General features: G+C 40.4%; 3 protein-coding genes and 3 long non-coding RNA genes across 9 annotated transcripts; 3 read left to right on the forward strand and 3 right to left on the reverse strand.

Annotated features, from left to right (window-relative positions):
* Positions 1 to 3896: 3896 nt before the first annotated feature.
* Positions 3897 to 6439, forward strand: LOC307014753. The gene is made up of 2 exons (XR_013801311.1): positions 3897 to 4550; positions 4965 to 6439. It is a non-coding gene; the product is annotated as an uncharacterized lncRNA (long non-coding RNA).
* A 162-nt stretch (positions 6440 to 6601) lies between these two features.
* Positions 6602 to 12152, reverse strand: LOC307014740. 2 transcript variants are annotated; one of them, XR_013801308.1, is made up of 4 exons: positions 11836 to 12152; positions 7675 to 8222; positions 7360 to 7538; positions 6602 to 7170 (listed from the first exon to the last, which is right to left on the reverse strand). It is a non-coding gene; the product is annotated as an uncharacterized lncRNA (long non-coding RNA). The 2 variants fall into 2 exon arrangements; XR_013801309.1 differs by lacking the exon at positions 7360 to 7538 and having other exon boundaries at positions 11836 to 12147.
* A 157-nt stretch (positions 12153 to 12309) lies between these two features.
* Positions 12310 to 15098, forward strand: LOC307014748. The gene is made up of 4 exons (XR_013801310.1): positions 12310 to 12615; positions 12936 to 12997; positions 13672 to 13758; positions 13894 to 15098. It is a non-coding gene; the product is annotated as an uncharacterized lncRNA (long non-coding RNA).
* Positions 15099 to 25988: 10890 nt separating this feature from the next.
* On the forward strand, positions 25989 to 30903 carry anapc11 (APC11 anaphase promoting complex subunit 11 homolog (yeast)). Of its 2 annotated transcripts, none has more exons than XM_079683003.1 (3): positions 25989 to 26007; positions 26450 to 26566; positions 27448 to 30903. In XM_079683003.1, the coding sequence occupies exons 2-3, from the start codon at positions 26458 to 26460 to the stop codon at positions 27591 to 27593; spliced, it is 255 nt and encodes an 84-aa protein (XP_079539129.1). In that variant the 5' UTR covers positions 25989 to 26007; positions 26450 to 26457; the 3' UTR covers positions 27594 to 30903. The 2 variants fall into 2 exon arrangements, with proteins under 2 accessions (XP_079539129.1, XP_079539130.1); XM_079683004.1 differs by lacking the exon at positions 25989 to 26007 and adding an exon at positions 26122 to 26324.
* Positions 30904 to 31123: 220 nt separating this feature from the next.
* On the reverse strand, positions 31124 to 34939 carry ppp1r27b (protein phosphatase 1, regulatory subunit 27b). Of its 2 annotated transcripts, XM_079648772.1 has the most exons (4): positions 34493 to 34939; positions 33550 to 33657; positions 33308 to 33458; positions 31124 to 31740 (listed from the first exon to the last, which is right to left on the reverse strand). In XM_079648772.1, the coding sequence occupies exons 1-4, from the start codon at positions 34722 to 34724 to the stop codon at positions 31617 to 31619; spliced, it is 615 nt and encodes a 204-aa protein (XP_079504898.1). In that variant the 5' UTR covers positions 34725 to 34939; the 3' UTR covers positions 31124 to 31616. The 2 variants fall into 2 exon arrangements, with proteins under 2 accessions (XP_079504898.1, XP_079504899.1); XM_079648773.1 differs by lacking the exon at positions 33550 to 33657 and having other exon boundaries at positions 34493 to 34938.
* A 3350-nt stretch (positions 34940 to 38289) lies between these two features.
* On the reverse strand, positions 38290 to 56129 carry p4hb (prolyl 4-hydroxylase, beta polypeptide). Its single transcript, XM_079656094.1, has 11 exons — positions 55795 to 56129; positions 53747 to 53953; positions 52322 to 52455; positions 50481 to 50618; positions 45433 to 45537; positions 45186 to 45311; positions 44872 to 45072; positions 44665 to 44785; positions 43217 to 43398; positions 42035 to 42148; positions 38290 to 39923 (listed from the first exon to the last, which is right to left on the reverse strand). Exons 1-11 carry the CDS (start codon positions 55931 to 55933, stop codon positions 39849 to 39851), a joined length of 1542 nt encoding a protein of 513 aa, XP_079512220.1. The 5' UTR covers positions 55934 to 56129; the 3' UTR covers positions 38290 to 39848.
* Positions 56130 to 72089: the final 15960 nt, after the last annotated feature.

The raw sequence follows: 72089 nt of genomic DNA on the forward strand, positions 1-72089 counted from the left end.
ATTTAATATTATCAATATAGAATGAAATGTAACCATAAAGAACATCTCTGATTGAGAATCAGAACTCTTATGTTGTTATGCTAATGCTGCTCATTTGAAATTATTCCTAATAGATTAACAGCAAATAAATACTGTGAATAAATAGGCCTACTGTGAATAAATACGATTGATTGATTGATTGATAAATAAAATAAATAGTGACAACAATATGAAATAATAATCAAAGTGTTTTTATTGATTTTTGTATACAAACACACATCCAGTACAACACAAAATAACAAGACTCAAAATACACATCACATACTCACCTAAATACAGGTCTAAACTAAAGGAACAATAACAAGACAGGCATTCTTAGGTTAAAATGCATAAATAAACAACAATGTCCGACAGAAGAAAAAAAAAAATAAAAAAAAAATAATAAAAAATAAAAAATAAAACCATAAAGAACATCTCTGATTCAGAATCAGAACTCTTATGTTGTTATGCTAATGCTGCTCATTTGAAATTATTCCTAATAGATTAACAGCAAATAAATACTGTGAATAAATAGGCCTACTGTGAATAAATACGATTGATTGATTGATTGATTGATAAATAAAATAAATAGTGACAACAATATGAAAGTAATAATCTGACATCATCCCATTCCCCCCTCTAGATTACTGCAGCTGAGGTGACACAGGTATACCACACAGTAAAACATAACCTCAGCTACAACAGTGCTGACTGTGGACACAAGCTCAATCAAAAGACTCTATCTGATTCCAAAATGGTGAAGAAGATGACTTTGGGGAGAACAAAGCAAGAGGCACTGGTGAAAGACGTCCTGGCCCCGAAGGCAGTGGGTGATGTTCTCAAGATCTTAACATCACCACCCCTCCCGTTCTCCATACAGACCGATGCTTCCAATAAAGGGAACAGGAAGATGTTTCCCCTTGCTGTCCAGTACTTCACTCCAGAGTCTGGTGTCACCAACAAAATGCTGGACTTCATAGAGAATCCAGATGAGTCAGCTGCTGGGATTGTAGCTCTCCTGGAACAATCCCTTGAGAAATTTGGCTTGTCAATGGATCAAGTGACTGCATTCAGTGCTGACAACACAAATGTCAATTATGGTATTCACAACTCTGTTTTCACCAACCTGAAGAGAAACAAAACGATCTGCTGCGAGGAAACTGCCATGCCCACATAGTGCACAACACAGTGAAGCACGCCCTTGACAAGCTTACTGTAGATGTGGAGAATGTTGTGCTGAAGGTCTATGGCCACTTCTCAATTTCAGCAAAAAGAAGAGAGTCACTCAAAGAATTTTGTGAGTTTTGTGACGTTGAATTCCAAGAGATCCTACGACATGTGACAACCAGGTGGCTCTCCCTCAATCCAGCCATCCATCGGCTGATGCAGGCCTGGACTGCACTGAAGTCGTACTTCATTAGTCTAGGAGACGAGTGTCCCAAGCAAGTGCAAGCTTTGTTAAAGCTCAACAGAGACTCAACTGTGGAAGATGAAGACATTGTGGAGATTTACCTTCTTTTCTGCAACAATATACTCTCCCTCTTTGAGGAAGTAGTAAAGAGCCTGGAGAGCAATAGAACCACCTGTGTTGAGTTGTATTCCATCATGGATGAATTCAGGCAAAAGCCCATACAGAGACGAGACGACCAGTTCTATGGGTACCTAACAAGGCAAAAGCTGCAGCGCCTCCTCCCTCATGACGCACACATGGCAAGGGCCGAATTCACTGCATTCTTCAATACAGCCATTTCATATGTTGAGAAATGGTTCGACTTCTCCGAAGAGAACTGGCTCTTCTCACTGCAGCCTCTCTTACTCCAACATGGCAACCTGACCTTTAATCAAATTGAGAAGGTGGCTACCAAACTCAACCTCATCAATAAATTGAAGATGAATGAGCTTTACGATGAGTGCACCACAGCCAATACAATCCTGAGGAGGCTCAGAGAAGAATATTCTGATGCATGGAAGTCCAAGGGTGTGGCTGCGAGGTGGATGGCTGTGTTTAAAGAAGTGGATGTGCCCAACATGCTCTCCATCATGAGACACATCCTGAGCATCCCAGCATCCACTGGATACGTGGAAAGGATCTTCTCCAGAATGACCAACAAGTGGAGTGACTGCAGGAGCAGGTGCTCAGTGGAGCTCATCAGGAGTGAGCTCCTCATTACTCTGAACTTTGAGCAGACCTGTCCAGAGTTCCACACCACAGCTCTGAAAGACAAGGAGCTGCTCAGTGCTGCAAGAAGTAACAAGAAGTACTCCTGGAAGAAGAAGTGAGGAAGAGAGGGGACTGTTTAAACCTGTTCTAACAAAAAAAAGGACATAAAGGAGTTGAGGGAAGTTATGCACTTTATTTTTTATCTGTTTATTAGTTTTATGTTATGCACTTTCTTTAGGCGTATCTTGACTCCACTGGTGGCTCCCAGTTATGAAGCAGAGGGTATGCGGCCAGGTTCAGACTTGGCTCAGGGAGTGATGTTATCAATCTTTTCATTTGTCATTTTGTTCAATCAGATAATCATAACAGGTTCACAAAAGTGTTTCATTTTAAGATGATTCGTAAAAGAGTCCTCAGGCAGGCTTTGTTACAGCTGTTACAGCACTTTATATGCATATAATACAGACTAGCATATGCTCAAGTTCAGCCTAGGTCAGTCTAATCACCCGTAACAAGTTTACAAGTGTGTTTCATTTCATTGTTTTCTGCCTTAAGTTTAATTGTTCCCAAATGTTACACTTAAAGCACATTCTATTGTAGCTTATTTAATTTAGGTGCTGTTCTGTTTCAGTTAACGTGCCCTATGCAGGCAGGCTTTGTTTAATTTACTATGGCTATGTTCAGGTTCAAATGTTACACTTAAAGCACATTCTATTGTAGCTTATTTAATTTAGGTGCTGTTCTCAGGTTCAGGCTAGTTCAGCCTATGCACAGTATGTATTTAAACATACAAGTTTACAAGTTCATTGCTAATAAAGCACTTTAAACTAAGTATGACTACAGTAAATGCTTTCTTGACTACCCCTTCCTTACTGACCACCAAGTGACCCCAGGGCCCAGACGCTATTATGGTATGTGAAATCATGTCAATTATTTAAATCAAAGCATTTTGGTTCATATAAAAAATAGATATATTTCTATGCATTTCAGGAGTTTCGGACACCCGCGCGGCGTGAGGGGTGTTCCTTATTTCTATTTCTGAAAGGTGGCAACCCTACTCTGTGGCCTCCTCATCCTCCACTGTGGCCTGGCTCTGGACAGCCTCAGTGGATGTTGAGCCACTGCCAGAAGCCGGCAGCAGTGGCCGAATCCATCAGGGTGGGAGGGTCGATGGATGGCCTCCCACCGATGGCCTCATGCATGGCCATAAAATACGGATCTATTATGTTCCCAATCCAGGAAAATGTCACTCACTCCCAGGCTTTGTTGGGAGTGTGCCTTCGGCCAGTAAAAAGGTTATCGTTCTCGACCCTCACTTTGATGAGGGTCAGAGTGTCTTGCTCTGTCCCTGTGAAAAGACAAAGTAAAAGGTGTAGCTTACAACTGTTGGAAGATTTACAGACTGTAATGAGCGATGGATTCTAGTGTAGGCTACAACATAGCCCAAAACAAATGATGGTGCTGAATGCTAAACAAAGTTCTGGTTGATTGAACACTCTTACAAAAAAATTAACGTTCGCACTTTTAAACATCATGGCAGGCTGTAGCAGGATTGGGTGTAGTTAACATGTGGATAAAAACATAAAAAATATCAGGTGAAATGTCAATAAGGATTGCGGTCAGAGGGCTCTAACTGCATACAGACGGGCGGAGTTGGATCGCGCATTTCACTTCTTAAATAACTAATGCAACGTATCATTATCAACACTTACATTTGTGCAATGCTCCCGCCATGGTTTTGAAATGATTCCAGCGGTTTGTCACGCCTATTTTATACCCAACGTTCCCGGAAATGCATCCGCGAAGGAGCCGCGAAGGACCGTGGAGGACCCATCAGTGTATCCTCGGTTATAGCTCCTCCAGAGAGCCTCCTCTACGCTCGACGCTCGATCCTCGGTCCTCGAAGAAATGAGGTGTGTCCTTCAACATGGCGCGCTGAAATTCATTTCCGGGTCACCACCGGAGGATAGAGGAGTCGAGGAGTCGAGGAGGGAGATTTTGACGAAATGAGAAAGGGCCGAGGTTTACAGACAACAGACAACAAACCGTGGTACCCATGAATTTCATGGGTACCACGTGACGTCACTGTATTCTGGCGCCGCCATTTTGGTGTCCGGTCACAGCAAATCATTACAACAACAGAGAACCGAGAACACGGAGGAAGCAACAGAGAAAGACACATCGTGATGAATAATAAAGTTTTGTGGATATGCTTGGGATCTGTTGTGCTGTGGGCTGTGACAATAGTAGCCAGAGGAACCCCGGACTACAGTTTGTATCGATCCCCAAAGACTTAGACCCTCGTAATAAATGGCTGGCTGCCATCAGAAGGGATCACTGGCAGCCGACATCTAACTCCAGATTTGTTCCGGTAAGCTCTTCACTTATTGTTATCTTTTAGCTTATTTTGTCAGAAATAAGTTTTCAAAATACTTCAACATAGATAATTGAGTTGCCGAATAATAATTAACGTTAGCAGTGTAATGGTAACATAGCACGAGTAAAATATTCCCAGTTTTGAAAGGACTGCATTAGTTTTGCTCTGTGTTCCTTTACGCTTGAAACCGACTGCATTTGAATAAAAGACGCATTTCTGGCAGAAAACTGAGAAAGAAATTGCAGTTCTCAATATTATTGAATGCATGCCTTAAATTAGTTGTGTATTTATATTACATGTATTATTGCTACTTTTACTTAAGTTAAGGATCGTAATACTTGTCATTATCTTATAAGGAGGCCTTATACACACATTAATATTCTACCATGTTTGCCTCTGTCTGCTTAGGAAGTAAACATGACAACCCCATGAGTCCTGACTACATCCCCAGCCTGTTTGCGCACACGTCAGCTGGACAGCGGCAGAGAAGCATCTATGCCACCAGCAGATTTGAGCATACTCAGCAGATGAAAAGGAAACGGACTGAGACTTTGGTTCCTGATAGTGACCATGAGAATGTGGCACCTTCCAGCACCAGTGATGCCACTGAGCTTGACATCACCTTAGTTGAACAGGTAGAATGTGTGAAAGATGACCACAGTTACTCTCAACTCAAGCCATTTTTAGCTCAGGTATTGTGGAACCATGTTCAAATGCAGCCTGCCAAGCTACAGTCAAGGCATTGACAAACGAGTGTGCACGATTAAGAGCTGAGGTTAATTGCCTTAAGAACCAAGTTACTGTGCTGTCTTTCAATGAAGAAGCCTTCAAAGGAAATTATGAGATGGTACAGGAACTAACAGGCCTACCAAGCTATGCTAAAATGATGGTTGTTTTTGGCTTCCTGTCTGGGTTTGTGAAAGCCGGTCCAAGACTGACTCCCTTTCATAGCTTTATATTAAAATTGATGAGAATGAGGCTTAACTTACCTTTTATATTTTTTGTTTATCTTTTTCATATGTCTAAGAGCAGTGTTGTCAGAATGTTCAACAATACTTTAGATGTCATGTATGTCAGACTGTCACCACTTATATTTTGGCCCTCAACAGATCAAATTCAGGTTAGTCTGCCCATGTGTTTCAGGGATAATTTTAGCAACTGCACTTCCATCATTGACTGTTTAGACATTTTTGTAGAGAAGCCAAAGAATTTAAGGGCACGTGCACAAACATACGTCCTATTACAAGCACCACAACACTGTAAAATATCTAATTTCTATAACACCACAGGGTGTTACATCCTTTGTGTCAAAGGGCTGGGGGGGGACGCACAAGTGAAAATTACATTACAGAGAACTGCTCATATCTTGAGAAATTATCACCAGGAGATGTTGTTCTTGCTGATAGAGGCTTCAATGTGAAAGACACTGTGGGACTGTATAATTTTTCACAGTTGAAAATACCAGCATTCACCAAAGGCAAGCAGCAACTGCATCCACTGGAACTTGAATCCACAAGGGGACTCACTGCCGTCAGGATCCATGTGGAAAGAGTCATTGGCCTGGTCAGGAACAAATACAGCATCCTTTAGACTAGAGCACCATCCCGCTGTCTCTTTGCCAAGCAGCCACTCAAGGACCACCTACTTCCCTTGACAAGATGGTAACAGTTTGCTGTGCTCTTTGTAATGTCTGCCCATCTGTGGTACCCACAGAATAGATAGATACTATTTGTAAGTCGCTTTTGATAAAAGCGTCAGCTAAATGAAACAAAATGCTTATTGTGTATTCCCTTTTTTATGTATGTTGGATCTTCTCTCTATTATCTTTACAATTAATACATTAAAATGTCCAGTTTTGAAATAATAAACATCACTTTTTCCAAGTATTTGTTCCTTGAGGTTTTTAAAATTCTCCTACTTATACTACAATGCATCTGCAAGTATTAGATACAGTTATTTATTGCACAATCTACAGTGTATGAATATGTAAGCTTAATGTGTAAACCAAAACCTGACCATGAAGACAAAAGAAAAAGACCAGTGTCTGACAAGAAGAGCTTATTTATTGTCAGCTTCTTAATGTCCCTCAGATGTTTTGTAAGAGGTTGCAGTGGGGGAGAAGCGTGGCACAGTAAACCATTTACCCAACAACTCTGGTAGTATCCCCGTTCTAATGAAGTTTACCACCTTTGAATGTGCAACATCAAAAAATGCGACATCAAACATGATGCGCTGTTTAAAAAGTTATTGAGGTGTCCACACAACAAAATCACAGAACATTACCTCTGCGACACGCATTTGTGCCTGCACTTGATACATATAGCTGTGATTCAGCTTTGGGCTCATCACACCTCCCTCAGGGACAGTCAGGCAGAACCGCGAGTCTTTGGTGCATTCAAGTAGACTGCATTCTTTAGCGCTGAAAGGACACTTAATTTCTAAAATGCCAGGCTCATGGCAAGCACAGGTCACGAAACCATCTGGGGATGGACCAATCCATGGCAGCTCTGGGTTGAGGATGAGCCCTGATGCTGCAACATTGATGTCTTCATGGTGATCTTGTATAGCCACCAGTTAAGACTTTTTGGCAGTGTCCTCGTTTTGTAAACCCCATCTGAGGAAAAGAACATGTTATTTTGGGAAAAAAACTCATCACTTTAAAAAGTCCCTCAAATACTGTTATTAGAATGTTAAAATCTTGTTTTACCCTCATAATGTATAGTTACTCAATTATTGTATTTATTCATGATGAAGTATTAGAAAGAATGTATGATTTAGTTTTGCTGCCTAAATGTATATATACCTGGTCGCTTCAGTGGAAAACTGAGAGGAGCGAGGATAGCAAACTCTTTTAATCAAAGACGAAGAGCGCTCTGTCTTGGCTGCCTCATGGAAGGATGACGCAGTAACTCTCCCTGCTCTCTGCTCAAACCAGACCCTCGACCTACTCTGTTTCCTGGTCTTCTCCTCAACTAACAAACACTCAAAAGGAATTGAACTATCAAAAGAGCTGTAATTATCAGAAAGCAGTGAAGTTATTCTTAATGAATATAGTGATGTTTAGGATTTAGCATTGTGACACGCTTTTATTTTACCGTAAGCCATTTCTATTTCTTACCTGCTCTGGTGTGAGATTCAGCTCCTCAAAGACTTTGGCACCCTCCTCTAGCAGTGCAGGCAAATCCAGTACAAGTCTGCTGCTTTATACAGATTGGTAAGGGGTGTTGGCAGATCCAATTGTACAGTCTTTGGCGTGTATCTGTGGGAATGGCCTTCAATGACCGTCAGGATAGCACTTTTCTTGGGCTTTGTCTCTTCTTCACTTTAGTGGAGTTGTTCACAGAATAACTTGAAATCATCAGCAGATGGTCTCATGTGCTGAAACAGGTCTTCGGTTTGAACTTGCTCTTTAATGGCGAAGATGTTAGACACCTCATCGTACTTCACCATTTTAGTGCTAGGCTGTGTCCATGTGCATGGCTTCTCTGTGCATGTCTGGTTTTCTCTTTTCTCAACAGCAGCCAAAACTGTAAACATAAGTGCTGCTGCGTGGGAACAAACCTCTCCTAACCCTGCCATGCATGTACAATGCGCCACTGTCCCGTCCTCCTGCACCACAATCCATGGAGATGTTGGTTTGCTGTTCAAAGCCTGGGAATGATTGACCTGTTAAGTGAAAAATGCTGTACATTAATTTTGTCATATAAAATCTAAACTCTCCTGAGCTTGTACAAATGTAAGATTCAAAGGTTTATTGTCAAATACAATAGCTACAGCGCAGATTGGCATTTAATATCTGAAGTCCCAGGCTGCTCCAAAAGTCAGTAGGGCCTGGCTCATTTCGTGGCATCTGCAGGCAGTGGCAAGTACTTCCGGCATCTGCCACAAAGGCCGCTACTCCGTGGTATCTGTGGCAAGTATATGCCACAGATGTGGTATCTGTGGCAAGTATATGCCACAGATGCCACAACTTGCCGTGGCAAGTATATGCCACAACCATGCCACAACTTGCCGTGGCAAGTATATGCCACAACTTGTCGTGGCAAGTAAATGTCACAAGTTAAGAGAAAGTTTATGGTAGCTGCCACTCGCCTTCCGTGGCAAATGCTGATATTTAAACCCGTATTTATCGCGTAAAATGTTGCTGTTTTGGCATGACTTTATCGGACTGATCTGTACACAAGACTGATGATCTGTTACTGATGGTCCGATCTCTATTTTTCAAAAAGATTAAACATTATATGTTCTATAGAATTTACTTGGAGAACGTGGTTTGTTAAAATAAATAAACGTGCTATTTTTATGATAATACTCAAGATATATTATTAGTAAGTTGACATAAAGATCTAACATTGTTGAGCAGAGGTGGGAAATAGGCTAACTTGTATAGTCAAGTAGCCTACTGTACTTGTGATTTAGAAATAGCCTACTTGTGCTTTAGTTGAGTATGTAAATGGTATGTTACGTAGTCTTACCCCACTACAATTCAAAGGTAAATTGTGTAATTGTAGCCTACTCTCCTACATTTATTTAATACGCTACCTTTAGTTACTTACTACAGCTGCTGCTGTTTGGTGCCAAAACACAGTTTTTGAGGAGGACAAGGATAAGGATAAGGAAAACCAAGCGCAAAGCCTACAACACTGAAAAGCTGGCAAGGGGAGACGGATGAGCATGACTCAGCGTTCTGTCAAGAACTTGAACAATATAAATTGTTCGCCAGTTTCAAAACGCAATAAAACGGTGGATAAAAAAGCATGCATTGTGTCTTGATTTGTAATATACTGTCATGATTGTCTTAACATGGTTTGTTTAGATTCACTGATATCAATATCTAATAAGAATAATCTGAAGCATTTAAATAAAAATGTTCAACCAGAATTAAAATATTAAACAACAAAACAGATACAATGACATTAATCTGTTTATTAACAATGAAAACAATACAAATTAAGTACATATGCCTGGATTTAAAATAACACATTTATACATGTGTACAATCAAATATAACTGTCCTTTGCCTCATTTATAAAATATAAATCTTAGTATCTCACTAGCAGTGGCAACTGCAATCAGTTACAGCTGCCCTAAGTCTGTAGCCAAGTCTAATAACACCATTGTACACGTTGCTGTGTCAATACAGATATTTATTTTTTAATTATTTGTCTTTACTAGTAACAATACACCTGGTTATCGTAGCAAGCAGTGGAAACTCCCCTCAAGAAGCGACAATTGCCAAGGGCTTGCGTTGCAACGCTCACTTGCCAATATTTCTTTTTTTATTACAATATAGGCCTATGTTTAGACTACTATCATAGATATAGCACGTTTGTTTATTTTAGCAAACCACGTAGGCTATTCCAAGTAAAATTGAATATAAATTATCATTTATTATCTTTTTGAAAAATAGAGATCGCACATCAGTCCTGTGTACAGATCAGTCCGATAAAGTCATGCCTAAACAGCGACATTTTACACGATAAATACGAGTTTAAATATCAGCATTTGCCACGGAAGGCGAGTGGCAGCTACCGTAACATTTCTCTTAACTCTGGCATCTTGTGGCAACTCCCGTTCAGCATGCGCAAATGCAACGGCAAGTTGTGGCATATACTTGCCACGGCAAGTTGTGGCATATGCTTGCCACGGCAAGTTGTGGCATCTGTGGCATTTACTTGCCACGGCAAGTTGTGGCATATACTTGCCACGGCAAGTTGTGGCATCTGTGGCATATACTTGCCACAGATGCCACAGAGTAGTGGCCTCTGTGGGAGATGCCACAAATGCCAAGGCACATGCCACGGCGAGTAGTGGCAACACTCATTGTGTTCTAGTATGATAAATAAAATAACATTGTACCTTGAAAATCAATGCATTCGTTCATTTGACACGTTGGTGGTTTTAGGTAGGCTATACAGCGACCCCTGGCGGTTCTAGTGTGAAGTAAAAGTAGAAGTAGCCAACCTAAATGTTGGAATACTCTGTTACAAGTAAAAGTCATGCATTAAAATGTTACTCAAGTAAAAGCACAAAATGATTAGCATAACAATATACTTAAAGTGCATATTACATGTTTTCATTATAATGATTGATCATGAAAGTGTTCTCAAAGCTGGTAAAGGTGCAGCTAGTTTTAATGACTTTGTATACTGTAGTAGGGTATCTTGTGAATTTACTCCAGGAGTAACTATAAAGTCTGATTTAAGACTTGATTATATGTATCATCATTAATCAGAATCTGTAGTAAGTAACTAAAGGTAGCGTATTAAATAAATGTAGGGGAGTAGGCTACTACGTAACATACCATTTACATACTCAACTAAAGTACAAGTAGGCTATTTCTAAATCACAAGTAAAGTACTTGAGTATACAAGTTAGCCTATTTCCCACCTCTGGTCAACAATGTTAGATCTTTATGTCAACTTACTAATAATATATCTTGAGTATTATCATAAAAATAGTACGTTTATTTATTTTAACAAACCACGTTCTCCAAGTAAAATCTATAGAACATATAATGTTTAATCTTTTTGAAAAATATGATCGGACCATCAGTAACAGATTATCAGTCTTGTGTACAGATCAGTCCGATAAAGTCATGCCAAAACAGCAACGTTTTACGCGATAAATAGGCTACGGGTTTAAATATCAGCATTTGCCACGGAAGGCAAGTGGCAGCTACCGTAAACCTTCTCTTAACTCTTAACTTGTGGCATTTACTTGCCCCGGCGAGTTGTGGCATATACTTGCCACGGCAAGTTGTTGCATATAAGTTGTGGCATATACTTGCCACGGCAAGTTGTGGCATGGTTGTGGCATATACTTGCCACGGCAAGTTTTGGCATCTGTGGCAAATCTTGCCACAGATACCACGGAGTAGCGGCCTCCGTGGCAGATGCCGGAAGTACTTGCCACTGCCCGCCACTGCCCGCAGATGCCACGAAATGCGCTTGCTGTCTCTCCCAAAAGTAGGCTACAACATACAATATCCTTAAGACATAAAAAAACAAGTAAAGATAGAGCAACACGAAATATAACAATAATGCAAGTGAAAGAGAATCGTGAAATAAACATGGACCTCTTGCTTACGTAGAAAAAAATAAGAATTAATTTGTTATTGAAAGAAGAGTATGTTGCTTTAAAACAATATAGCTAGCTGGAGTTATGATGATAGCTAGAAATACCATTTGCTAGCAACTGGCTAGCAAGCTAACATCATCACTTTAGACATAAATACAACTATAATAACACGGTTTATGATTGTTGTTAAATTACTTACCTTCGCTGTGATCACATGTAGGTGTGTCTTCTCCACATGCCATATCTTGGTGTCGTTCACCCACCCGGCAACGGCGTATTGATAGGCATCCGTGCTCTTAAAAGCCTTCAGGCTCTCTCCGGTGAATGGAGATGGATTGTGAACAAGATAAATATATATGTTGGGGAAGACACTTATTCGAATTCAATAAACAAAATACAGTTGGAGGTAATAAATAGGGATCGCATCCAATAATCGCCGTCTTTAAAAAATATCTCTGTCTCTCTTTCCCGTTTAAATGTGCTGCGTTTGCTGCCATGACGAGTGTAAACAACAAACTGTCAGTCGGTCACAAAGATGGCGGCGGTCATTCCGGAAATGACGTACTTGGTACCCATGAGGCGAAGTCCCTCCCCTTCCGGTGGACCTCCATGGGACCTTATTTTCGGAAAAATTATGTATTGAAGTGAATGGAGTGAGAAAGATTATCTTTCGATCCCGTTTGAATTGTGCCACGAATTACACATATGATGTTTGTCAATTTAAAAGATAATTTTGCAAGTCAAAAAAAAAATAATGTGTCGTAAAACTGTGAAGTAACACATTTGTTTGTGTGAAACGCTGAATGAACTACATCTCCGGTCTAGCAGAACAACACACGTCTCCAAGATGGCCGTCACTAATGACAAGGCTGTAATGCCAACTAACGTGCTAGCTACTAGCTAGGTAGCTAACTTGATCCAGCCACTCCTGGTCCTTTCATCAGACGGGAAGCGAAAGAACGAGCAAGACCCATTGCTGGTATGATAACAACCTGGTACTAAGCACACAGGCATCTTGTTAAAGTTATCTTATCTTAGCAAAGCAGATCTTAGCCATCTCTTAGTGGAGGAAAACAGTTATGAAATCACTTACGCGGCTCTGGGATTTGTAGTCTTTCTAGTGTTTTTCATGGTCTTATATTTCAACAGTTTTACGACAAACTGTGACTTTTTTGACATGGAAATTATTTTTTAAGATTGACAAACATCATATGTGTAATTCATGGCACAATTCAAACGGGATCAAAAGATACGTTTTCTCTCTCCATTGACTTCAATGTATTATTTTTCCGAAATAAGGTCCCATGATGCGGAAGTAAGTGGGCGTGACTTCGCCACTATATATGGCGCACCGAGTACAGGTAATTAACGTATTGTGGTTTTAGATATAATTACATACTATTTAGGTTCTCGTTTGTTTGTCGATGTGGCTGTTTAGCGCAGTGTAATTGTGTTTATTTTTGCTGATTTGTATTTTAAATATTAATTGAAGGTGTCTTTCACATTTGAATGTTTTTTTATTTAAAACATGTATTAGCTGCTATACTGTAGACATGTACATATGTATAATTATATTATTATTTTAAGTGTGGTTTAAAGTTAAATGATAGTTATTGGGTAGAGCCAAGTAACCCAGGTGGATGCAATCAGGTAATTAGGACAGAGCCTCTGTTTTTAGATGGGGTTTGTGGCCATGCTGTAGGCCTGACATTTAAACTAGCTGAAGGGCTTTCTGTTCAAACCACAGTGACATCTAGATGTTGTTTTGTGCATAACATATCAACCAAAGAGTAGAGCTGGCTGAATCAGATGGAGTTAAACTTTTTTTTTTTTTTTCAACAAGATATCAAGACACAAAATGTACTCTACCAAATGGTGGTGCTGGCAGTTAAAGGGTTACCTTCTGAAAGTGAGGAAGTATGACCAGCTTCGTCCCATAGGATTATACAGGCCAGTCCATTGCTGCTTGTTTAAGGAGTTAACTATTTTCAATATTAAAGTCACTTAAATTGTATTCTATTTTATTCACCTACAGACAAACAACACAACACTCCGTGATGGAGCACGCCCAGAGCTCAACAAACTGGACTCGGACACCTTCCAGTGTCCATTCAGTTTATAGGTAAAAATATTATTGTTGGTGACATGATTATTTATTGCTCTCGCACAAATACCTTGTTTCAAAGAGCATATTTACAAGAAATTCATTTTGGTTTGTTTCTAGGATCCTCTAAACCACTTTCTGTCTCTTTTTTAGGTTATAATGTTTATAAATGCCATCTCAAATGTGTGGCCAGCAGCCATTATCACTGTGGCTTTTGCCCAACAATCATTGGGAGAAAGGAGATGTTCTTTAGTCACTTTAAAAACTGCTGCACCGAACATCCAACTACGTTGGTGGCGGCCCCAGCAACCACAACAAGTCCTCCAGTGATGGCCCCGACGACAGCTCCAGTGATGGCCCCGACGGCCGCTCCAGTGATGGCCCCGACGGCCGCTCCAGTGATGGCTCAGACGGCCGCTCCAGTGATATTTCTGGCTGCTGCAGCAACATGGCACAATATTTCCACAGCCCCCAAAATATTGATGTCAAAGCGCAAAACCACAACATGTTGTTTTTGTAGCCTACAACTAAAAAGGAAAAACCTACAAATGCACATACAAAGGCACCACTCATCCAAAACATCGGACATCACAGCAAATCGCCACCTAAAATCACAGTGCATAGATAAAAAAAGGGGACATTTTGCAGTTTCCAGGACCTTTAAGGGTCCTGTGCACTGTATTCATGTCCAAAAATCTAACTTGGGTATCACCTGTCAGTTGGAAACGTGCAACAGGGCATATGACTATGCACGAAGAAGTGGGCTAGTCGGGTTTGAGTGCGTCCATGTCCAGTCCTTGACGTACAGCCCTCGGGCCACCAATTCACCTATTGTTCACGATGAAGGGATTCTCATAGACATGGTAGTGGGTTACTACTCCTAAAACACATACTACATAGAACTTATGGTACATGCAACATTTGTTTTGTGTGGTACTGTGTCATTCTGAATCGAGCCTGGATCATTTTTGGAGGAGTTAAACCGTGCATGTCAAAATAATTGACTGTCTACAGATGCCCCTGGACACTGACGAGGACCACTCCTATAACAGGAGGCCTTAAAGCTTCCTTCCTAAAGAGTCGGTTAGTGAATGGACACATTAAAGTGTATAACCCCTGATGCATGTGAATTTATAATATTACATATATGACTTCTTTATACCATCTTGTCTTATCAGTGAGATGGAACTTTGTTCTCATGACCTCACCAAGAACATGAGTGAGGAAGCGCACCAAAGACTGAAGGACTTCAGTAAAAGATTCTGAGGAGTTTTTAAATAGGCTTTAAACTCCTGCAGGTCAGTATTTTTTTAAGTTGACCAGCTCTGATTTTCCACATGATGTTCTGTTCAATAAATGTTCATTGAGGAAAACGGTATCAGTGTCTTATTTTATATTCATCACAGTGAATGCTGAACTTGCCGGACCATATACTGTAGTTGAAAGTACACAATGAAACACTGGCTTGCTTGTATCAAATCAATAAAATTCCCACATGCCCTACCCCGGAACCTGCGGTCTTCAGACTCTGGCCCCCCGCACCAACCTGCGATCCTTCGGGGACAGAGCCCACGCTTGACGCCTTCAAAAGGGCCCTCAAGTCCCATCTGTCTGCCAAGGCCTTTTGCCCCAAATCTATTTGTTGTTTTGTCTGTTTTTCTTATGTTTGTTTCTACTCCTGTTTTTCTTTTTAAAGCGACCTTGGGTCTCATGAAAGGCGCTATATATATACAATTATTATTAATACATCCCATACATCATTGGAACGGTAAGAATCTCAGCTACAACACTGACTAAAGCCTTTCCATCTCCAGTATGCCTACATGACAAGCATTTTTATAATATACAGTAAACATATCTTTGACTTATTGCAAAATTATAAAATGAAATTCACCCCTGCTGTCATTCTGGCTTTCACTGTTCAAATGAGATGTCAACCATCAAAATCGGATAAGGGGTTCCAAGGGGTTCTCAAACGGATAGGTTATTAATGTATTTTCCTAATAGTTGCTTAACATGCTACAATAATATTTGCAATTCGTTTTTAATCTGCCAAGTACGGTCTCTCAGCCACCGTAGTGTCGTGCCAGGTGGGCGTGTCATGTAGGGGGCGTGTCGTGTAGTGTCGTCAATTCGCTTTTAATCTGCCATGTACGGTAGTGCCCCCATAGGCACTAGAACCATAGATATATATATCTATGGGAAAAACAATAGACGCTACCGGTGTCGGTACCAGATGTGTTCGGGGTACCATATGTGTTCGGGGGCCATCTCTTACCAATGACGTCACGCATTATACGCATTGTGATTGGCTGTACGGTAATTTACCCAGGGGTGCTCGGGGGCAAATCACATCTACAGATCATGACGAACCGAATTGAATTATTCCTATTCTCCTAGCGTGTGAAAATGTTTGTGAAAAACATGTTAAAAAAACATGAAAACGGAGCAATGGCTGTACGCCATTGGCTGTACGGCAACTCAAGAGGACCATCATACACGGCCAAATTCCGAACATTTAAACATAGCCTACACTTCATTCTTTACTTTGTCCGTTATTATATGTAGAAGATGAACTACCTCTCTGAAAGTTCCCAATGTGTTCATTTTGATGGGCTGTCTTCTGAGTGGTTAAACATCACTAATGATTTCCTGACTTCTGACTGCTTTGGATATATAATTACACCACAATAAGGTTTTACTATCACAGTGCACTGAGATTTGTGACAAACTGTAAAGCACTTACGCATCACTGTACACTGTAAACCAAGGCGGTTTTGCCATCACTTACTGTACTGAGGCTCAGTCACTGGTACATTTTCATTTACAAAGCCATGTTGGATAAAGTACCATCTTATATCTGCTGCTCCCTGATCTCTCGGCAAATTGAAAGTACTTATTGCCTGAGATCTCATGCTGTGGTTTTATTAAATGTGCCAAGTGCTAGGACTGTCTTAGGGAAGAAAGCTTTTAGATGTGCAGCTCCACTAACTTGGAACAGTCTGCAAAAAGAATGTAAAATTACCAAGCTGGTACCACTACATGTTTTTAAAGCTCAGTTGGATGCTCCACAGTCAGATGCTGTTGGTACCTGTACATGTGGATAGATATGTGATTGTAATCCCTGTAATTTTTGCTGTATGATGTCCTTTTGTTGTTCTGTTGTTTATGTTTTTATGTCTTCATGTGGAACCTACTGCTGCAGGTCTCCCTTGAAAAATAGATCATTGATCTCAATGTGATTTTACCTGGATAAATAAAGGTTTTGAATTGAATGTCGAGCATTAACTGCAAGTCACTCAAATGCATAAACTGGAGAATAATTATGTTACAAGTGTTACAGAAAACATATCCAAGTGTAACAAACATCCAGTATTAACCTTACTGTTTTTTACTAACAGTAGCCAACTAATAGTTTTCATAAAGTGCATATTTATTCCAAACTCACAATATATATATATATATATATGTAATAAAACATAATGCACAATGGTACACAGTATCCAAACTCTTTAGGCACTGGTCAGAGGCATTCATGTAAAGCAGATCACCAGAATCCAATACTGGTAAAAACGTTACAGAGATCAAATGTTTCCTTGTCTGAAAGGAGAAACCTAATTTTAAAACAACATTTTCAGTGTGTGACTTGAAAGATAAGTTCTGATCAATAATAAAACCTAGATATGTGTATGTAGTGACCCTTTCAATGTCAATGTCAGTCCCTTGAACAGTACAAATGTTGGGGAGAAAATAAGTTAACTTTTTGCCATTTGAGAATATCATGAGTTTGGAGTTGTCTGCATTTAATACTAACTTGAGTTGAGATAAATGGGATGGAATAACATCAAAGGCAGACTGGAGGAAATCAAGACTTTGCTCTATAGAAGAGGATGAACAATAAATAACAGTATCATCTGCATAAAAAGGGAAAGCAGCATTTGAAAAATTATTTGAGATTATTTACATATATGGTGAAATTATTGGTCCTAATATGGAACCTTGGCGCACACCCTTTCAAATCCAATCAATCAAATCAAGTTTTATTTATATAGCACATTTATAAACGATTTTTGGTCGAGCCAAAGTGCTGTACAAATAATAAAAATACCCTACAGTAAAGACATTTTACAGCTAATACAACAGCAGTTTGTTCAGAATATCAGTATGAGAAGAAAACGACACCCTCTGTCCTTAGACCCTCACAAGGAAAAACTTCAAGAGAAAACCCACAGTTTAAAGGGAAAAATGGGAGAAACCTCGGGGAGAGCAACAGAAGAGGGATCCCTCTCCCAGGACGGACAGACGTGCAATAGATGCCGTGTGTAAATCGAAGAGATAATACATTTTACAACATAGGTAGACCGAATGTTAGGAAATGCATGCGTCTATAATAATAGGATGAATCCACGAAGATGTCAACAATCCTGTGGGAGCCTTCAGGGAGGCTGCACGATGAAACCACGACCCGAAGTCCACGACTTAATCCAGAACTCAGGATCCAGGATCCAGGATGCGGGACCACAGCAAGAGGATCAGCCTCGTCTCAAGATCCCGGCGTTGAAATAGACACAAAAGAAGAACAATTTGGCTGGGTTAATTGGAACATGAGAATACACAGATACAGACAGACAGAAGGAAGAACAAGCACTCCCTTTGGAGTGATTTTTTTTAAATATTGAAGTTAAATGCATAAATCTGGTGCACTTTGAGAGCAAAATGAAGAGATATATGGATACCTCTCAACATCCATATGAAACAACTGTAAACAGATGTAATATGTCTTTATGGATTCGATTGTGGACTTGATTGTGATTGCTGCACATTATCCCTTTCTTAATAAATACTTTTTTTGATAATTTATTATATAGAAAAGTATATCATATTGATATATAATTTATTGATAATATATAATATAATCAAATATAACAATCAAAACGAAATAAGTAGTATTAATTATTAGGGCTAAAAATATTGTACATGTGAAATAGTTGTATGTATTGATTTAAATTGACATGCATACGCTAAGACAAATAGTCCATTGTTACTGTTTGAACTAACGTACCAACAGCACTGAACATATTACATATTACCTACCATATTACGTTATATACTTCTTACCTTCGATTTCTCTTGTTCTTCTCCTCATTCGTCTTTTTTTTTCTTCAAGTTTGTATTGTATTTCTTCAAGTTTTTATCTTGTTGGTCGAATGCACTTAAGCGTCAGCTAAATGCAATGTAATGTAATGATAAAAAAAAAACTCTATACTCTAGACAGCGTGGGTAAATTACCGTACAGCCAATCACAATGCGTGACGTCATTGACGTCTTTACGTTGTGACGTCGTACGTCGTGACGTCACTGGTAAGAGACGGACCCCGAACACATATTAGCTGTGTCCCAATTCAGCGGCCGCATCCTCCTGAGGACCCAGCCTCGCAGTCCGCGGAGGACCCAGCTTGGGTCTTCCGCGGACTGCGAAATGAGACGGTCTACGGAGCATGTCCTTGTACGTCACCGGCAGTTACCCCTACATTTTGCCGCCCCCGTCACCTAGCAACCAGCTGCAGTCACAAGTGCCGGTAATAATTTCTGACACTAAGCAAAATATTTTCAAACTGTTTTCAAACTGTTTTCAAACTGTTTTCAAACTGTTTTCAAAACTGTTTTCAAAACTGTTCAATATGGAGTCAGATCTAGCTGTACTTATTTTGGTGTTATATAATATGTTTAAAGAGCAACTTCCAGGTTAAAGACACCTGTGAATAAATGTGTAGGAAAATGATGAATACACTAGATTTTCAAAAAAACATACAGAAATATACACTACAGTGACATCTGGCGTCGTTTTTGTAAGAAATGTTCACTTCCGCATAAAAAAGCCTCCCCACGTGACCTCCCGCGTGTGACGTAACACGGGGGACACAAGGGGGAGAGCGGCCGTTGTAACGTATTAATATACATGGATCCCAATGCTAGTTTCGACACAGAAGAAGTTGAACATGAATATTCGAATGCACATGACGGACTACAACCTTATAATTATGAGCCTGCTAGGCGTCCAAGAGACCAGGAGCAGCCAAGGATTAGAAGAAATAACGGCCATCGGAGAGAAATTGAGCTGTGGTGTGAGGAGCAGTGCTTGAATTGGGCCGGTACTCACCGGTACGCAGTACCGGCACTTCTGATTTTTACCCATGTGGTACCAGCACTTCTTACTGAGTACCGGCAAGGTGCCGGTACTCAGTAAAATGCCGGTACTCAGCCGCCGGCAATATACGTATATATTGTAAACGCAACGCAGCGCAAATGTGGGTCTGACTCTGCCTCACAGAGGGTGACTGGCTGTCTACATGACGTGGCCTGCCGACATTGCCACTTTCATACAGATCATACTAATGCCCTCCATTGGTCTCTGTGTGTCATTCAAGCTCGGGAGGGTGTGTGTTGGTGTATGTGTGGCGCGAGCGAGCGAGAAAGCGCGCGCACCGGTTACGTGTATTGTTGTTAGCATCTGGTGCTAGCTAGCTGCGCTAACGGATATAAGGAGCTGTTTCAACAACAAGGTGGAGGGAAAGTCCTTTGCTGTCAGACTGAGAGGCTGATAACTAAAGCTCTGGTGAGGTAAATTACTCTCTGAGTCTTTAGATAGTTAACTTAGTTTAAGTTATCTCAGTAGGTCTCAAACGGTTCGGTCACCATTTTTGTAAACACATATTTCCATTTGAGGGGGTAGTGATTAGTAAAATATGCATGAATAATACAAACAAAATGTTAACTAGGTGAAAAAAGGTAAGATGAACTTGTTGAGAGCTAAAACTAGTCTTTGCTGTTGCCTCAAAGAGGAGCAGGGGGGAGAGGAGGGAGACAGGAGAGGCCGATTCAGGAGCCCAGACACACTCACAACTATAAATGAACCAAAAACAAATAAATAAACAAGTTTCAATGTTTTTTCATATTGGATATTGTATGTTATTGGTTATGGCCATGTACTTATGATTTTATGATTATTTAAATGTATACATTTTTGTTTCATATGGGTGTAGTCTCTTTATTTCCCCCTCAAAATGCACCAGATTGATGCATTTAAGTCCAACATTTAAAAAAAAATCTCACGGGGGAGCATGCCCCCGGACCCCCCATAGTATTTGAGGCCCGGCCCCACTGTTCCCAAATAGATTTGCAATTTTTTTTTAAATAGTAACCCATCTCCATATGTTTCTTTTTGGGTAGTAGATTTAAACTAGAGGGCTATCACTTTGTGCAGCAACGCTATTGACAAATAAATCCAGCAAAATGGCACAAAAAACTGGTAGTGGCCTCAGGGACGAGGAGTCATTTAACCAGCCAGTAGGAGTCAAGCTTTACTTTCTTTTATATCCATAAAGAAAAAAGTGAATCTGTTTACAGTTGTTTCATTATGGATGTTGAGAGGTATCCATATATCTCTTCATTTTGCTCTCAAAGTGCACCAGATTGATGCATCTAACTTCAATATTTAAAAAAAAAATGTTCCCGGGGGAGCATGCCCCCGGACCCCCCTAGACTAGAGGGTGTCAGGTCCACTCCCAACTTATAAAAATAGCGCTTTACCACTGCACCCCCTCTAATCTCAGATGCACCCTGAGTCATTTTGTTTAAGTACAGTGAGTCTTTCTAAAATATACAGTAAAGAGACAAACCCACCAGCATTATAGGATATACTATGACTTTGTGCCAAATACTTGTTGCTGAGTTAGAGTACTGGCACCTTTTTTATTCCAATTCAAGCACTGGTGAGGAGAACCAGTGGAGAACTGGGCAGCTATCTTGGTGAGTGACCGGCGTTAGCTTCAGAATGTTAGCTAACGTCACATCACAACATTGTAAAGTTAGCTATCATATATCAGGCTATAACTAAAGTAGTATTGATAATATAGTAACGTTACTGGCAGGACTGTTGATACTGATCCATAACAGAAACTAATGCGCAAGTATCAGCCGTATCTCGCGTTACCTAATGCAACTCCACACTACGGTGCTGTGTACCGGAGGAGAGACGCGAGATACGGCTGTTACTTGACGATCTGGCGGAGAAAGGTTGTGGAGCCTCCGTTGATATGCCGTTGTAAATGGCTTGATGGAAAGCAGGTGTGTAGTCGGGGAGGGTGCACAGCTGATTGCAGCAGGTGAGTGGAGGTTGAGCCGGGAGCCAGGAGTGACAGCCACCACGCACACACAAACAACACAGACAGGGGGAAACAAACAAACACAAAGGAGACGGCTGGAGCAGTACAGCCACCACAGCGTTACCTAATGCAACTCCACACTATGTCTTACGGTGCCGGTTACCGGAGGGGAGAGAGAGAGCAGCGAAGGGTGGGGGGAGAGAGAAGTAATACGGTTTCCTGATAAAGCTGTGGAGAGTATGTGCTGCAGGGAGGTGGATGCACAATGCACCCAGGAACGAACGCTAGCTCCGGTCCTTTTTACTGTGGACTCGATGTCCTGACAGGCTGGTATTTGTGCAACCTGCACAAACACAATACTGCACCATGATTACAAATGGTGAAATACAATGTAAAACTACCGAAAAATACCAGCTCCTTAAAACACAACCGCTCTACTCAACGCAACTCTACTATACCCGCGGTCAGAGGGCGGAGATGTGTCCCCTGCGTGATGTAATATGACGCGTTTGACGTATGATCTTAAAAAAAAGCCGTTTTTAAGAGCAGAGCTCAAAATTGCTCCTTTCCCTCTGAATTCCTGCCCTTATGTCTCGTAAAACATATCAAATCCTGCATTCACTTTTTTAATTGTAATTTTCAAGCAAGTTTAAGCATAAATGTAGAAAAAATAACAACCTGCAAGATGCTCTTTAAGCTATCTCCAATCCGGAGATATTCCCGCGAGAGTGCGGAAAACTTAAATTAATTTATTTATTTCAAATAATTATGGAATATTTCCAAAATTCCCCAGCTTAAAGGTGGGGTAGGTAATTTTGGAGAAACCAGCTCGAGTGCGCTAGAATTTGAAAATACACAGCCGGAAAAAATCTGCCACTTCCTTACAGAGCCCCTCCTCCAACACACACGAACGCGCACATGACCAATGAGGGCACGCGATAAGTTTGTGCACAGATGGAAGGCTGACAGGCAGGTAGGCCATTCAGTTATTTTAGCCGGGCCGGCTAAAATGATTGGTCGTGCTTTTTACAGTACTACGGCTTCCACAGATGACATTTTTGTATGGATTTTTTGTCAAAGCACTTAAGATATTCATTGCTATCGGGATGTTAAGAGCATTCCATGGAATATAACAAAAAGTGTATCCCGAGCCGGCTTCTCAAACTTACCTAACCCACCTTTAACTTCCCATGGAAATTTACCGGAAACTTTCCGGAAATGTACCGGAAATGTTCCGCCCCTTTGCAACCCTAGTCACCATTAGTTTGAACGGCTTGTATTTTTCGGGTAATCCCCGCATAACCATCGCCATCATTAGTCCCTCACTCGGTGCTTCTCCCGCGCTCCTGAGTGCCGTAATGATCTGCTCAGCTCGGATAATGTATTCTGTAACCGTATGCTCCTCCTCCTATACTCCTATGCTAACCGTGCTAACAGGCAATCTTCTCGCCTCGTTATCGCACGTGCGCTTCGAACTGTAGAATAATTAATCGTATCTGGGCCTGTGAGGTGACTATTCTCACAGTTCAAGTGTAGCCATTCATCTCGGCGTCATTTATTAGATGCACACATGTCAAGAGACTTGAGGACTGAACAAGAAGGGGCGTGAATCCAACTGTCATATACCCCAGGTAGTGACATCACAATCACGTGCTACAGCGCTACCCAATGAACGCTACCTTATACAAACAATATGGTACACAGTATTAGATGGAGTCATACAATATACAATATACATGTCTCTGTATGTTATACCTCAACAAATAGCCTATTTCTCTTTGAAATGTGATGGAGTAAAAGGATAGAAACTTTGATTATTCATGTTAAGTACCCCAGAAGTAACTAAAATGAATAGTACTTGAAGGAAAGGTGTAAAATGTTTCCATAAATACCAATATCACACACTACAACACAGATTCCCCTTGTTGTAAAATACCAACCATGTGTATATGTATATATATATATATATGTATATATATATATACATATATATATGCCGCTAAAACTGTGTAATATATACCTGGCTGCTAAATCCTCCGAACAGTTACAGGATGTGTATTTTGTCAAATGTGTAACTTTTTTTATTATAATTTCTTTTTTTTTATCTTTAATACTTTTTTGAAGCATACTTTAAGTAACATTTGGCTGTCTTTGGCTCTTTTCTGCTGTAACAATGTAAATGTATTCTGATTCTGATTCTAATTTATATGTTTTTGTCACAGTTTGTTTCCCTATATTGTGACACTTGTTTTGTTTAAGATTATTTCTCCTTTTTTTACAGACATCCCCAACCATAGTGAAATGCTGTTGTAAAGGATTGCATTGTTCCGTGCATCAATACCTTCACCCAGCTTTGAGGCCTCCGATGAGTGAAATAATCTTGTGGCTATAGGAAAAATGTGAAAAAATAAATCTCACAAAGAGTGACTTTCTGGTATAATCATTATAATATCAAAGAAAAGCGCTTTTAGTAACAATGTATAAAATCATTCAGCAGCAGAGGTTGGGGTGAAAACAGCATTTCTAACTAAGATGATTACAATATTACAAGTTAAACATCAAGATGAACATACTATTATTAATTTAAAAAGTACATGGGAAACTTAAATATCCTGCAATATACCATTATCAGAATAGGAACAAATGCGCCAACTGCCAAAATATTTCTAACATAACCAACTCAAACTACTGGAAAGAATATATACGGAAGATTTTCATCTGTTACTTCAAGACACCCCAAATTCAAAGTCAGTATAAACAAAATCTCATTTAAAAATGCCAGAATTTTTAAATGACCATGGAGGAGTGCCAACCATGGTCATATATGTTGGTCTTGTAATGTTTTGTGTGGCACCCTTCTGTTCAAAGTTAATATTTTGTTTCTTAAAAGATGAAATCTTTAAAAACATGCTGTTTGCCATTTTTAAAGTTTGATGGAAGAAATTTAAATATAGGTCACTGACGTGGAGCTTTAGGCCTGCAATGCTTTACAAATGTTTTAGTTGTTTCAGTTTTGAAGAGTGAATATGGATGTTAAATTCACAAATTAGTATGAATAATTAATTAACAAGAACAGGATCTTGAGCCATGATGCCAGGATCTTAAGCCATGATGCCTGTTTTTAAAGTACAGAAACATTCAGAATGCATGATGATTCCTTCAAAGGTTTTGTAATAGACCCCTAGTAATCTTAATTTATAAAGTAATAATAATAAATGTGAATGATTGAGCTCATTAGTGTCCTGACTGGCCCTTCTAATTTGGTCTAAAAAAAGTCAATGATGATCATTGTGAAGGGGTGTCCAGCCCATATCTATAACTATAACATACCAAACTACAGGCTAATGTGAGATTCAGAAATTACTTTTAAAAATCATGTTTTCATGTTATAGTAGGCCTACCTTAGCTTACATGAACCTGTTTGAAACCTTAATGACCCCATGATGTGATTATGTATATCTTAAAACCTTTAACAACTATTTAGATGTTCATAAATATCTACATGTATGTATAAATACATGTGTAGCAGTTAGACAAACATAATTAATAGATGATCTCATTATTACCTATTTTATATGTACTAAAAAATAGTAAAAAATTGTTTTAATTGATTAATTAGACAAAATGATTTGTGCTTAAAGTCATATACTGTTGTGTCTCAAACGGATAGACTAGATTATTAATTAATTTGCCTAATAGTTGCTTAAAATGCTACAATAACATTTGCAATTCGTTTTACGGAGGCGTGTGGCGCAGTGGATAGAGCCTTGGTGTTGGGATCAGGGGGTCACAGGTTCAAAACTATGGTTCAAACCCATACATCCATGTTCAAACCCCACTGCAGTCAGCATGTCGTTGTGTCCCCGGGCAAAACACTTCACCCCAAATTGCTCCTGTGGGGATTGCCCACAGTATTGTGTATGTAAGTCGCTGTGGATAAAAGCATCTAACAAGTAACATGTAATGTTTTGTCATCTGCCATGTACGGTTACGGTATCAATGTCTCTCAGCCACTGTAGTGTCGTGTCAGGTGGGCGTGTCGTGTACTTGCTGCGCCGGTCGCCGTTGCGTTTACAAGCCACGGCCAGCCGGAATTCCAACAGTGGGTTTTATTAATTTATTTAAATTTTATTTTGATTAGAACATAGGTTAATGAGTTGGAATGATGTGATGATGCATACTCATGTACAGTAGGTGGCGGTATGCACCTTTTAAGTTGTTTGCAATCCGCCAAAAGCAAGAGAAGAAGAAGAAGAATTCCAACAGTAGAAGAAGAAGAAGTACATTTCCCCCCGTGTTGTTAAAATGCTAGCTGCATGTTGTTGACGAGCATGAGACTAGCAATACCATGATTTAGTTTAAGAAACACTTTAACTTATATCGCGTTTCATATATGAAGGAGTCGTTATACGCTGTCCAGTAAGTTGGCCAATATCTCTGAACAGCTAGCTAGAAAATCCTTTTGTCAACATTAGTTCCTATGCTAACGCTAGCTGCTGAGGTTCATATGCGAGTGTGTCACTGAGTGTGTCTGCTTTTGTCAGACTGGAGGATGAAGGTAAAGATCCGACAGTGGAACGGTGTGGCCTCTTGGTTGTGGGTGGCTAATGATGAAAACTGCGGGATCTGCCGGATGCCCTTCAATGGCTGCTGCCCAGACTGTGAGTAACCGACTAACTGCGATGCTAACTGATGGGAAGTACTCAGATTATTTACTAACAAAAAAGTAACAATATTACAGTGTAAAAATACGAGTACAGTTCCTGCTTTTCAGAAAATATCTGAAATGTTTGCTTAAAATGACTTTAATATTGAGTCAATCAAAATAGTAGGCGATTATTCTTCTGTGACTGCTAATTCTACTAATAGCTTCAGCTCTAGTAATAACAAAGTACTGTAACTGCAACTCCTGCAGTTAGCTTTTCCTTGATATGTCCTTGGATTTAAGGTGCACACTTGAGGCTTTGCGTAGGTCTACTCTGTATTTTATATACAAAGTAAATCCTTGTCTTCGTATATTTACAGTCGGCTCGAAAAGCACTGCAGAATATAAATGAGATTATAAATTAAATCCCTACTTCTTAATATGGTTATCAAACTGGTATGTCCATTAAATTGTAAAGGCTAGCACTTCCTCACATTGTACGTGATAGGCTATAGGGCCTGAACCTAACTGACATTTTTATTCCACTGTTAAATAACCTGTTCAATACAAACATGGCACTTGTAAACATTTAATAACATTTCTCGGAACTGATATTTGTTTAGTGAGCTTATAAGAGGATGTTACCTGAAAGATTGTAAAATGTCAATAAAGATGTCAGACTTAGTATATTTGTTAATAATTACATACAATACATGGAATATTTTTGTGTGTGTGTGTATTCCAAGTGAATCTGCAGCCCCCTGGTGGCCAGTACATAAATGATGTGGCCCCCACCACCATCCAAGTTGCCCATCCCTGCTTTAGGTTATGAGTATGACAGCAAGCACTCTTTTCTCACTGTTGTAAATTAGATGTGATGTAAAACATGTTTTGCAGGTAAAGTGCCTGGAGATGACTGCCCGCTGGTCTGGGGTCAGTGCTCGCACTGTTTCCACATGCACTGCATCTTGAAATGGCTGAACTCGCAGCAGGTCCAGCAGCAGTGCCCCATGTGCCGGCAGGAGTGGAAGTTCAAAGAATGAACCCGAGGTGCCGGAGAGAGGGAAGAGAGGGACTCCCTCACAGAGGAGGACATTTTTATATCAGCTGTAAATAACTATGTTTTTAAAGTCCTCCATCTAACGTTATGCAAAGGACACATGGAACCTATTGTGCTCTGTTGACAGATTAAGTATGTGATTAAATACAAATACAAACCCTACATGGCATGCCCTGTACCTGATGCTGTGCATGCTACATGTGAGTGACATGACTTTCATTAGTGTGGTTGATTTACCCAGAAGCGTCTGGCATTGGTTTGGGAACATGCCGTGACTTGCATAAGCGTTTAACCTCCTTGAAAATTACTATATTCATCTGGATTATAAACAATGCATTAGCCGCTTTCACACCAAGTACTTTGCCGTACTTAGTGCCCCGGCACTTAGCCTGTTAAGCCCCAAAGCCCCCCTCGGCGGGGGCTTTTAAAAAAATATATATATATCACGACACTGTGTCTCAGGGCATCTTAATATTTAAGAACCTATTAATAAATTATACCAGATTAACGGGAAGAATCTCAGCTAACTGACGATACAAACCATTTTTACCAAAACAAAACACAAGTCTCATAACAAGCATCTAAATGACCCCTGAGTGAAAAATGCTAACGCACTTTGGCACAGAACTCAAGATAAAAGATACCCTTATTACTTATTATTTATATCATCACTGAGTGATCCGAACTCGCGACAGGGGAAGCAAACACAGGCATCACAACACGTAGCTTTTACGGGAGATCGTCTCACCGTAGCTGTCAATCTGATCAAAAGACTTGTTCAATGGCATTAAAACGAGAAATCACGGCTGAATCGGTTAATCCATAGATTGATAATGTTTCTGTGGAATAATATTTTTTTATTTATAATCCATAATTCCATTTTTATGTAAAAACCGGAGAGTCAAAGTTAGCTGCTAATGGTAGCCACCAGAGTTATCGCAGCTTCCGGTTTTGGCTATGCGTCAGTCTCACACACACACATGACCAAATAGGGAGTATGTGGGAGTTCCCCTCGATTCCATTGGCTCTGACGGTTAGAAAGAGATGTCAATCAGCAAAATCGAACAAGGGGGGCCAGAGATAGGTAAAATCCACCCAAATGACCCCAGAAGTGTTTTTTTTGTGCTAAATCTCTCTAAAAAGGTCAAATTTTACTTGTTTTGCATCAATCTTGATACAGGGTAGTTCTTATATGTTGTAGTTTGGATTCCTAAAGCTTTTAGTCTACCATCCCATCATTCAAGGGTGGTTTTCACTATAAGTATTTAATGTTTTTTGGACGGACACAATATTTACATTTTTTTACTGTGTTCAATCTGAATTTACTTTAAAAATAAAAACATCTATATTGATTCTGACACTTCAACATCCAACTCACAGGTGTAACCTTGCTTTGAGAAAAAATATTATTAATTTAACCCTTTTAGAAGGGAAAATATGGTCATTTGTTCTGGGTATGTCATTTTCGAGCCTGAGACCTGAAAAACAGGCTCGGGGCTTAACAGGTTAGTACCCCAGGGCACTAAGTACCACACCGGAGTACTTTTCCCTGAGGGAAGATTACGCAAATGAGCCGCTGAAGTCACTTCGTCTTCTTCTGCTTTGGGTTTACTGGCAGGCCGCAAACAAATTCACGGCGTATACTGCCACCCGGAGTCCCCGGCCGGAAGTCCCCGGAGTTGGGGACTGGCTTCAGTAGCGATTTACTCGGAAGGCTTCAGTAGAAGAACGCTGACACCTCCTCATTACTCCACCGCTCCCATTTATTTATTTTTTGCCATAAGTTATTCTCTCTCCGTTGGTGCGCGGGGCTAATGCTAATAATGCTAATGCCAGCAAATACAATGACGGTTTCAAAAAACCTTTCAGAGTTTTACGGGGCGTGGTTTGCAATTCGCTCAGCCAATAGAAATTGGTACTTTTTTGGTACCACCTCTCTAGCAGGCACTAAAAATGGGGGTAAAAGTTCCCGGCACTAAGTACTCTTTTTGGTGTGAACGCGACATAAGGGGTACTAAAGGAACTAAACAGGAATGTATGTCGACGATATAAAAAATAAAAAGATTGTATAGTTCGTCAAAAATATGAGAAAAATATACATAGCATACTGTGTCGAAATTATGAGGAACAATAGACAAAGTATAGTATGTCAAAAACGATCCCAAAAAAAACGTAGTATAGTATGTCAAGATAATATCAGAATACAAGATATTAAAATATGTCAAAACTATCCCAAAAAACATAGTATTATACATCAAAAATATCTCTCTAATCTGATATAACTTTGTGTTTTTATTATATTTTTAACAGACAATACCATTTCGATTTTTGGGATATTTTGGACATACTGTATTTTGTATTTATTTCTTTTCCCTCATGTTTTCGACATAGTAAACTATGTCGTTGTTTTAAATATTTTCGACAAACACTATGTTTTTAATTCTACTATGTAGTTTTCTATGTTGTATTTTCCTATCCCGTCTTGTTTTTTTCTATACTTTCGACATACTATGTTTTTTTTCTTTTCTTTTGGACATTCTATGTTGTTTTTTTATAATATAATTCGATATACTGTACTATCGGTTTTTTCTGATATTTTTGTCGTACTATAATATAGTTTTACTTATATTTTGAACATACTATGCTATGTTGTTTTTTCTGATATTTTTGACATGCAATACTTGTACAGTATGTGGGTTTTTTCGACATCCTAAAACTATGTTTTATCTGAACATTTTGAAATATTATAAACGCCGTTTTCTTTGTATAATTCAACACTGTTGTTTTTTTATTGAAAGTGTAAGCATACTATACAATATCTTTTTTTTTTCTGAACATTTCGATATACTATACTTTTATTTTTATATTATTGACAGACTGGTGTTTTTTCTAATATTTGTTGACATACTATACTATGTCTATGTCTATATACACTTATATTTTATTTTAGACATACTATACTGTGTCGTTTTCTCCGATAGTCTATACCATGTTGTTTTTCAATACTAAAACTATGTTGATTTTTCTTATTTTGTCGACGTACTAAACTATGTTGATTTGTTTCTTATATATTGAAATACACAACATAGTATAGTATGTCGGAAGTATACAAAAATGACATAGTTTAGTACGACAAAATAAGAAAAATCAACATTGTTTAGTATTGAAAAAAAATCATAATATTGTTAGTTAGAAACTGTTGTTTTTTTCTAGACACCTTTCTTTGTTGACATTTAAAGCATGCAATTTTTTGGGACATTTTTGACTTAATAAAATTACTATTTTTCAACATACTACAATAACTCAACATTTGTTTAACATACCACGTACCATGTCTTTTTTTCTCTGATACATACAACCAATATATTATGTTTTATTGATTGTTATTTTCAAAATATGAAGTTTACTCAAATTATTTCGATTTGTTGTTTTTTCTCTATTATTCGAGAAACTATACTACAGTATGATGTTTCATCTTTTATGGCAAACAACAGTATGACAGTATTTGTGACACACAGAGCTGGGAGCAGAGGAAATGGCAGACACACTTTTTTGATAAAATGTATTTTTAAAAGTATAAAAAACTCATACAGTACAAACAACTACTAACTACTAAGTCTGAAAGTGACCATAAGGAACAAGTCACTGTGGGTTTAGAAATTGGATCACCACATTCTAGAGGCAATCAAAAGAAGCCAATGTTTCGGAGTGCTAATGAGCTGACAATGTAACTATTTCATTCAGAAACCCTAATTCAAGTGTCGGAAACAAAACACACAAAAAATGAATCGAGTTCATTATGGTATAAAACGATGGGAGGCTCTTACAGGATCTCTGTGCTGCTGGAGACAGGGGGCAGCCTCACATCCAGTCTTTGACCTCCAGAGCTGAGTCAGCGCACAACACCAGTGTGCTGCACTGACGTCACGTGTTCTGTCCATCCCTGCAGGACAGTGCCTGGACAGTAGATTCCAGAGGAGTGTGTGTCTTTAAAAGCCACGTGTTCTCAGTCATTGACAACCAGGCAGAAGAGCTCCAGCAGCTCCTTGTTGTCCCGCTCGATGAGGTCTGCCGGCTTCTCCCCGCATTCGTTCACCAGCTCTGTGTCGGCCCCCAGCGAGAGAAGGTAGCTGGAGGAAACAGAAGAGAATTCTGCTCACTCAAATAGATCGAATCCTGTTGCTTTGCGAAACTCAATGCGGGTGTGTGCCGTGCTTCAGTGTCAGGAGGGTCAGCGGGGTGCAAGAATGCAGCAGATCCTCCAGCTTCCCTTACTTCTGTGACGTAGGAAAGCTGTGGAGTGTGTGTGTTTGTGTTAATACGTGATGGTACTGTATGTGCCTGCTAATACAAAAACATTTAATGTCAGCTGCTAATGTTATGTCACCTTTGTTGCCCAAAAGTTCAAGCTATAAAGTTCAACTACATCATAAGAAAAAAGAAAAAAAGAATTCTTGAATGAAAAGTTCTAAAACTTAAAATCAAATACACAATACCTACAATCTAATTTGATTAGGTATGACTAGTAGCATTTGGTTGCTAATTGCTAATATACATCACTCTTTTGATGTTTTAGATTTCACATGTCACATGTTAGCCAGGTTAACATCCAAAATATTGCACCTTTAACTCACTAAATGTTTCAATTGTACTTGGTTGCAATGTTCTTTTGTCCATGCACTAACTTTTACACCTCAACCAAGCATAAAATATTCTCGCATATTTAAAGGTCCCATGTCATGGCCATTTCCAGTGATCATAATTCCATTATTGAGGTCTACTAGAATAGATTTACATTGTTCAATGTTCCAAAATCACATTGGTTTCTCATCTCTGTATAGTATGTGTATTCACTCTCTGTCCTAAAGGGCTTGTTGGAGCTCCTGCCCCCCTCTCCCTATGAGCCCACTGTGCTCTGATGTGTGTTTATGTGTTACAATGGCGTTAGCAACCAGAAAATGACACCAGCTTGAACTCCCTGAAATCTGTTATTGGACTGATTTTTCTTTGTCTCTACAAACAGATGAGAATGCTGCGTGGGGTCTGGGTGCCGTGTTGGCGGCACATTGCGGGGCTCGCTGCTCCACCCTTTGAGGCTTGAGGAGCGGACAGCGTGAGCTGGATTACTGGTGTCGTTTCCTGGTTGCTGCGTGGGGTCTGCGAGACACCGCGGAACTCAGCCTGAACTCAGCCTGAGCACACACGTGAGTGTGTGGCAAACTGTGAGTGGAGATCCACGCAATCTGAGGCTGAGAAAAGCTCTATGCAACGCTAAAGGTCCCCCCACTGCGTTTGATAGTGATTTGAAGGGATCCTGGTGTGTCAGGAGCTCCACGGATTGGAAAAAAAATGGAAAAAGAAAAAACTCCAACGAGGCGTTCTGGGGCAGCATAGACAGGTATTTTCTGTGTTAGAGTTTTACTCCATACAGGGTGTACTTTGAGGGTTTGTGACTTTGCAGACCGTTTACATGCAGAAAAACCTTCATAACACACAAGAGGACAGGTAATAACCGGAAAAGCATGGGACCTTTAAGACACATTCTACATTTTCAGCATTTAATAGAAATAGGCAAAAAAACAGGCAGATGGAAATGCACAGTTGCTTCTTTTTCACAAAAGTTACCCAATTCAAACTTGAATAGAGCTTTGAACTTTTCGCTTTGTATTATTTTTAAACAAAAGACTGTCTGCTTACCGTGCAATGTGTGGGAAGCCGTCGCTGCAGGCCATTTGCAAGGGGGTCCAGCCCTCCTCGTCCCGCTGGTGGATATCTGCTCCGTGCTTCACCAGCAGCTTCACACACTCCAGGTTCCCCGTCAGGACGGCCTCATGCATCGCGGCCATGCCTTCAGACAAAGTCCAGTTAGAAATGAAAAGTTCAGCCTATGATCATGGTGTTAATACAGTTACAAGAAAAAGTGAACCCTTTGGAATTACCTGGATTTCTGCATAAGTTGGTCATAAAATGGAGGAAGCCACTGCTGTCCAGAAAAAACATTGCTGCACGTTTGAAGTTTGCAAAAGAGCACCTGGATGCAAAATATTCTGTGAACAGATGAAACCAAAGTTGAGTTGTTTGGAAGGAACACACAACGCTATGTGTGGAGAAAAAAAGGAACAGCACACCAACATCAAAACCTCATCCCAACTGTGAAGTATGGTGGAGGGAGCATCATGGTTTGGGGCTGCTTTGTTGCCTCAGGGCCTGGAAAGATTGCTATCATCGACGGAAAAATGAATTCTCAAGTTTATCAAGACATTTTGCTGGAGAACTTAAGGCCATCTGTCCACCAATTGAAGCTCAACAGAAGATGGGTGATGCAACAGGACAAGGACCCAAAGCACAGAAGTAAATCAACAACAGAATGGCTTCAACAGAAGAAAATAGGCCTTCTGGAGTGGCCCAGTCAGAGTCCTGACCTCAACCCAATTGAGATGCTGTGGCATGACCTCAAGAGAGCGATTCACACCAGACATCCCAAGAATATTGCTGAACTGAAACAGTTTTGTGAAGAGGAATGGTCCAAAATTCCTCCTGACCGTTGTGCAGGTCTGATATGCAACTATAGGAAACATTTGGTTGAGGTTATTGCTGCCAAAGGAGGGTCAACCAGTTATTAAATCCAAGGGTTCCACCCTGCACTGTGAATGTTTACATGGTGTGTTCAATAAAAACATAAAAATATATAATTGTTTGTGTGGTTTTAGCTTAAGCAGACTGTGTTTGTCTATTGTTGTGACTTAGATGAAGATCAGAACACATTTTATGACCAATTTATGCAGAAATCCAGGTAGTTCCAAAGGGTTCACATACTTTTTATTGCAACTGTAAATACAGAATAAAGGTTTACTTGATCAGGGTGGTGCAAATGTCTCTCACCAGAGTGGTAGATGGTGTCCAGACTGACTCTTCTGGCTCGCATGAAAAGTCCAATCCTCTCCAGCTCTCCGTGGCGAACATAGTCCTGGAAAATAAAATCATTGGGGAAGTGCACACTGCGGATTTGCTTCAGAGTTTTAGAGCTCTTGCAGAGTGGGACCCCACACTCCTGCTGGGTGTAGGCCTTGTTTCCTCTGGTCTGGGAGTCAACGGGGCACTGGAAGTACTTCATCCTGAGCAGAAGTTTGATTTAACTTTTGCTTAAAAACTGGTGAAATCCAACGAAAAATGTTCAAGTTTTAAGAAACCAAGCAGATTATCTGAAAAGAGTTCAGAGGTTGTGCTGCAGGAAGATCAAGTAGTGCTTCTTCTGTGTCGTCCTTCACATCAACCGGCCTCCCTGCAGGCTCTTTATACTCTCTGTGGGGCTATTTCAGGATCCAGTGGCGATGTTTGGAAGATGAGTAGGCCTCTGGTCAGATCCCTCCCACCAGCCGGTGCCAGGCCACTGATACAAGTCACGGTTTCAGACATGACAGCCAGGAACCTGTTGCTCTGAAGGCACCTACACATACCCAGATGCAGCCCACTTTGAAATAGTTGTGAGAGGGGGCTTTTGGTAAACAGGGTGTTAAAGTAGTTCATATAGCGGGAGTGTGTCAGTGTCAGCTGCAGGGGCATGGAGGGAAAAGGGTGTTTGACTCTACACTCAGAGGATGGGTCATTTCCAAATTAGTGGTTTGCATCACCCTCTTTATTACAAGTTGGAAATAAAATAAAAAAAACATGTCTGTGTGAGGCTTTAAAGAGTTTTTCTCTATCAAATAAGGTTTTTTAAAAGATATTTAAAACAAATGTTTTATGTTGACTGGATAAATAAAAAATAGAAAACATCACCTTTGACTTTTTTTAAATGTACCGAAAACTTTGTCTGCTTTGCCTCCATCTTTGAACTCTACCTTTATTTGGATCTTAACTACACATCTGTGAAGTTTGATGACTGCATCTTGCATGGTTGGGAAGTTATCCCAGTCAGCGGACTTATACCACTCTAACCCTCCTCTGCTTGTTCCCGCTACAGTAGGTGTCTCCAGGAGCGCCCTCTGCTATGAAGACACGTACATACACTGAAGGTGAAAACAACAGTGTTGCTGGTAACAGGAGTCTCCAGGCAGTGCTTTAAACTCATGCTAACGGCAACAAGCTTTAAAGAGGCCCCATTATGGTTTTTGGGTTTCTCTTTCCTGTAGTGTGTGATAGTTTTCTGTGCATGTAAATGGTCTGCAAAGACTACAATCCCTGTGTTCCCACAAGAGCAGGGACGTGCACAGACATTTTGGGGGGCAGGAGCCCAAGTGAGAAAAAAGGCACTTCCCATAATAATTTATTAAAAAAAATGTAGTATAGTTGCACATCTCTGACTTACTGACCAATTAATTTGAATACCCTCACACTCATGCAACTCTTTAACACTCAACAGAATTCTACAAAATAATCAGTTAACAGAGATAATGGTCTTCTTTAGTATTCACTATACGCACAAGAGCAGACAACAAACTAGTCAAATGAATAGGTATTAAATGAGCAGCCAACAATCAAAATTATTAAGTTACCCTTTAAGGCAGGACATTACAGGCAAAAATATAGTTTTTTCATGTACTTGTATGTTTGGTTATTTTGGTCTATTTTGTTCTGCCATGTGTTCTTTCAATCTAACGGAAAGAAAAACTTCAAAAAACCACAATTTAAATGGATTTCGTTTTACTACCATGTCTGAATTCATCTATAGATATAAAGCTAATCTGCATTCAAACATAACATTTCAGGGGAAAATACTGACTTGACGTTAGTAACAATCTGGGGAAGTTGTGAGGTGCTATGTTTTTGTTTGGTTTTGTGTTGTATCCTTTTCACCTGCAATGCCTTGGTAACTGCATGCAAATTAGCGCATTTTAATTAGGCCTAGTTAACGCCTAATTTACATATCAATGTGGCGATTGTGATGACGTTATTAGATACACATTTTACTGTATTCACCTGTAGTGTCTCCCCTTAAGTACAGTAGCCTAGATGCCCATGATAAATTGCCAAAGCTAAACCATGAGCTAACTTATCCAGTAGCCTACCTTAGTTAACTATATTTGTTTTTGTCTTTTGGTTAATTAGCTGTAAACTCGAGGCACTGGCAGTTTAGTCATGTGTTCATCACCACTCACCTTCAAACAAGCCAAGAAAAGCTGGCATAACATGGAACAGTAAAGTGGGAGGTGCTGCTATCTGTCTGTCTGAAGGTCTGAAGTGACTGCCGATGACAGTCCGCACCGCTGTGCGCGAGACGTGGAGGGAGGGCAGAGAGAGCATCGGAACTTCACAGATAATCTCCCGACCTGATATTTTTATTTTGTATTCAATCAATATATTTTTGGAAAGGGAAGCTGTGCGTAAACAGCAGTAGATATATATATATATGTTCATTTATTGGAGAAAAAAAAAAAGCACCCCATAAAAAGGGCACTTTCTGTTGAGGAAGAAGAAGGGCAGGGGCTCAAGCCCACTTTGATGTCTATGTGTGCACGTGCCTGCACAAGAGGGAGTTTATCTCCCAGACTCCCCCACCCCTCGCCTGAAACACCTCCATTGGACTTCTGTTTAATTCTGTAACATGACATCACTATGTAACACTTACGCTTCTATTGGCTAGCGCAGTGTTTTACATAGTTTAATCTAAAGTAGGCCCAATATATTATACTTTTTTATATTGCTTCTCAAGGACAAATCCCTCAAAAGTGTACTAAAGTAGAGTACATGAGTTAAATTATAGGCTAGTTATACATTACACCACATTATGACTCTTTGCATGTCATCATAATATGTTTAGAAGTGTGGATGTAGGTGTGTTATAATAAGAATTTTCAAATGTAGATGGAGTCTTTACTGTATCCAGGGATTACAATGGAATTTAATGGGCAGCCGAAGACGTTATGCACCCTATAACTAGTAATAACTCAAATTCTAGTGGATTTAATGAAAAGCCTAAGTTAAGTTTATCAGTGTTTAATACTGAGAACGTTTTGAAATTGCCCTGCACTACATTATTTTTGATAATTTTGATAGCATTATAATATATTTCAAAATCCTGTTTATTAGGATTATCAAATCATATCTGTCAACTCGTGATTTTCCTCTAAAAAATACTAATATCAACTGGAAAATTGAGCATAATATGGCTCCTTTAAAATACAAAAAACAAGTGAGACACCAAGGGCTGTGATGAGGTGCTGCTCCCTGGAAGTAGATTTCCAATTATAAAATTGTATTCAAAGTGCGAGACACTTTTCTTATTTCAATATTAACATACAGTTCGTATGTTTACCATGTTCATCTTAGTCTGGCATGATTAGCACTACACATCAAGCACAGCTCAGAATGATGGGGAGATGATTCCAATGTTACACAAGTCAAAGTATAGAAACAAATTACACTTTTTGTATCTGATGATGGCTCTAAATGAAAGTTAGTGTGTGGGATTCTTAAATACAATTATATATTTTAAAATGTGTTGAGTTCCAGGCTGGACAAATATTGTCAAGTGATAGTGAAACCTCAGTGATTGCATGGTTCACATTTACTACTTTTCTTTGCCCCAACAATAGTTAACTATTTTGGGTTTGGACTATTCATCCATCAAACAATGTTCTATAAGTGTCATTATAAAGGCCATTTTGTGATTAACAAACAAGCAGAAGTTTATGCCCTGTATGTATTCTGTTCAGATGTTAAAGTAATGTTGCACGGTACACAGCTTGTCCCCTTTTATTGTGAAATCATCCATCCATTGGGGTTAAAGATTATATAACAGCCATTGATTGTAATGTCATTTTCCCTTGCAAGGTTCATGAATAAAAAAAAAAAACGACAATTGTTTTTTTTCCTAATTTTTTTTTATTGGCCACCATTTCACGTTTTTCCACATCAATTTGGACATGATGGAATGTTTTAAGTTCCCCCACCGCTGTAGCTGTTGATCCCATCACCTTTACTCAAGCCCCCCCCTTCTGCCTCACAACACACACGCAGTCAATCACTCTCGGTTCATGGACAACCAGAAAACATGAACTAGTCATTCAGCTTGCACTTTATACACCATTCACACAGCATTCTCTCTTTCTCTCCCTCTCAAAGACACACACGGCAGCAACAAGGGTGTCGGGTGGAGCCAAAAGGCGGTACATAATGGGTGAGGGCTGGGGCTGTGCACTTGTTCGCTCCCACCTCAGATACAGACACTTCTCTCAGACCTATCTGAACAGTTAACTCCCAATATCTGTCTGCTTTAGTAACCATAGTAACCACAGTGAATCTCTGATCAGGCATGAATGCAGTGCGACCCGTCACAACGGGCTCCAGAAACCATCTTAGGTCTGAGAGCGTGTCTGGGGGGCCAACTCTGCCCCAACAGCTGGGCACATCGTTAACAATGACAAATCCTAAATTAATAAAAAACCTCAAAGTGAACGCAATTAAATAAAAAAGGGTTTTTTTTCCCCCAAAGTTAACTTTTTTAGAAAAAGAGTCAGTAGCGGATATGAGGAGACTGAACCGAGGGATTATAAAGGAATGAAATGAAAAGTAGACTCACCCCTCCACCTAAAGAAAGAAAACGATTGGTCTCCGCTACAGATGGGGGGGGGTTAGCTACACTAGATTAGCTGTGAGGGGTGTATTTTAAGATGTTGCAAAAATAAAAACATTTTACAGGATGGCCCCTTGTCCCCTGAGAGTCCTTACAAAACCTCCACATAAAACTCTGGGCTTCCCTCAGGGGGAAAGAACATCAGCAGCCCCCCCCCCCCCCCCCCCCCCCTTACCTACAAATACAGGTTACAACATGAATCAAGTTCATACGTACACTGAACTTGGCAAGGCTTTTCTTTTTTCTTTAGTTTTTCTGAAGGGAGGAGGGGATCAAATTCAACAGGAGAAAAGTAAACATTATGAAAACTGGATCTCAATGCCGTTTTTACATTTGGTTTAAATATACAAGGCAAACAGCTGATGTGGAGCAGAAGGCATTGAGGTCTCCCACGGAGGTGCTGCGCTCTTCCACAGAGTCCCCCCCCCCCCCCTCCCTCCCTCCCTCGGTGGGACAAGATGAGTCTGGCCAGATGTTGTGAGGTTGGAGATGTGGCTGGCAAAAAAAAAAAGAAGCCCTGCCACGCCACTGATGGATGACTGAGAGGAAGTTAAAGGGGAAGTATTAATGTTCACAGGGGAGGGGAGGGCCACAAGGAGGTGATGGTGGTGATGATCGGAGGGTAGGGGCGGGACTCGTCTCCTCTCTCTCCTCTGCCAGCTCTTACAACTCGTCGTGACCGTCGTCGTCCTCGCCATCAGAGTCCATGTCCTGTCCTTCGTCCACATCATCTAAATCCTGGAGTGGACGAGCAGAGGGTTGTTAAGACGGAAGCATTCAGGTCTTCTCTACAGCGAGCGCCGTGGCCGAGCTATACATTTTTATCATACAGATATTAAACTATGGCATCAGTGTTGTCACTACATTCCCTTCTATTCTTTACCCTCAATCATGTCCCTATTCCTGATGATTTTCAAAAATGTCAGTGTCAATATTTTGTCAACCAAAATACATTACATGACAGTTACACCATATTAGAAGAAAAAAAATACAAGGCATATTAATACAAATAAAAGCACCAGTGTTCCCATATTTGTGTCATATTTTAGGATGACACCATAAAAGGGAGATGTCATTCTGAAACAAAATCCTCAATTTGAATTTAATAAGTACAATTATTTTCTTTCACTTCTACAACGTAAAGAAAATTAAAAAGGGATTTATTCTAAATGGTGTAAGACTTCTTTAAATTATACTTCTATAAATGTAATTCATGGTGCAGTTGGATTGCTGATAGTCCTCTGTGCAGCAAGTAGGAGAGTGTATGAGTGAAAATGTTTTTGAAAAGACTAAAAGCCAAACAATATTGATTGAAGATTTGCTTGGATGAAAAGCATGTTTTGAATTGTCAAAATGATTATCTATATCTTTTCTCAATAAATGTAGACCTTTGCTCTAGAGGAGGGATGGGCAACTTGGATGGTGGTGGGAGCCACATCATTTATGTACTGGCCACATGGGGGCCGCAGATTCACTTGGAACACACACACACAAATTCCATGTATTGTATGTAATTATTAACAAGTGGCATTTTTGTATTGAACAGGTTATTTAACAGTGGAATAAAACTATTTTAAACTATTGGAAAGCACGGAAAATGTGTGTGCGTTGAGATTAACCATTAGTATGACAAACATGAAGTCATGAACACTAACCCAGACATTAGTTGTCTAACTTGAACCTAAGACACTTGGAGCCTGTCTCTGCATTCCCCTTATTCCACAATGAGGGGAATGTCAACCCAAATGAAAAGCGTATCGTAATCATAGATAACACGGCAGGGTCCGTGACAGTTTGTTTTCATCTGATTTCAAATAAACAAAGTCTTGGTTTTTATAATATTAAACTTGTTTCGCCAAATTCAGATGATAAAAACAACTTTTAAGCTGGTAACGGCATAATTACAAGCGGTAACTTAACGTCACAGCAGGCATAACAACAGCCAGTGTTTCTTGTGAGTGTTTCCCCGGGAAACAAACACAATACACACAAACGCGTCAGGCAGCTAAATACCGCAAAATAATCTAACGAAATCATGTACGCAGCTCACGATGTAACTTGGAGTCTAGTGGACGGTATCAGTACTACAAGTAAAAAAAAAAACCTAACCCTTATTAATTACGTTGTTTATAAATTAATCTGAGGACCGCAAAAAGAGTTGGTGGGGGGCCCCCGGGCCGCCATTTGCCCATCCCTGCTCTAGAGTTATTGGAAATGAAAACATGAGTGAAAAACAATCCTATGCAGAGAGGGTAAAAGCAGTATAAAGCAGCCTAATAATCAGATGTGCAGAAATACAGATTTTAAAAACACAATGAATAGTAATGCAAAAATAAAAACATAATAATACAACAGAGTCTCTCCTTGAAATAGTTTAGGTTGGCTGCCATTGTTGGCATTATTTTATATCCACATCTTAAGTGATTACTTTCTGACAAGGTTTAAGTATTGAATATATTGTGTTGAAAACATTAGGCTTTATTTTAAACAATGCAACTGTAGCATAAAGCCATTCCCTCAACACTGATTAGTCGTGAAACAATGGATGGGAACAACCAGCCTATGAACAGATGGATCCAGCAGCAGCTGTTGCTCTTGTTTTAGTCACAACTATCTCCAGTTTCCTCACTAATGGAGCACCTCTTCAATATGGATAAATCCCCACTGGTGTTTGGTATCAGAATAGCTGTGTTTGTTTGTGTACTAAGATACATGTAAACAGCCCTACAGAACACTGACTGCATACATTTGTGTGGAAAAGACGTAAAGATGATCTGAACAGATGTTCAGTCATCAGACGGCTTTGATCAGGATTTGGGATCAGTGGTTGAGGTCTCTGTTGATCTTACCTCTGCATCCATATCGTCATCGTCGTCTCCTGCGGGGGCGCCACCATCTTTACCACCGCTCTCCAGGAACTTACTGAAGCCCTCCAGTGTTCTCTCCCCGTTGTAATCGATCACCTGTTGACCAGACATGATTTTTGGTAAAACGTCAAAGATTGTGTTTTGACTTGAGCCCAAGCAAAAAGTCTAGAAGATGCAAACACGAGTGCATCTGTTCCAAAAAGAAAAACGCAACACTTTGGAGCAGATCCATATAAACCAATAAAACTCATGATTATTTCCATTTGCAAAGACCAAATGTGTTGTTTTTAACTTGTGTTTCAGGGAATGAAATTGGAAGAAATGAAAATAATACAGGCTGGGACTAGTCCTTGTTGTGATGCAGGCTGGTCCAATTGTTCGACGAACTCATAGTACCTCTCGAAGGACAGTTTGAACATTTGAGACAAAGCAAGCTTACACAATTTGAAAACCAACTGGTGATAAAAAAAAAAGAAGGAACATCTGTCACATTTTCCCTTTAGGTCTATATTAGCGTTGTTACACTACAAAATATACGTGGTGAAATGCATCTCAGACCACCCCCGAGGGATTTGAATGTTTTGTGTCTTGATGACGCTTTAAATATAAATCTTGGGTAAACCGATCACAGTGTGACAGCTTTAATAAAAAAGTAAGTGTAAACAGGGTCTTGGCCACTCATAAAATGTGGCAATGCTTCCGGTTTCTCAAAAGTGGCACTCAAACGACCTCTGAACTGATCAACTATTGTCTATGCTTGCATTTCATGACAATAATGACCGGCCTGCCACACAGCTATTCATGGCTCCTGCTCTTGAGTCTTATGTTGGTTTCTTCTAAGAAGGATCATGAGCTTGGGGTGACCCAACGATAAAACACTCATTTCAGATGGCTAAACTGACAGTTGGCATGGTGAGAGGCAGGTGCAGGCTGAGCAGAGAGTGAAGTCATCAGGTAGGAATCTTTAAGAACCAAACAGCAACATAATCGTGCAGAAACTCACGCGGCCAGCGATCTCAGATTCTAAACATGCTGCCAAATCAAGAGGCGCTAGTGACAAGCCAATCCGGCCACGGTTTATGTACAGGAGATCCTGAAGATGAGCGAGATGATGCCAAAAGATATTGTATTTCAGAATATCTAATGTTGGTGGGAAACGCTCACCTTGCGCTCGTCTCCTGCGGGGAAGAATTTGAGGGTGGGGAAACTGTGGACCTTGACCGTCTCGATCTCATTGGCTGTGGAGTCCATCTTAGCCACGACGATGTCAGCGCTGTCCATAAACTTCTCTCCCAGCTTCTCCCAGATGGGAGTCAGCTGTTTGCAGTGTCCACACCAAGGTGCATCTGGAAAAGTCATTTAGAGTTAATAACAGACTAAATATACTGGACACAGGCTTGTTCACTGATGAGAATTAAACATATCATGTGATATTTCATTACAGCCTCTTATTATCCATCCCAGAAAAAAACACTACCTCTGTTTAAATCTGCACAGCTTTCCACTTTGAATATAGTATTTGTCATATTTCATTATATGTTACTGTACTCAGTTTCTCCATTTATTATATTATGAGTAAATGTTTTTTGTTTTACCACATATTCTTCTATCTGTGTCTTTGCATGCAACATTTATACCAAAGCAAATTCCTGGTAAGTGTAAAGCTACTTGGTAGTAAAACACATTCAGATTGTTTCATTTCATCCATAATTTAACAGAACTAAATGGGGCATAGCTGGTGGTGATCAGACCTTGCTGTGAGCCGTTTTATGTAGGAACTGTTTTTCTATTTTCACAGTAAGGAAGAAAGCATGCATCTTCTGTGACCTCACGTTGTCCGCTAATGTTGCTGATCAGGCGAGGAGGACAACATTATTGTTCTTAAATCTCAATCCTCTGAAAAAGAACATGGGTTTTACACGAAATTGCTCACAACAAGGTCTGTGGATTGTCTCCCGGGTCAGGAAGAGGCAATGCTGTTGAGTTTTTTTAATTTTTGTTATGGTGCTTTGAGGACAACAAGCAGAATGCCATGTAGTTCCAGTATATTTCAGACAAGGAACACACCTCTATTGCCTTTAGCCCCAACACTGACACTCAAACCCAAACTATCCAGAGTAATAGACAACACTACAGATAAAAGGGAAACGTGGATTTGAACATGTTGAAATGTTCCTTTATGCTGTGGTGAGTTGATGCATGCAGCCTCAGATTCATGACCCTGTTCCCCTTAGCCTGGCCAGGAAATCCCCCCCCCCCCACCCCATTCCATTTGCTCTCAGGAAATACCCCACCGAGCATTACTACAATCTGTATTTAAATAGCCAGCGATGGAAAATTCCTCCAAAAATAGTGCACCTTTAGATGTGGATCACTGTATAAGCTTTTTTTTAAGGGTCTGGTAACCAAGTCAGAGGGTGGGCTGTGAGGGTGAGTGGGCATCAAGGCTTGGTATTTGGAAGGGGCTTAGCACGGGGGGAAAGTAATAAAGGGAAAACAAAGTCTCCCACCAACTGAGCAGCAGAGCTTTGACTGCAAAATGCCCCTCTAGTCAGGTGGACACCTTCACAACAGCAAGTTATGACAATTCAAGGGAAAAAAGAGGCTCTTACAGAACTCCACAAAGACGTTCTTGGAGGGATGGAAGACGATCTCCTCAAAGTTCTTTCCCACCAAAATCTTGACTGGGGTTTTGTCCCAGTCTTCAGGGATGTCCTGACTCATGAGGTGGGGCTGGGGGAGGAGAAATACCTCAATATTAAAATCACGTTTCTCCATGACATACATGTGCTGCCATCACTAACCAGTCCTCCTCTCACCTTGAGTTTGCCCTCAGCGAACAGTTTGCAGAAGCCGATGATGCTCTCTGCTGTGATGGCCTCACTCTCGGGCTTGTACTTGGTCATCTCGTCCTCCAGAGTGATGAGGCGGATGGCGGGGCACTCCTCTTTCTTCAGGCCGAAGAACTCCAGGATGCGCTGGTTGTCGTCCACGTCGCTGTCGATGAAGATGAACAGGATCTGGGAGGGCGAGACGGAAGTGGTCATTCAAAACATCCTATCTGAGCAAAGTGTAAGATTCAATACTGAATGTAGGTCACATTTGGAAGGCACTTTTGAGACGGTTCACACACCTTGCCCTTGAATCCCTCTGCGGCTTTCTTAAATTCGTCCATTTTGTCGTCAAAGTCTTTAGCAGTTTTGGGCAGGAACATGAGGATGTGGGACTTGATTTCTCCACCGAAGATTTTCGGGGCGGTCTGCAGAAAACACAAATACACAAGTTTGACATCTAAGAATGACGCTTGTACTTGTTACAGACAGTGGTGTGAGTTGGGAAAAGAGATAATAGTGGTCCCGCTGATGTGCATGGCTCATTACCTGCTCGGTGAACTCGATGACCAGAGGCAGCTGGTTGGACTTAACGAAAGCCAGGAGGTCTTCTTTGGTCAGCTCTCCGTCAAAGGTGTTTCGCCCTTCATCAAACTGCAAAGGAAACATGGAAACATTAAGGCGAGACACTACAGGTGAATAGGGTAATTTTTTTAACTTAAAGATATCAGCTAGAAATTTCTCCAGTTAATTACTTACAATAAGGCAATTGTTTTTTGTATTACAAGTTTTCAGAAATAGCATGTTTAAATATGCAAATTAGCCATAATCTCATTAAATATGCACATATTTTAACACATTTCAGGAAACACATTTTTTTTATTGGATAAAGCCAGGTTCAAAATTCTTGTTTCATTTTGTTGTCATATTAGAATTGAAGGCTTTTACAGAAGGGATTTTTTATATCTCTTTTTATCACTAAATAAATCAGAAAATACTGTCAACAGCCCTAAAATATCAATTTTCGCCATGTTTTTAGGTATAAAATGTTATATAATTCAGGCTATGAATGATAAATGAACAAACCCTTCTGTAAAAGCCTTCAGAATATGGATAGGAATATAACTGGAAGGTTTGGTGTGTCTACGTGCTACTGAAGTGGACATTTTGTGCTGAGAGTAGGAGAAAAAACTCATTTTGAGAAAACGACCTTTAAAGATATGTATTGTCAAATTCCATATTTTTTTTATTGGAAGACACTATTTTCAGACACAATATCTAATCTAATACTTACAACAACAACAATATAGAACATATAAAACACAATACAACTGAAAACTGAGTAACACAGTATGTACCTGATGAACAAAACCACAGTAACACACACACACACTACTACCACAGTAACACACGCACTGCAGAACTGCCACCCTAGTCCATGCCTGCTCCATAAGTAGGCCCCTCCTGCATCTCCTGCTGATGTCTTTTCACCTTTTTTGCTGTGCTTAGACTCTTGCGCCTATATTTCAAACTAGCAGATGTAATGGCCTCAGCTTTTGAAATTCTCAGCAAATCACTTTGTCTCATTGCGCTGACAGTAACAGCTGTGCTCTGGAGCCACAACTTCTCCATAACAGCCAGCATGGCAGAGGCACCTTCATTAAAGGTTGAGATGGCCATACTTGCAGCTGCCTCAACCCTGCTTTTCCCCACAAAGACCGTTTTTGGACACCGCGCCCATATCACAGAGTTGAGGCACTCATTGGCATTTTGAGTACCTCCATGCTGCATTCTCTGGAGCAGGCTGTCACTTGACATGCGGTGGTACACAGGGATAAGCTTCTCCCCCACCTCTCGCTTTAAAAAGTTTCCAGCATGTTCTTTGTGGCTACCAGGTGTTTCCCCATTATCCTCTGCTTTCCTATACCAACACCAGGAGGGATTGCACCTGGTGTGTAAGGGGCTGTCATCAGTAGACATGCCGTGGAGGAGACCTGCTCATATTTCTCCCTTCATTTTATTGATTGAACCCTGGTTGTTGAGAATTGGCCCCCTGTAATAATTTTGCAAAGTTTTGCATTTCTTTGCAGTCAGCTTCCCTACACCCTTCCCTCCTAACTTTTTCTGTGAACTCATTTTTCTGAGTGCTGTACCCATTCGCTTGTGGGCATGATTAATGCACTCTAATTTCACCACTTCATGCCCAGGGTATGGGTTCAGTGCAACCACCTCCCTAAATGCTGCGCTATCCCCATCTGACAACATCTCTGTGTACCGCACCTGGTGGCGATTCACAGACCTGGCCCACATCCTCTTGGCTGACTCCTGCTCCATTGCCTTGCTTGACCCTGCAAAGTTTCTTGCACAATCACTATGTGTCTGTCGCCAACTGTCATACTCCTCTTCTGTAATCTTTTGCTCTTGCTTGGCATTTCCCTTTAGAGCACAAGCATGGCAATAGGATGATAGGATTTCATACTCTATCACCAATCCAGTAAGGATGTCAATGCACACACCGATCCCATAATGGGATGTGAAGCCTCGCTTTTGCCATGTGCCATCAAATGACACGCTGATGTTTATAACTGCCTCTGCATCCTCCCTCAGCAACTCTGCAACATCTGGGTCCACATCTGCATAAGCCTGCCTGACCTGCTCCCTTGTCCTGTGAAGTGACTCCAGGCCTCTCTCTATTTCTGCCACTAATAAGAGAAAAAAATAAGTCAACTGAATGTCCTGATAAGTTATACTCTGAATTCAATAGTTCAAGTTTTCTTGGTCTCAATCCTGTTTCTATACCTGTCACTCTCTTGTCATGTCTCTGATAGGTTTTGAGATGAAGTGCAGGAATCCCCAACACTTTGCTTATTTTCTTCAGAGCTGCATAGCCCAAGCCTAACTCGTGCGCTAAGAGCACCATTCTCACATTCACATCAAAAGCAACATCCTTCCTGGTTTCGTCTTGAAGACGTGTAGATGTGTACACACTTTTGCGGTACCCACCATCACACAGACTGCACTCTAAAATTAAGCTGCTACAGAAACCATGGTTTTGCGGATCGATGTTAACTTTGAGCCCTGTCCCTGCGCAATTTGGGCAAATCAACCCACTGAGCAGTTCATTCAGCCACGCTACATGTATTATCAGCCACTGCTGTGTGGCGCTATCTAAACCCTCCTGCTCTTTGGGTGACAGCTTGCGCATTGACGCACTAAGTGAAGGTTTTTCAGGTTCGGGGTCATTTGTTTTGTCTTCTACCTTGCTACGTGCAAGTGACAATTGTTGTCCTCTTCTCTTTGAACGATTTTTTCGCGGATGTTTCGGCATTTTGAGATTTAAATTTTCAGCGCAAATATAAACAAGGAAGTGTCATGGCGCACCACGTGACGCATCTGAACGAATCACGTTGTCAGAAATTGACACCAGCCAATAAGATTCCGTTCTTTGGTCAGATGACCCCTTTGTACTTTCACGATTGGTTGCTGATACAAAGGAAATGACCATATTTGGATCCGATGAGATTGTGCAGGAGAACCTGAGCTTTCCAACGGTACCTCTCATGACATGGAGCAAACAGCGGTCACGGCACTTTATGTTACGTTAGATTGCTAACTTTTGGTGAATTTAGGAGAAATCTACCGACGGAAATAGACAAACTATAGTAAAATAAACACCTAAATGTGTATTTTGTACGTTTTCCTTCCAAAAGCCTGAAAGAAAACATCTTATTGAATCAAAATAGCACAAAATCTCAAAATTGACATGGGCATGAAAAACGATGTTTTTGCCTGCCGTGTCTCGCCTTAAGATACAAATACTATCAGCCTGTATAGACTGCCTGATATAGATTTACAAGGCAAACCACTTTAAAATCCCCTGGTAAACCCCAGCTGGTGACATAGCCAACAGCCCCAGTGGACTTGTATTAAGTGGTAAGAATAGCAGTGGTGGCCGAGCAGCTCTTACTGGCAGTGGCACACAATTGAAAATCTGGACATTTGGCCAGTGGCGTGCTGCCAGCCTTCAGGAAACAGACCAGGCCGTGAAACTTAAGCCACAAACTCTGCTGCAGTAAACAAGTGACGGAGGCCAGCTGTTTATTGAGACAGAGCCCCTGCTTTAGGAGCGTTGTTCTATCTGTCGGCAACAAGCACACGTTAGCGGTGTTTGGATCGGGTTGGAGTTACTAACGTGGATCAGACGCCAGACAACAGCAAGGGGAGGTCTGAGCCCAAGATCATCACTAACTCAAGGTCTGAGTGCAGAAACGCACTAAAAATATTTAGAATTGGTTGAATGAGATGCAGGAAATTATTATTTCATACTACAAAATTGTAGAAAAAACTGTGATACAGCAGAAATGTTAAATATATCAAATCAAACTGTGAAACAATTAGCTAAATATTAGAAATGAACTACACTCATATAGGACATTAAATAAACATCCAGTAGCAAAATACACACATTTTGCCAACTCCTGGGAGGAATATCTGACTAAGAGCTGATACGAGATCCAATATGTTTACTATTTGTCTATGTCTGTTTGGTGCAGAGCAGGTATCGTTCGGTGAGTATTTAGAGATGTTTCCTGATGTGGGAAAACAACCTTAAGAGTGGTAAGAATTGAAAAAAAAGGAAGCTTGCACTGAGCAGAAACTCACTGAAAAGGTTAAACAAAAAACACCACATTATTGTTTGATTATTCTTTTCAATTCCTTAAGTCCACATCTCCATTAGAGAGGCTGCTTATGAGTTCCAAATATGTTATCTTCTAGCAAGAACACTCAAGAGATGTAGTCATATTTAAGCATGGCAACATCAAATAAATGTTTCAGCTAGTGCTAAACCGCCTCCAAGTAGAGCTATTACGCCGCAAGTCGAGTCATTTTCTGTTCTGAGCCAGACATTTTGAAAGGTAAATTACACCGTCCCTTTATCCGGTTGCTTAATTTCTTATTGACGGACCTACTGGACCTTGACCCAATTTGACAAATCTACACGTGGATTGAGATACTGTTGTTATGATAGGTTAGTTAAAGGATTTCTGAGGGATGTTTGTAGTTAATTAGTAGCATCAGCTCTGATTTAAAAAGTAAAAAATAGTGGAAATACAATGATCTACAACATGGAAAGGAGGAAAAATTGCCTATTTGGACCTGACTGAGCTGCCATTCACTCATCCTCTGGTGCTGGTTTAAAGACGCACCATCATCTAATGCAGCTCTTATCCCTTCATCACCATTAGCTCAACATGCTGAGGTCATCCACATAAGCGGGGCGAGCAACAAGCCCAAATGCAGGTGCACAACAAACACCTCAGAGCAGCCGAGATTAGCAACGGAGAGCGGATAATGTGAGGTCGACAGCATCACATTACCATCGAACACACTGCGCTGTCTCCAGCAGATTGTCTGCTAACGATTACACAAGCGAGGCAAGGCCACTAACCTATTTGCATTACAACATGACTCCAAGTAAACATGTAAAATATTTACTACCGAGGAATCTGTCACAATATGTCTTGTATGAACAGTTTGTCCTAAGGTTTGCATATGCATCCATGTAAACGTGTACTGTGCCATCCATGCCAACTCACCTTCTTGAAGAGGACAACGCTGTCCTTGGATACCTCGAACTTGGCGAAAATGTCATCGTTGGCGGCCAAGGCGAAGGGGACGTCGTCTGTGGCTTCAGCTGCCTTCTCGAAGGCCTTAGCACCGTCAGATTCAACATCCTACAGACACAGGAAAACTTCAATTAGGATAAAGCCCTGTGTACGTTATCCACAGTGATTCAGATTTATTAAACTGCACTATTTTTCTTTAGCTTAATGACAAGGATTATACTAGAAATATAGGTAAAAAAGAAAAAAATGGAAAAGCCGTACATCAAAGCTTGATGCCGTATCATCTGACAGTGTGGGTATTAGGGCTGCACGATATAGAAAAAAAATGACATTGCGATATTTTTTTCCCCTGCGATATATTGCAGTTTTTTTAAACTATATTTAACTGGATGAAGGATTTTAGTCACGGACGTCTGGATCTTAACTGGTTGACTCATCATTCCTTAAGTCATGATCTAACATGTCATGATAATGCATGTAGCTTACCCTCAAATAAGGGGTTGATCTGTGAAGAAGAGAAGAACCTTTTTGTATCCAAAATAGTTCCAGATGGCAGATGTTGCTTTTCTTTTTGGAAGTCAATCTTCATTCTCGCCGGTATTGTCCTCCTGTGCCTCGCTCATTTTTTTACCGGTGTTTTGATGGTCTGCAAACTAGCGGGGCGGGGCCTGCTGTGATCTGATCAAGAATGATTGTGATTGGTGGTTTGCGGTGCATGCAGAGTCTGCATGTCACTCACTCAAGTACCCCTGACATGGGAGCCGCGCAAGTTTTCCTTTTGTAGCAAGCAGCAAAATAATTGTAACATGAAGTGTTTGAGTTAATTTACCTACTTAATATCGCACGTCCTAAAAAAAGTTATTATAAAAAATTAAGAAAATCGCACGTCCCTGCGATGTGAATGCGCATATCGCCATGACACGATATATCGTTCAGCCCTAGTGGGTATACAATACATTTTTAAATCTGCAGTTTCAAGTTAGACTTAAATATATGCCGCTTTTCTAACTCTGATATTGAAACACTAGAATGCCTGTTCTGTTCTTTTCCTTTGGTTCAAACATTTTGGGATGCTTTCCAGTATTGGTTAACTTACAAATTGACATATGATAATGTGAAATCTAGCCTTTTATTTGAGAAAAAAAAGATATTATTTTAGCTAAATATTTGATCCACCAATGTCAGCAAAATGTCGCCAGTATTTGTTAGTTTCCTTAAACACAAAAAACAAAATCACTTAGATGTTGCAAAAGTAAAAAATCCCAACAATTTTACCTTAATTCCTGATTAGCCACTTGTTTTGTTTTTTTATGGCCTCAGTTTGAATTCATTTAATGGACACTGAGGTGAAGGGTCTTTTTCTGGTGTATTTTCAAAATTGATCAATAAAGTTGAAATTGTATTTTTAAAATCTGAACTTAAAGGTAGGGTAGGTAAGAATGGAGAAACCAGCTCGAGTGTGCTAGAATTTGAAAGTACGCAGACGAAAAAAATCTGCCTCTTCCTCACAGAGCCCCTCCTCCAACACACACGAACGCGGACATGACCAATGAGGGCACGAGATAAGTTTGTGCACAGATGGAAGGCTGACAGGCAGGTAGGCCATCCAGTTACTTTAGCGGGGCCGGCTAAAATGATTGGTCGTGCTTTTTACAGTACTACGGCTTCCACAGATAACATTTTTTTATGTATTTATTGTCAAAGCATTTAATATATTCATTGCCATCGGGATGTTAAGAGCACTCCATGGAATATAACAAGTGTTTCTGAAGTGAATTAACTACCCCACCTTTAAGAGATCAGAGTCTTACCTTAAAGAATCCGATGACTGCCACCTCGCTGTCAGCGATCAGAGACTCTGCCTCTGTGACTCCGGCCAGGGTTGCGACGGCCGGGCCGGTGCGCTTCTTCAGCCAGGCCACGATGTCGTCAGCCGTCCTGCCAGCTGCAACACAACACAACAACTCAAACACCTCTGTATGCAGACATCATGAGACTGGTCAAATGCTAAACTTGAAACATTAAACTCGTCAACATGCAGATTTGATCGACTTTATGCGTATAAGGAGAGAAAGTTGCATCTATCTAAGCACTTGAACAAACCAAACAGATAACCTGATCCTTTTTATTAAGGAAATGCAGATGTTTAAGAGAGTTAACACCTGCCTTGGTGCGGGAAAAGAGACATCCATCCATTTATTGTTGTGTGCAATTTCAAGAGAAAACATTTAAACGGCAAGAACAAAACAAAAATAATAATCCTTGAGTTGAGCAACAACATTAATCTTTAACTATTTGGACAAACAGTTAATGGTTTTTAATGCCAAAAAATACACAAGGCTATTTCCTGCTTTTCTATGTTTTCAAATTATATTCAAGTGAATATAACCTTGGACTTTGAAAACACTGATGGACATTTTATAAAAATGTTCCATCATTTTATAGACGAAAAAATATTCATCTAGAAAATAAGCAGATTAAAATTTGAAAATAAAAATAATTATAAGTTGCAGACTTATCTGCAATTAAAGTAGACTTAAAATAAACCTGACTGTTAAATTGAAACTGATGCAACAGGGTTGCAATTGAGTGTTGGAGTGGTGGGGTTTGTGGCAGTCATTTCCCTAACCTACTCCCTCCAAAACGGGCCTGGCCCAGGCCAGCAGAGGCAACGTGAATAACTGCACATCTCTCTGCTGGCTCACAGTCAGCATGACAGGAACGTGTGGGGAGGGCCCAGTCAACATTTTTTTCTAAGTAGAGTTCCTCAAAGCTGATTGGCTGACTTTCAGTTTATGCTGCTGTGCAGATCATATTACTAAGAGGGGCCAATAGGGCTCGCTTTTAGTTGTCGGAGTAGATTCCTTCTTGCATTTTTGGACCCTTTCATGAGAATTAACTAAGAAAAAAAAATTCACTCTTATGACAGGAGTTACTCAAGATTACATCACTATTTGAATAAATCTCTCATTTATTAAAGGTGAAATGGAGTAGAGAAAACAAAAAGGTACACAGTGGGAAAAAGACTGGTTCATTTTAAATGGTTGCTTTACTGAATCTAAAGAAAGTTATATGATCGTCATTAGATCTCAATCTAACATACCAGTATAGAAAATATCAACAGACCCTGTTTGCAGTATAAAAAAATATGTATTTCCCCTCCACTGCTTCTAAGTTCTCAGTCATTATTATCAAGCGAGCAAGTCTGCACAAATGAAAATCACAATGATGCTCACCAGAGTACTCTTTGGGTGACTCCTTCTCTCCGCCTTTGAAGAACTTGATGGTGGGGTATCCCCGGACGCCATACTCCTGGGCCAGTTCAGTCTCCTCTGTGGCGTCCACCTTACCCAGGCGCACCACTGAGCCATCGGCCTTCAGCATGCCGGCGGCCTTGGCGTACTCTGGAACCAGGGCCTTGCAGTGACCGCACCATGGGGCATCTGCAGGAGTCAGGGGACGTTTAGCGGGGCACACAAAGATGGTTGTAATGTAAACCTGACCTTAAGGGTGATCATTGGCACAAACAAATCTTTCACGATGAATTAAAGTTGACCTATACCATATTTTGGAAAACTCCAGGTTTGAAAATAAATAAATGGAAAATTACATTTAGAGCTTAAAATCATCAAACTAAAAAGGATCTTTCTGATGATGAACCACATAAAAACACTGAATAACTTGAAGACTACAAGCATTAGAATCATTCAGTTAGGACAATAAATTGATCTCTCAACTTAATGAAGTAAGCTTATTTAATGTGAGGATTAGATTCTTATATCCTTCTTAAAATGATAACTTTAATATGACTATGTTTAGGACTGCTTGTCAAAAACAAGCAGAGGGTGTCAGCTTGGGCTCTAGATACATGACATTTAACAAACTTAACTTCATATAAATACACTCTATTATCGACCAATTCATTAAGTGGCATTCTGGTACGCTTAATGACAAGAATGTATTGAAGTTAGTTTGCAATCTTTTTTTAAAGTTTGAATTTCCGTTTAAGTCCAAACTGTTTCTTTGAAAAGGCTATCAGGATGGCTAAGTAGCAAACTGCCATAACATGCAAGATAATTTAATTACTACTGTGGTTTCACATGTTAAATGTGTACGCCATGGTGTCCAATTGTGCATGTGAAAGGTCTAAGCACAAACTCCACAGAGATAATCACCTATTCAGAAATGACACGTAAAATAAAATGACCTGCATTGCATCACCTTAAATTATTGACAAAGTACAACACTTCCTTGTTCCAGTCCAACCAATATTAACACACAGATGAACTTTTGTAAAGTACACGTCAACCTAGCTCCGCTATCCAACTGAGGTCCCGCCCAGTTTACGAGTACGTCGGCAAAAAAAAAAAAAAAAAAACCTACATCCCTCCCATCCTGAGCTCACTGGAGAGTCTCCACGGCCATCTCTCACTGGTTCACTGAATTGTGAGCAGATCAACAATCTGACAAAAGTATAGCGGGGTGGGCCTGCAGGCAATGAAGAAGTCGCTCACGCAAACCAATCACATTATTATTATGGAAAATAAGTCAAGAACTGCATGAAGAGGACAGTGAATGAGCCTTCCGACCTGTACAAGAACTGAAACACATAGTAGGAAACCACAGCAGGCAATCGAAACTTAAAAGGCCCGTATTTCGTGAATTACAAATAGTGAATACTTTTCACTTCATGCTACTTTCAGCGTTATTGCTCAACTGTTCTAACAGCTTTATACCGAAGGCAAATGTGACAATGCAGGCCCTGGCAGATCATACCAAATGCAATATGTTGCGGTTATATTAGCCATGTATATCCTTCAGCTATAGCCAAGTTAAAGCAAGCATCTAATTAAACAAAAGTTGCAACAAATGTAAGTCTAGAAGTAAAAAACGAGTGGAACCAGTTTGGTTGTTAGTGCGCTGTGCCAAGTTATGTATCCGCATCAGAATCCAGTCACTGTCCACAACGATATACGGTGCTGAAAGATACTGACAACGAGAAAACGCATTGTGATAAGCAATGCCCCTTCATATTGTTACTCGGTTTTAAATACGGTGAAATAGCTGGTTGTAAACTAAGTGAACTAGATGCACATAGAGGCAACATTAAAGACAGACATCAGTTAGCTAGCTGCTAACAGCAGCAAGTTCTTACAAGTGTCAAAGTTTAATGCTAACGTTAACCCAGGCTGAATTAAGCTAGCTAGCAGGGCACCCGGTGAGTCTGTCGGAGTAGGAGACATTTAGCGTTAGCTGGAGATATTTAGTAGCCGCTGTTACTTACAGAATTCCACAAGGATGTTGGGGTGAGCTTTCAGAGCCTCCTCGAAGTTACTTTTCTTCAGTACCAGGACGTCATCTTCCTCAACGATTTCGGCTCTGCTGGCCACAGCCAGTGTGCAGATGACCAGAAGCTTCAACATTATATGCTTCGAGTATTGTTCTTGGCAGAGAGACTAGAGCGGCAGACACCTTCGGCTACGGGTTAGCTGTGGAAGTGGTCTTAGTTTTGGTCTTCTTCCTTGTTTAAGGTTGGGAGAGTAGCTGGTATTTTGTGTCTACCGCTACTAACGTGGCACCGCACGCAGAAACCGGAGGGGTCAGCCGTAGTGCGCATGCGCATTTATCAGGCCGAAAGCAGTTCGTGTTGAATTGTGACTGGACCGCAGCAGCCTGCACCTGGAAGTGAATGCGAGGCGCTCCCTGCTCACATCAGCCCACTGATAACGCACAGGGACCTTGGAAAATGACATGGAAATCATCATATTCAAGCACCTACGCTATTTAAGCGGGAACAATAATCCATATTTAAGCATAGTTTAAATCATATGTTTGCTACATCATGCTGTATTCTTTTTTTGTGTATTCAAACGCAAGAACACTGGGGAGGGGAAGTGTTTGGAAATGTGTGTGTGTGTGTGTGTGTGTGTGTGTGTGTGTGCGTGCGTGTGCGTGCGCGTGCGCGTGCGTGTGTGTGTGTGTGTTGCATAAGGTGCAGGCCAAAGTCTGAATGATGACTAACACTACACCATATCATCACGTCCACGTCCACCAGTCATAGCTCACATAATTAACCTCTCCATAAAACAGGGAAAAGTACCCAAAGACTTCAAAATTGCAAGAGTAACCCCCCTGCACAAAAAGGGCAGCAAATTGGACCCAGGCAACTACCGCCCTGTTTCTATACTTACCTCCATCTCGAAAGTCATGGAAAAAATAGTATATGAACAGGTCGAAAAGTACCTCGCGGACAAGAAACTAATCTATGAATTTCAATCTGGCTTTAGAACATCCCACTCCACTGACACATGCCTTCTTTATTTAAACGACCACATCAAACAAGAGGTGGACGAGGGCAAATACTGCGGCATGGTGATGCTGGACCTGCAAAAGGCTTTCGACACTGTCAATCACCCCATTCTGATTGACAAGCTAAAAGCAATGGGTTTTGATAAACTATCGGTGAGCTGGATGCAATCCTACCTGGAGGGGAGAGAACAGATGGTGGAGGTAAACGGTACTCTGTCCCCCCCTCCTCCCAGTGAGCTGTGGTGTTCCACAAGGAAGCATATTAGGTCCGTTACTGTTCCTAATTTATGCAAATGACATGTCATCAGCATGTGACTGCAACTTGTTCCTGTTCGCGGACGACTCGGTCTCTGACAGGAGCAGATTGCAGGTTGAAAAAACCCTCAGCTCCGAGCTCGGTAGAATCTGCACCTGGCTCGCCGATAATAAATTATCATTACACCTGGGTAAAACAGAGTCCATTCTCTTCAGTTCGAAACATAATCTCAGCAAATCCGACGACTTCTCAGTTGCAGTGGGTGACATTATTGTCACAAGTGAGAAGGAAATTACACACCTAGGATCTATTCTTGAGGCAAACCTCTCCTGTGACAAAATGGAATCCAATGTAATAAAAAAAGTCTATCAAAGAACTAGATTCCTATACCGGATCTCCTTCTGGTAAACAAAAACACCCTGAAAACTCTGGCAGGAGCACTCATTCAAGGGTACTATGACTATGCTTGCACGTCATGGTACCATAGCACCTCCAAGGCGCTAAAAATAAAACTTCAAACATCACAAAATAAACTGGTCAGACTACTGCTTGACCTTTCATCTATAACCCACCTCACCTCTGCCCACTTTGACAACCTAGGATGGCTTAGAGTAGACGACAGAGTACAGCTACTTGCAATGGGCCTGGTCTACAAGATACACTACACCTCTATGGTACCCATGTACATGTCAAAATTCTTCCCAAAGGTCAAGGAATACCATGATCATAACACCAGAGGGAGCTCCACAAATCATGTAAAACCCAGATTTGGCACAAAAAAAGGGGAATACACGTTTCGCAATTATGCCACATCAAGGTGGAACGCTCTTCCCACTACTGTAAAGGAAAGTAAAACTATACTTACCTTCAAAACCTCTCTTAAAGAGCACCTTCGGGGGAGAGCATTGCAAAACTGGCTCCGGTAATGGTACAAATCTCAACCTGTCGTACAACGGACAGCTTCCCCCCCATCTATGTATATACTCGCATTTTACACTCTGTTACTAACTGTATATCTGTAGACTTGGTATGTCTTAAATGTCCGGTTAGGATGTATTAGAACGAAATCTAAAATGAAATTTGTAAATAAGCCATCTGTATGTAAAAAACCACCTGTATGTAAATTGTCAATAAGCCATCTGTATGTCAAAAATGTCTTATATGTCTTAAATGATATGATGAATTGGAAATGGGGGACCCTGATGTAAACAAGACGAAAGTCTTTCTCTGGTCTGCATCCCCTTAACAAATGTATGTTTTGAGCTGTACTGTACTGTACCCAATATACAAGCTGTTAATAAACTTTTCAATCAATAAATTCAATCAAAAACGTCACGCGACGTTTTTACTATCAACTCTGCTTATACTCTAGTAAAAACCAAAACATTTTAAAGGTGCGTATCCTATAGTTATTATGTCAGGGGAAAGTAACCTATGGGTAACTGATGTTCACCCAAATTAAAGAAAAAACGAAACAATTCTCACTAATCTCTGTGTACGGAGGCCCCAAAGTGTAACAGTAGGACAATAATTATTTTCCTGAAATACGATTGCATTCCCTCATATTTAGTTCTGCCTTCCCCCCATGTGTGTTAGAACATTTGATTATGGATTCATTTATTGAAGACTCAAGTTTCGATTGAGTGATTGAATTTCTGGTGGCTAGCCCACTCTTAGCATAAGGCAGATATTATCAGATGTCAGATGTGTTATACACAACATGTCATAGAGTAGCCTCTATACAACTAAAATACGGCTACTGCGGTTCAGCCCTTTCTCTACAAATTAGAAACAAATAATGCAAGAAAATGCAATATAATAAAATAAAAATACGAGTTGAATGGTTAAATATATGTCTTTACATTTTTTTTTTAAACTCTGATCGCTGAAAAGACACAATTAAAATGAATAATCTAAATTGAAGCAGCAAAAACAGAGATATGACTCTTGCAATGCACCATGTGTGATGATACAATTTATATCTTTAAAAAGAACATTCAAATGGCATGTGTCATGCATTGTTTTATTAGACAAATATATTAAATTGAGCACATTAGTGAATGTTCCTGCAGCACACACTTTTTCAATAACACATTGGCCAATTAACCAAAACACAAATTAAAAAAAACAAAGATAGCCTAAACACCTTGTTTTGTCCTGAGTTAGATATATTGGATTTTCAGTGCTGTGGTGTATATTGTTGAAACAAATTATGATATTTTGATTGTTGGTTATCATAAACCCTTACTGAAACAGCATGTGTTCGTAATGTTTCATATATATTTTATATTCATGCTTTGGCCTGCCTGTGTTGGACCAGTATTATTTGCAACCTGCCCCTTGACAAATAATATTAATTTTATTAAGCTGGTACACCATACAGAAGTACCTACTGGTCCATTGAATACTTGCATGGTGAGAGAATAGTTTTTCAGTTTCCATGTTTGCTGGACTAAAGAATAAGGAATAGTTACTCAAATGCATCCTTTTGTAGTTTCCTCACTCCACAATCTTTGGGACAACTAAGTTAGGAGAAATTCTTACTCACACCCTGCTAAATTCTTTAAGGCAGTCTACGTACACACACATTGTATTCTATTCTTAAAAACAACAGATGTCAAACACTAATTTTGCTTCCGCAGGGTATGTGTTTGAGTAATCAGGCACACACGTCATGCACATGCAGCCAGCATCTCTTTGGCTGTGTCACTGTGACAAAAGTCGGTTCAGTTTCCTGGCAACAAGCTTCTCTGAGTGAAGCAATCATGTTAGGTCAAATAATTCACCATTAGCTCCCTAATTCAACATCTCTGACTTTGGAGCCTTCATACAATGTTTTTGATATGGTTGCCATAGAACTGTATATCATTTTGTTGTTAAGGTCACTAATATCATGTTTACCTGTAGTCTTTGTACAAGATGTTCAGGGAAAGACTTTGGAGTTAAAAATAGATTAATTCAGTACTTCACAGAGGCTTTGGTCACTTATGCAGTAATAGTTATTGTAAAACAAATACTGGTAAGAATTTAATGTTTCAGTGCCAGCTTTACATTTTAATTCAAGCAAGGACAGAAAAAAGACAAATGGCCTCCCTCTCCTTGTTAAATAGTATACGTGTCATGAACACTTGGCTCTAGTCAGTTTGATGAAGCAGAGAGCTCTGCGAGAAGATTGGGTGAAGCAATTTAACAGTATGTGACGTGCACCTAGTTTAACCACATCTTTATATCTGTCACAGAATGGAGACCAAAGTATCTTTATGCCCAAATAACTTCAAATGCATAATTTATATATAATGAAATGACCAAAGTAAATACAAAAGGTAATGTTTGAATAACAAAGGTTGTCCTGCTGAGTGGTGTTTGTGCTGCACGTCATTCTGTAATTTTCTCCACACAGCAGAGCTGAAGTTACCTACTCCAGCTTTTATGAGTATAGGCCTAGTCCTCTAAGGCTATCGCTATTGGGTAATCCCCTGCGCACCCGCGCAGCACTGAAAACACTTGTAGTCCACGCCCACCTGCGAGGTGGGCCCTACCCTTGGACTCACTTCCGGTATAAATAGGAAGGAGGCCCGACAATCTGCTCCCACACAAACAGCTTTTCGTCAGCTATTAGTGGAGCCAGTGGGGCCACGAACTTAGAAGGCTATGACTATACTCATAGAAGCTGGACTTACAGTAGGTAACTTCAGTTCTATTTCATATCGGCTTCGGCCTCTAAGGCTATCGCTATTAGGTTAAGGGTGACGCATGATGTAGTCTGCGCCCCACTGGATCCGCACAGAACCAGAAGCACAGACACACCTGCTCAGATAATAACCCATGCCTATTGCGCCATGCCTATTTTGCCATGCGAATGGCGCATCACAGTCCCTGGAATATAGCATAATATTCTCCATGAGGGGACGAAGGCTGGAAACAATACAACCTTGCCGCTGTGAAAAAGTAGAGACGAAGGTCACAATAAGTGTTGCTTATTTCTCTCAAATCTGGCAACAGAGTGGGCAGGGCGCAGTGTCTAATAGTAGCAGTAAGCTAACAAGAGGCTACGTTCAGCTGGTGACTTGGGAGTTGGGACAGAGAAAATGTCAGGAGTTTGGAAGTATTATACAATTGAAAGCGAAGGCAGTGTAACAGCCAGATGCAATGTTTGCAAGGCGGAGGTTCCGCGTGGTGGAAAGAACAGAGCTACGTTCAACACGACCAATCTAATACGCCACCTGAGAAACAAACACAAACAACAACACGACGAGTACACAGCGGTCACTCGGGTAACGGCACTAAAACAAACGACACTTTCAGAGACTTTTAAAAGGAAAGAGAAACTGCCCCAGAACAGCAAAAAACTAACAGCCAAGATAGCTGAATTCATCGCGTTGGATGACCAGCCGTTATCTGTTACCTTTTTATCTCTTAATGCATTGCATAAAGATCGGATCGGGAAAAATCGGTATCGTCAGATTGTCAAAATCAAATGATCGGAATCGGAAAGTAAGTAACTAAAATAAATGTAGGCTGGTCCCGTTCGAATCCAGTTTTGGATGGTCTGCCGTGGTTTTGTTCCATTTCAAAGAGCTGTTTGACGCTCGGCGTAACCTTGGCGCACTGCCACTCCAACATCCAATCCCAGAACTTGAAGATTGATCACGGGGACTGTAGTCCCAAGCGATAGCTGGGGATTATGGGTAGTGTAGTGACTTTGGGCCATCCTAAACTCCGAAATGTTTTTCGGATTTCATATCGCATTAACACCATATCTCAACGTGCATTGCGGCTAAAACAGCCAATCACTGAGCTCAAACCATAGCTGAGGATCTTGGGTAATCAGTTCAGTGGCTGTGTATCGCAATGATGCTCGAAATGTCCCATATAGGCCTACGCCTGTTTCCGGTTATTTTTATTTTGAAATTCAGTTCCTGACGGACGGCAAAAATGCCAGAGATTATGGAATCAAACAAATAAATAAAAACAAGGATAATTGTGTTATTGTTGAGTAAATAACAGTGTGTTATTTATAAAAGAATAACAAATTAGAAGGAAAAAAAGATTGAAAAATACAGATTTCAGTATTCTGAGCCCCACTTATTTTCCTCACAGACGGCAAAAAAAGTCAGACATTATACGATTTAAAATAAAAACCATAATCGTGGCTTGACATTGAGTACGAACATGTTTTTATGAACCCACAGCTTCCGGTCTTCCAAGACCCGACTGGACAAAAAGACGTGTTGCAGGCACAAAAATACTAACAATAGAAATACATTGCTTTTAAAATTGTTCTGTGTGACACGAAAAAAAAAGTGGAAAATCGTGTTGCTGAACACGAATCAATAGATTAAATGTCGTGCCTATAACACGAAATGCCGTTAGACTGGGTTGGGTATTTATGCTGGTCTACCAGCTATGGAGCTATTTCAGGTTTCAGGTTTTCAGGTTTTTTGAATGATCAAAACTTATGACCCTGAAATAGCTCCATAGTCAGCAGTCTTGCTGGCGAAACTGAAACAGACACAGACAGACAGAGAGGGCGGGAAACGGGGGAACATAGAGACGGCAATGGTTGAAACAAAGCGATATAACATGGTTTTGACTGGCACTAACAGTGCGTAAGGAAATGTTCAAATTCGGCTCTGATCGTAACAACATCGGGCCATTCGTGAGGGCATCTTAAGCCATCGTATGACCGCCGGTGGAGTTTCTCAGGCTCCGGCAGCAACTTCGTGAGCGGCAACTTCGTAAAAGCACTTGTGAGGGCATCTTGTCAAATCGTGAGGGCATCTTGTTATCATCGGTGCCATCGGGCATTCGCCCTCACTCTGATCAGGGCGAATGCCCGATGGCACCGATGATAACAAGATGCTCTCACGATGGCCTTAAGAAGGGCAACATTGACACACAAATTCAACACGAAAATGAACCTTCGCAAGGTCCTTCGGCAATTTTTTGGCATGCCAAAGATTTTGCCACCGCTCACAAAGTTGCTGCCGGAGCCAAAGAAACTCCACCGGCGGTCATACGATGGCTTAAGATGCCCTCACGAATGTCCCGATGTTGTTACGATCAGAGATGATTTTGTACTTTTCCTTTATCATGTGTCTATCGGGTTGTTTTATTGCACAACAAAATCATGTAAACATATTATGTAAATAACCCAATTTGTGTTCTGTGAAACTGAAAAGGATATAATATATTAGTTTTGAAGGCGAGTTGACAGGAAGTTGTTGTTGCTATGGAAACAACATTACGGAGAACACTTAATATCTTCTACATATAAAGACGGATAAAGTAAAGAACAAAGTCGGAAAATATCAGTACAGTTTCATAGTACTTTAACATAATCGTTTTTGTTACTTTCGTTGCAGTTGTATGTCTTAAGTGTAATGTAAATGTTGCCTTTGTGTGTGGTTCGGGGCCATCTTCGTGAAAAAGTTAATCTTGAGGCAGAAAAGATGAAAACACTTGTTCAAAGTTCCAGTTTCCTGTACATGGAACCATGCCTGTCCTCTGTTCCACGTCTTCAGTCAGTTCTGGACCCTATGACTCGGACACTAGTTCTACCAAGGCTTATTAGAGGTAAGAGTGGTAGGAGAGGAGTGTAGTTATCTTTGTATTTAGGCTGCAAGTCGACAAAGGTTATCAGGTGCTGATGCTAATAATGATCCGATTCATTTGATATTGATTGTCTGCCAATACTGAATCCTGATCTGATTCTTCTATTTCCCATATAATACAGCTGCACCGTGTACACTAGCTCTATTTGTTTTTGCCATTGCAGGGGTAGACATTAAGGGTAAAATTCCACTGGCCCGGAGCATTCGTCCAAAAAATCGACTAATAATGAAGAAAATTAACACTTTTGTTCCAACAGTAATTTATTTACAAACTACATTTCTACTTGTACTACAACATTTGAATCATCAGTTCTTCCTCATTTCCCCCAATTGTTCATATTTGGTTTATTAAAATAATTATATTGTGGTCATTGTAAAAAAAATTCTGCTATTATCTATCATTATTATGAGTATTATTATTTGTATAATGCGCTTTCTGCCTTCCTATCATTAGGAGTTAGACATGTAATGGCTATGTAGGCTAATAACCTAGATTAGAACCTTCATTATCCTAAACTGCTGGGACATTTCCCTATAGCGAATACCTTTTATATTTGTTGTGCTCTTCACTTACTTGTCAGAATAGGTCGGCATTGATGTACAGAGCCGACTGCTCTGCACCAAACAGCTGTTTGCTTTTCATCCAACAAAGACAACCATCTCACGTAACAGCACAAATGTTAACATAAATGTCAAGTTTTCTTTTTACAGTGTACTTATATCTATTCTGTACATTTCTTTTCAGTTTGCTTCAAGAAGTGGCTTCAACAGACAGAGATGCAGGCCAGATTGGGAAAGGCTGGACACTACACAACGGGAAACATTATGGACATGAACAAGGAAAAACAGAAAACACTTTGTTGCCTTTTTCTTATCATACGTTTTTGTTACCATTTAAATATTGAATTATATTTATTACTTTTATTTTAAATTAAATGCACCTGTTTTAGATAATATATTTATTTTTGATGTATAGATTGATTTGGAGGTTGGTTGTTATTTGTATAATTATTGTATTGTTACTGTGTATTTTATTATATTAACTAGCTATTTATTGCTATTTATTAAATTAAAATACTGTTATGAACACTATACTGTACAATGTCTTTATTTTGGTAGATACATGACACAATTAATCTTTGTAATATATTTATGTTCTCTGGTTTAAATAATCATACCAGTATTAATGCTGGTCATCTGGAATCCTGGTAAGCTTCCAACATGGTATATTTAATACTATTATTAAACTTAAACTGGTGATAGATGGATGCTGGTGACCAGCCCAGCATACCAGCATACTATGCTAGTCTATGCTCTTTATTTTAGCTATCCTGGCCAGATAAAGTATCCAAAACCCCTGTAAACCAGCCAACCTATCTACTCGGCTGGTCAAAGCTGTTTTTTTCAGCAGGGTTAGAGGGCGAAGCCTATACGAAATAGAACGAGAGGCTATCAGTTTATTTGATCAAGGGTGGTTTATATATGCAAATATTGCCTTTCCTAAGAGCAGTTCAGCAAATGTCACGTCCTCTTTTTATTATTTACTTAACTTTTATGTAGCAGGCCGTCCACTAACAGTTTTCTGTTTTTAATAAGGAGATTAAGGAAATACTACCTTCCATACACTTTAACACACACCATGTGCTACTTTCAAGATAACATCGTTTTTATTGCATTTCTGTCTTATACAGGCTAATACAGGAAGGTGCACTGTTGATAAGGTTTTATTAAAATGCATGTGTTTAGGAAGAGACTTGGATTGCATGATCAGTTTTTTATGTAGTTTTGCCCCAGTTTACTATACTTAATCAAGACTGTTCTCAGTTTTTTGGCTGCCATGCAAGAATAACAATGTTTTTCAAGACTTCAAGGTAAAAGAGGGAGAGTAATTGAGATACAAATTGTAATTTTTAAGAAATAAAATAAAATGTATATGTATATGTGACTTTGTTTTGTCATGAGTTGAATTGGCGTTTTCAAGTGTTTTATATTTTCAAGTTACTTGTACAGATTCCAGCGGCCAAAGACGAAGCACTGACAGCCGTGAGAGGGGGCCAACAAAGCAAAGCTACTGAACAAAGAGCTGAAGAGAGCTGCACTCAGGTCATTCATCTTTATGAGGGAGTCCATTCTCAAGTGGTCATGTGATCAATGGAGAATTCAAATATTGTTTTTAGCCACTCTCAGTAGACTTATCAGTAGAATAATACTACCTTAAATATCAAGTACTCTTTATGCAGATGAGAGATGAATTGACAGGGGGTGGGACACATTGTCCAGCAGGTAGGACAGCTTGGCTGCCATTCTCCTGTCTCCCACCACCTCCACAGTGTCCAGAGGACTCCCCAGGACAGCTGGCCTCCTTACCAGTCTGTTCAGTCTCTTCCTATCAGCAGCAGAGATACTGCTGCCCCAGCAGGCCACATCATAGAAAATGGCTGATGCCACCACAGTCATAGAAGGTCTGAAGAAGTGCCCTCTGCACCCAAAAGACCTCAGTCTCCTTAGCAGAAAGAGTCTGCTCTGTCCCAGCAGCAGAGTGAACAGACCAGTCCAGTTTATTGTTCAGATGAACACCAAGGTACTCAATCAATCAATCAATGTTTATTTATATAGCCCAATATCACAAATGTTACATTTGTCTCAGTGGACTTCACAGTTTGTACAGAATATCAGTATGACAATACGACACCCTCTGTCCTTAGACTCTCACATCGTACAAGGAAAAACTTCCAGAGAAAACCCCACAGTTTAAAGGGGAAAATGGGAGAAACCTCAGGGAGAGCAACAGAGGAGGGATCCCTCTCCCAGGACGGACAGACGTGCAATAGATGCCGTGTATAAATTGAAAAGATAATACATTTGCAACATAGGTAGTCCAAATGTTTGGAAATGCATGTGTGTATAATAAGAAGATAAATCCACGAGGATATCCATCCAGGACTTATGATCCAGGACCACAGCCACGACTCAAGATCCAGGACTCGCAATCCATGACACAGGACCGCAGGATCATCCATGACTCCGGATCCCGGCGTATATAGACACCAAAAAGAAAGAAATTTGGGGAAGCTGGGTTAATCGGAACATGAGAGTACACAGGTATAGACAGAGAGAAGGAAGAAGTAAGATGTCCCCCGACAAACTAAGCCTATATCAGCAAAACTAGGGGCTGAATCTAATCAGCCCTAACTATAAGCTTTATCAAAAAGGAAGGTCTTAAGCGCACTCTTAAAAACGGATAGGGTGTCTGCCGTCCGAACACAAACTGGAAGCTGATTCCACAAAAGTGGAGCTTGATAAGAAAAGGCTCTGGCTCCCATTGTACTCAAGATCTCACCATCTCTATGTCCGTTCCCCTGATTTCAAGTACACAATTATCAAAGTCTAGATTATGTATGATTTTTTACAGTACATTTGAATGAAAACATTGTAGGAAATGATGTCAAATATGGACATTATCAAGCTCATCACCAGCATAATAAACCTGATATTTTTCGGTTTTTCAACTAAAATCAAAAAATAAATGTAAGACATTCGCTTGGAAATTGAGAAACTGGGATGGACATTTCAATGTGAATTATCGATATTTGCAGGCCTAAAGTAAATTGTCATTCAGTGAAGCAGTTTTACGGAGCCCTGGAGGGTTCATTGAGAGAAAAATAAATAAAACGTGGCCACGTTTTGCTTTCTCGTTCGCACGAGTTAATAAAGCGTGCGCACGATTTAATAAAGCGTAAGCACGAGTTAATAAAGCATGCGCACGATTTAATAAAGCGTGCGCACGAGTTAATAAAGCGTGCGCACGAGTTAATAAAGCGTGCGCACGATTTAATAAAGCGTGCGCACGAGTTATTAAAGCATGCGCACGAGTTAATAAAGCTTGGCCTTGTTTTATTTAAATTGAGGGATTCCTGTCCGTGACTCACAGTATCTGCTGCCCACATCTGTTTTATAGAAGGAAAACCTCCTTCACTTTATGAAATCTCTGCGGCACCAGTGGCCTGTGCTACGAAGCAGGATTCGCTATTTACACTATTCATTCATGAAGTATGACACTGCGCTGTCAGCACGCGTCTCCATGTTTGTGATTGGTCAAATGTTGCTAACCCCGTCCCTTTCACGTGAACGCGCTCTCAGCCGGTCAGAGAAACCCTGGTTGATTTACTGATTTGATAACCAGCTTCGCAGGACCGCTTATCGACATTGCGTTTGTTAGGGTTAGTTAAGCCGGGTAAATCGAACATATCCAGGGTCTGTTGAACTGGCTCCGTAGTACAGGGCTCTGGAGGCAGTAACGTGTAACTCAGCAGAATCTGAGAAGAGCAGCACCAGCTGCAAAGAGCTGTGCCTTTTACTGTTTACTTCATTGTGTTTCCCTTCATTAGAACCGCTGAATAGAGATCGAGGCTGCTACGTTTAACCACACACACCTCTACACACATCGAACTACCAGAGTATTCCGCCTTGTTTTATGAAGGAGATGTCCTGTCACCGGGGCGCATGGTGTGTGTGTGTGTGTGTGTGTGTGTGTGTGTGTGTGTGTGTGTGTGTGTGTGCGTGTGTGTGTGTGTGTGTGTGTGTGTGTGTGTGTGTGTGTGTGTGTGCACGCTCAGCTCCGCTCTGTGTGCGTGCTCGGTGTGTTTGTGTGTCCGACACCACCGGCATTTGTTTTCAAATGACCACGAACAGTAATTTACACAAATCTGGTTCTCCATAGTTATATGTGTATTCCCAAATGAAAGAAATTCGTTTAATCTTAATCTCGATGTGATAGTCCTGCCGGAGTACACCGGAACGAACGATACTATCATAAACAAATGCCGCCCCCCACCCCACACAAACACACACACACACACGTGCGCGCGCACACACAAAACGAGGCCACGCTTTATTAACTCGTGCGCACGCTTTAGTAACTCGTGCGCACGCTTTAGTAACTCGTGCGCACGCTTTAGTAAAACGTGGCCACGTTTTATTTATTTTTCTCTCGATGAACCCTCCAGGGCTCCGTACAGTTTAAATGTGCTATGTACCTGTTGGTTATACTGCCACAACTATTAATTAAGTATTTAAGTGTTTATATTTAAATGTATTTTATGAATGGATAAAACATCAACATTTAAAACAGTGATCGGCTCTGTGTTTCCTTCTCAGAAGGAACAACTGAGCTGCACTGAAACAGAAGCAATTAAAAGCTGGACCTAATTGTCCATTGCACAAGGCAAGTTCAGTCATAAGCGGGATGAATTAAGAACAGGTGGACAGAATAAAAGATGAGGATACGTTGAATGACGCACAGAAGCTCCAGCTCATGTTTTGACCAAAGTGGATACATTTAGGTCATTGAAGCTTAATGGGGTGTTACTAAGGATGTTGCCAGAGAAAGACAGGGAGGAAATAAGAGAGAAAAAAAATCTCATGTTTAAATACAGTTATTTAAAAAAAGTCTCAGTGCAGTTTCCATGCCAACACTACTAGTGCAGCCCTCTGGAGTCCTTGACGTTATTGGAGGCAGGACATTCAATTACAGGCATCTTTGAATATTACGTGAGTTTATAATTAACAATGTGTACACTGATGTCTGAAACCGCCGGTGCTGGAGTGTTCCATTCATAATGTGCACCATGTGACAGGATACCATAGAAATGTATCTTTAAATGCAACAGTAAAGTGGTACATTGTTATATTGAATTAACAGAACAAATTAAGCACTTGAATGTTTTCTGACAGCACGTTTTGATTTGCAACAACACATTTAAATGTTATCAGCCTATCAAATGGCTGTTATCATTGGTTATCATCTTCCTAGATATCGGTCTGAAGGGGCCTGCTGCTACAGAAGTCCTGAAGGGTAAATGAGGGGAAAACAGTTCTAGAAAATCTATGTTCCATGTCTCATCTAATTTGTTTTCTCTTCTGTGTTTATGACCTCACATAAAAAAAAAGGTTTTGCCATGATCATTTTGTATAAGTTCCATAATTTGTTCAAAGATTTTAGTTTTTTAATACTAATTTTGGCCACATGAGTGCAGCACTACCACATCTCAGCCCCACCCCTTTTCCGATGAAAACTTAGGCCCATTCCCAAACCGCCCCCTACACCCTACCCCTCCGTTTGCGCGTTCACGCGGAGGGTCCGCCATATTGAGGGCTGTTCCAAACCAACGAGTGTGGAGCGGTGTGGAGGGGGAGTGGGCTATCAAGCCCTGAAACAGCGAGTTTGCAGCGGTGCTGACTTGAGACCGGTTGTCACTACCCGATCTGCAGCTCTGCCCGATCTGCAGTGCGCATGTGCGAGATGGTCCGCTATATTGGAGAACTCCGGACGGCAACTCAAGTAGGACGACATTGTCACAGTGGCTTTTGGCAAAGCTGAAAAGGAAAACTCGAGAAATATGAGTTATTGTTATTACAACGTGACTTCACTATTATTTAACAACTCTTTTTATTGGGTTCTAATGGGGTACAAATGAATTTAACTTCTGTTAGACAGCTATATGCCATACATTTTTGCACACACTCACAGTAAATATGTATTCAGTATGATAGCTGTCTAACAGAAGTTAAATCCATTTCTCACTTATTCTGACAATGTACTTAACCCCAAATAAAAGAACCCAAAATAGCTCTTTTTGACAAACCCCGTTTTTTTTTCCACCATTCATTCCAATGGCTGGTGTCTATGACACGTGATCTTCAAATTTCTCCCTGCAGAAAAAAAAAACATGGCCGAACTTCGTTTTATCCTCGGTGGAAAATGCCTATTTTAAAGTTAGTTTGGCCATTAAAATGCGTTTTGATGTCATTTGATGCGAGAAATATGAGTTGTTATTTCAGATTATGTGTGCAGTGGATGTACATGATTTTTAGTTTGCTAGTTATTACGAAGATAACTTCAGGAAATTGCGTCCATAGAACGTTTTCTTTATTACCAAGGTGGTTGCTAGGGACGCTACTATCGATATTATTTCTGTTACGTTGTGTAACTGTTTAATGGTGTTATCTTTATTGCTACCCCCTTCCCCGTCAGTGTTGGTCCACAGCGCAAACGTATTAGTTTAACAAAATCCGCATCTAAAGATACGTTATTTTCCCCTGTGCAAATCCCAGTCTCACATCTCACATCACATCGTCATTAACAAATAGACCGAAAATATTAAAAAAAATAATAATAATACTTTATTCCGAGTGTGCTTGCTTTTCTCTTTGAAAGTCATCACATAACAGCATTGTAATACACGGTTCAGTGGCGTAGCGGAGGCCCCCGCACCCCCCGCGGTGCGGGGGAGCCCCGGAGTTTAGGGGGCCCCACCCCCACTGTAGGCTATCCTCTTAGATTTCGTAACGCGGGAACAGGGCGCAGAGGGCGGGGCCCCCCACTCCCTGCTATGTTGCTAGGCACCCCGTCCCCGTCATGTGTACGCTGCCTGTAGTAGTACAACAGTGTATCATTATAATTATTTGCTCACCTGCGATAGGGCTAGCCGGCTGATAACTAATGTTCATTGGCAGGCTGGGCAGCGTTCAAAACAAAGCGGGAAGCATTGCTCATATAAATAACGATAATTAGTTGCGTTGCCGGTAAACATGAAAAATGAAGCGCCACTACCCAAGCGGTAATCAGAAAAGCAAAATGAGAGCGAACGCCGAACAGGAGAGGGCAAAACTACCTAAAATAACGTCATTGTTCCGGCAGGCAGCAAAGGTAGACGTAGAATCTAGCGTTACTGCAGATAGACCGCTAGCAACCCCCCCCCCCCCGGCCCCCGGCCGACAGCTCTGAGTCCAGGCAGACAGCCCAGCAGCCCCATTACAGCCAAGCCAGCTAGTCGGGCCTCGCGCTTCGAGACAGGTTAGACATTAGAACAGGGGTGGGGAACCTTTTTCCTCTCAAGGGCCATTTCAATTTTTAAAACATCCTTCGAGGGCCGTACAAATTATTGAACTCAACGTCTGCTTAAAAAACTAAAATCAAAGCCCATTCATTTCGCCTTTCTTTCATGCTGTGCAAAGAAAAAGCAACGTCTTAATCCAGATATTTGACCATGACCCGCGCATTCATGCAAAGAAAAATATGGACACAAGATGTGTGCAAATGTATTTAGTTTCATATCCATGTGGACATGATTTAAGTGGGGGGGGGGGGGGGGGGATTTTTTTAAAATGTTGAAGTTAAAAGCATCAATCTGCTGCACTTTGAGAGCAACATGAAGAGATCTATGGATACATCTCTCAACACCCATATGAAACACAACTGTAAGCAGATTTGTTTCTTTATGGATATTTTACAAATCACTCCCCTTTTAAACTGTATTCTTGTTTATTAATAACAACTTTTTTTTACTGTCATATTAGTGTTGTATACCTGTTTACTTTATTCTCTTGTTTTTCTATAAC

This window comes from Notothenia rossii (genome assembly GCF_949606895.1).
Source record: "Notothenia rossii genome assembly, chromosome: 1".
Lineage (NCBI taxonomy): Eukaryota > Metazoa > Chordata > Actinopteri > Perciformes > Nototheniidae > Notothenia > Notothenia rossii.

Coding starts and splice junctions, on each gene's coding strand:
- p4hb (XM_079656094.1), bottom strand. CDS start 55,933: ATGTTGAAGCTTCTGGTCATCTGCACACTGGCTGTGGCCAGCAGAGCC. Junction 52,456..53,746: donor GTCACCCAAAGAGTACTCTG/GTGAGCATCATT, acceptor GTTGTGTTGCAG/CTGGCAGGACGGCTGACGAC. Junction 45,312..45,432: donor TCATCGAGTTCACCGAGCAG/GTAATGAGCCAT, acceptor TGTTTTCTGCAG/ACCGCCCCGAAAATCTTCGG.
- ppp1r27b (XM_079648772.1), bottom strand. CDS start 34,724: ATGAAGTACTTCCAGTGCCCCGTTGACTCCCAGACCAGAGGAAACAAG. Junction 33,459..33,549: donor CAACTTATGCAGAAATCCAG/GTAATTCCAAAG, acceptor CTTTGTCTGAAG/GCATGGCCGCGATGCATGAG. Junction 31,741..33,307: donor GGCTTCCCACACATTGCACG/GTAAGCAGACAG, acceptor TGTTTCCTCCAG/CTACCTTCTCTCGCTGGGGG.
- anapc11 (XM_079683003.1), top strand. CDS start 26,458: ATGAAGGTAAAGATCCGACAGTGGAACGGTGTGGCCTCTTGGTTGTGG. Junction 26,567..27,447: donor CAATGGCTGCTGCCCAGACT/GTGAGTAACCGA, acceptor CATGTTTTGCAG/GTAAAGTGCCTGGAGATGAC.